At 41.6% G+C, this 60,948-nt stretch overlaps 2 protein-coding genes across 2 annotated transcripts; one reads left to right on the top strand and one right to left on the bottom strand.

Moving 5' to 3' along the window:
• Positions 1–820: 820 nt before the first annotated feature.
• On the top strand, positions 821–10,098 carry MCRIP2 (MAPK regulated corepressor interacting protein 2). Its single transcript, XM_075179485.1, has 5 exons — positions 821–968; positions 1,400–1,496; positions 5,278–5,402; positions 7,582–7,677; positions 9,275–10,098. The coding sequence occupies exons 1-5, from the start codon at positions 917–919 to the stop codon at positions 9,337–9,339; spliced, it is 435 nt and encodes a 144-aa protein (XP_075035586.1). The 5' UTR covers positions 821–916; the 3' UTR covers positions 9,340–10,098.
• A 3,934-nt stretch (positions 10,099–14,032) lies between these two features.
• On the bottom strand, positions 14,033–48,799 carry ABCA3 (ATP binding cassette subfamily A member 3). The gene is made up of 31 exons (XM_075179483.1): positions 48,072–48,799; positions 36,721–36,802; positions 36,281–36,536; positions 35,527–35,654; positions 35,181–35,346; positions 34,613–34,872; positions 32,785–32,901; positions 31,830–31,950; positions 31,566–31,739; positions 31,243–31,424; positions 29,661–29,807; positions 28,930–29,059; positions 28,346–28,500; positions 28,111–28,266; positions 27,401–27,611; positions 26,875–27,025; positions 26,185–26,283; positions 25,892–26,075; positions 24,934–25,240; positions 23,838–24,111; positions 23,493–23,697; positions 21,941–22,160; positions 21,610–21,768; positions 20,243–20,400; positions 18,564–18,698; positions 17,872–18,066; positions 17,595–17,782; positions 17,256–17,426; positions 16,891–17,075; positions 15,794–15,867; positions 14,033–15,373 (listed from the first exon to the last, which is right to left on the bottom strand). Exons 2-31 carry the CDS (start codon positions 36,772–36,774, stop codon positions 15,242–15,244), a joined length of 5,094 nt encoding a protein of 1,697 aa, XP_075035584.1. The 5' UTR covers positions 36,775–36,802; positions 48,072–48,799; the 3' UTR covers positions 14,033–15,241.
• Between the last annotated feature and the right edge of the window lie 12,149 nt (positions 48,800–60,948).

Raw genomic sequence — 60,948 nt, 5'->3', positions numbered from 1 at the left:
ATTTATAATATAAATCTATATATATACATATATATATATACATAAATATATATATATATATATATATATATATATATATATATATAGGCAGCACAGTGGCCTAGTGGTTAGCACTTCTGCCTCACAGCACTGGGGTCATGAGTTTCATTCCCAACCATGGCCTTATCTGTGTGGAGTTTGCATGTTCTCCCTGTGTTTGCGTGTGTTTCCTCCGGGTGCTCCTGTTTCCTTCCACACTCCAAAAACATACTGTTAGGTTAATTGGCTGCTATCAAAATTGACCCTAGTCTCTCCCTCGCTGTCTGTCTGTCTCCCTCTGTCTGTCTGTGAGTGTGTGTCTATATTAGGGAATTTAGACTGTAAGCTCCAATGGGGCAGGGACTGATGTGAATGAGTTCTCTGTACAGCGCTGCGGAATTAGTGGCGCTATATAAATAAATGATGATGATGATACAGGAAACTATGTACAGTCCTGCCTCATTGAGTGCAATCATTAATTACCAGGTAAACACAATGTGCATGTTGCACAGTAGTTATGTATGACAGAATGAAGGAAGCTATTGTGGAACTACAAGTCTGAGCATGCTTGGTAGACACCTTGTGTCTGTTCACACATAATAAACAATGCAGAAGCCCTCTATCTCAGAAACACAGTGCTGCATACAATGTCACTATCACACAGGGTTTAGTAATCTGCAGCCGGTGATCTCCAGGATTGCTCCCGTCCAGCTTAGTGTTACAATGTCTTAGATAAGCACATACGGGTCCCTGTCCCTTTAACAGTCACGAGGGGCGTGTCCTCCGGCACATGTCTTCTTAAAGCGCCAGCTGCTGCAGTCAAAAGTCACAGCCTGCCTGCAGATCCCACAGGTATTAGGGGGTATCTAACCCTGCAACTGGTTCTCCCCTCCCCGTCATGTACACCATCACCCGAGGACCCAGCAAGCTTACCACCCAGAGGAGGACAGGTAACCCACACTTGTATTACTAGCTCTGATCAATGTGTAGCTGCTGGGTGTACCCAAAGCAGAGTTTTACACATTCCCCAATTCCAAATCAGGAAACTGGTAAACCACAATCTGCTCCACTGTACCCTGATCACTGGGACCTTAGATCCTCTAAAATAGGAGGCACATGGTTTATCTGAAGACTAGCTAAGTAGCATGAGTTTGTGTGTGTAAATGTGTAGTAATGAAAGAAAAAGTGTGTGTGTATGTATGTATGTATGTGCATATATATATATATTATATATGAGAGGTTTGTTTTTTTTGTCTGTCTCAATATACTTTAATATCTGGCAATATAATAATTTACTGTTTATGCTTTGTGCAGCTCCTGTCATGTTATCCATACATCTGTGTTAAGTATTCTCCTAATTCTTTACAAATTTCCCCTCCAGGTCCCAAGCAGCAGCTTGACACTAAACTGCAGGAGCTGAAAAGCAGACAGCAGCTGATTAGCCTCAGCTCACCCAGCGCCTGTGAACCACCGTCAAGGTCAGCACACTCAGATCTATGTTTGGGGGTTGTAATGTGGGAGGGTGTCTAAAGTCTGCACCCTAAAACCATTGTCTGGGGGTGAAAGGCACAGCCGCTATGTGACCTTGTGCAGAGGTTACCATGTGCACAGTGTCATTGTCACATGATTTTTTTTACAGGGAGGGGTGTGGCTAAGCAGGTGGGAGTGAGAGGGGCTGGATACTCTTAACCCTTTGCTGCCTGCTCTGCAGTCTCACTGAAAGCACTGTAGATGTCTGTAAATGTTAAAAAAAATACAATTCTGCTATTGTATAGAACCAGCCTGATGTGTTTAATGTAGTTTACACATATGATGGTACTGAAAACATGTTTTTGAACTCTTTTATGCATGTTTCAGCAGTACGCCTAGCATTCCCCTACAGCGGCATATAAATGATAAATTCTTATATTCAGAGTAAACCTGTATTTGGGTACAAGAGATGACTTTACTAAGAATTTGTTGTCTCTCTGTTCATTCATCAGGTGTTCTTGTTGTGACAAACAGTCTAACCTCTCCCTATCGGTAGTCATTACCTGCTGTACTGGGAGGTGTGGGTGTCTGTTTTTTGAGTAAACCAGACTAATTCACCCTTTGACCTTCCCAGTGTCTCATAATTGTCTCATAATGGTTTATGATCCTAGAGAAAGTTATCACAGTGTAATAACAGCCAACTCATACAATCTCCAAGAAACAAATATCTTCTACTCCATGCATGAATTATAAGAAATAATGTACCCATGACTGTAAAGACTATTATAGGTCAGTGGAGTTACATGACCTGTATAATATGTTTTTATATGATTATGAATATATTTAAGTAGTTTCTAATATCTTTATTTCACATTAGTGGGTAAATTATTCCCATTGTATATATAGATTATGGGTTTTATTCTTGGTGGTTCAATTCCACTTTGACCCAAATTCTGCTTTTAAACCTGGCACAGACTGAGCTTGAACAAAGGGTAGAATGTACTTTATTTCTCACCATGAGGTGTAATACCACACATGTGATTCAATCATATGGGGCCATGAGCTCTAACATAAGATTCTTATCTTTGCATACTTGCTGGTATTTGGATAATATGTCCAGGGATACTGGGTTACAGAACAGGTGATTATGGGAATGCACTGAGGTGATGACCTCTCTTCAGCCAGAAGGCATGTTCTCCGGCAGGATAATCCGCTCTGTCCTTTCCTGTCTTGCAGCCTTTGTTGTGGAATCTCCTGTGTACCTATTGGTATGGATCAATGAGCGCTCTTTCAAACACATACTCTGTTAAAGCGCTTTTCAGCTGCTAATGCCCCGAAAGCTGCATTGGAAATTGAATGAATGACTTCTTATGGACCTGCTCTTATAATTTATGTTTTAAAATTGTTTTTCATGCATAGTACCCATTTTTTAATATAGGCCCCGAGCCTAAATACCAATATAGGCACAAAAATCATTTGTACACTTTCTGCACTGGTCCATAACTGTAAAAATAATGTAAGACTAATGAGCCAACTTCCTTCATGTCTCTTCCCAGCATCCACTTAGGCTGGACTGTTGGTCACTCTATTGCTGCCAACTCGTACTACAATATAGTCACTAATCTTGCCCCATTATCAAAGCTTGTGGCCCCAAAAAATGAGTTTGATAATAGTACATGAAGGTAAATACTTTAGGAAGATGATGGCTACTGACCCTTGACCTTTGTGTGTGGTCATCTTGTGATGTCACTAACAGGGCCTCCATGGTGTAGCTATCCATGTGTGGCCAAATGGGACCCTGGCCTTCATGTGGATCACCAGGATCTCCCTGTGTGTGACCTGCATTATAGCTCTGTTAGACAAACACCTTCATGGAAAATAAATGGCCATTCCTGAGACAGTCCCTGGAAACTGGGCATGGTTGGCAATGCTTGTCTGCAAGAATATTATTTTTTGGGAAGGAAAATAAAATTGACTGGTGGAGAGTCCACGGTCAGGCCAAGAATTGGTCTTCACCCTCCCCGATCACAGCTGATCTTGCCATTGATTACCCCCCCCCCCCCCAACTCATTCTCCCCCAGAAAATGATTGCTACTTAAATGTAATTAAGGATAATAAGCCCATAAATGCAGTCTACTTACCTGTCGGCTAAACTGAGTCTTGTGAGTGTAAGCGCTCGGCAATGACTGGCCAGCAGTGGATCAGAGTGCATTGGATTCATTCTGATTAGTTACCAGACTGTTTGACATCACTGATTAATGGCCTCTTCTCTGTAGTGGTGGTGGGGAGGGTACTAGGAGAGTCCCTACCTCTGCAGCTGTAGTGAGACCCCGTGCAATGAGGAACAGGACCTGTGGGTTTTGCCCAGTCCCAGTATTCCTACAGCAAAATTCCAGCTGTCCCCTTGCTCCCTCTTTAAATGCCCTTGGATGTGGCCCTTGGTTTAGGTTCATTGAAGGTTGTTATCTATCTTCTTTCCGGTGGAGGAGAGCACACTGCACTCTGGTGATGCTGTGTGACCTTCCTGCACTGTGCAGAGGAGCTCATGTGTTGGTGGTCCCTGTTCTAATAAGGCCGGCTGAGGAGCCGCTAGAGAGGGCTTAGTGGGTCGTCTGTTGCTCACCGCTGCCTTAGTTATCAGAAAGTCTGCTTTGGTCTTCCACTAGTCAGAGTGAGAGCACTTATGTATATACCACCTGACTAATCAGACTTTTACATCATAGCACACATGTATTGGTTAGGTTGTAGGTTACACATGATGCCAATGATAGTTGTCATTGGATACTCTCATATAAAATTCACCCAACAACCAGTTTTTCTGCTCATCTCAAATACAATGTCTACCAATATTTGTAATAGCCAGAGGATGACTAGTAATAAAACTTTTTGCCTTTTTTTTTAGACCCATGCACACATCTTGGCTAATGTCTGGTTACAAATTATCATGAAAGCACCATGGTAAATAGAGTTACAAGAAACAAAGAACAAAATGCCTTGTGTTAAACCCCCTGCCAAAAAACATCCCTAAATTGAGCGGTTCACACTAACCAACAATCCTTGCAGTTAGGAACAGAAGTCCTGACCTGTAGGAAAGTCCCCTATGTCAGGACTATCCCACTTAAGTCAGTTATTTTATACACAATGGTTGTTATAATTTTTTAGCTTTACAGACCATTTGGGGTAGACCATGGATCAGTTTATTCATACAGATCTATGCATAAGGCATTATTACATTACACTACAATATATGCCCCCAACAGTTCAATTAATTCTATTATAAAGAAGAAAGTGATCCTTTCCACTCTATTTTGGCATTGTATTTGAGAACACTAGGACATTACTTGTTCTAAATGCAGCGTACGAGAAGATGTATAGTGTCAAAATTGTTTTTAATATATTGCAAAAGATCAACCTGTTTGTAACATTATTGTCTCATCCTTGTACTCCAGTTTGGCTGTAAGGGTTGTGGTGAGCACAATATATGCCCATTTATATTATAAAGCCGTGTGGTTGGGTAATTCAAGGGCGTGACCTCATGTCGTGTTTTTTTTTATTTGTTTTTTTTTTTTCCATAAAACGTTTTAGAATGCTGAAGTATGAGATTGTGTCACTGGGGAGGGTCCACGTATGTTGTAAATACATGATCATGGGATGCACCCTATTTAATAAAAGTAAATCTATAAAAGTCCTGCCATAGTCTGGGGGGGGTTTGGACCCCATATGGTGTGGGAGTTACAATGGACTGCCTGGTATATTCTAATTTGTTTAACATCTTTCCCTTCTGTGCAGCCATTCTACTCCAAAATTGGTGTTCAATCGTGTGAACGGCAAGCGCACCCCGGCTGTTAGTCCCCCTGCAGAGGAGGAGGTATACACACCAGCGCATGAGGAAAACGTCCGCTTTGTATATGAGGGTAAGAAGACTGAGCGCTCCCTTTCCTCTGTAATCTGGAATTCTCTTTAGTCTTGTAATAAATCCATCCATTGAATATCATGTACTTAGTGGTGGCTGGAGGTCAGATCTGTGTTATAAGATACAGCTTGAAGGCTCTGGTCTCAAGCATTTTATCATGTTTAGCTCCTGTGACTTCATTCTTAGACTTAAACATAGTACCGGAAATACATAACTGACTTGGATGTCTGGTTTTTGTTTATTTGAATCAAGTAACTTTTATTGTAGAGTTTAGATAAGAAACAAAATAATCCTAGACAACTATAGACGTAGTATAATAAAGTAAAACAAACTAAACAAAAAACAAAGCCATATAGCGTAAATAATTATGTGATGTAGGCAAGTTTGATGTGATTCAAGCAGAGCAGGAGGATACATGGAGATATATATTGGACACTTTTAAATTTGCCATCAGCTTCCACTATGAAGGAGCGGCTAGGACTGGTTTAGACTTTTATATGGATTGGGTATCCAGGAGCCACATCCATGGTGCATAGAGTAAAGGGGAGGGAGGGACGGCGGACGGCGAGTCAGGAAAAGCAAATTTGTGTCTTTAAAAAAACAAACTTTTGGATGTCTGTCTTTAATCAAATTGGCTGTTTCAAAAATAAAAAATAGAATTGTAATTTTTAATAAAATCGGACAGAAAGTTATTTTCAAGCTTCCGGGACACAATGTAAAAAGGTTTCTCATAGAGGTAATTATTGATAATGCATCAAATACAAATAAATGTAGATGGTAAACTTAATTGATAATCCAATCTGATTGGGTGGGAAATTTTAATCCCAAAAAATGGTATTGTAATCATATGACTAAAGTCTAACCATCCTATCCCTGCCCTACATTGTGAATGCACAGAAAATATCTTCATTGTTACATTAAAATTGTAGAGGGTGTTAGGATAAAAACTAATTGGCTATAAAAAATATTTGATTATAATTTGTGCTTAAATTGTATCTTGTGTACAAAAAAAAAGAAAGGCAGCTGTTCTTTCATAAACAAGAAAAAAACATATGGTAACGGAGGGGAAGGGACCTATATATAAAATAACTACCAATGGCAGTGGTTGCATATTGCTTTATATCAACTAAATATTGTGTAGAGAGCATAACATGCTCTCGGGTATCTAATAAGTGTGAATAGAATTTTAGAACCTCTTGTGTTCTATCCTAGTATAGGAATGTGCATGTACACTTGTGGTTCTTAAGGGGGGTATTCAATTGTTCCTCCGGCCGCCGGAAAAACTAGTGCATTAAAACTAATAGCGTTTATATGGTAATATTGTGCACAAAAACTGTTAATACGGTAGTTTACTCGCTGAATTTCCTCTCGTAGCTCAGGGAGCTGCGAGATGAAATTCAGCGAGTAATTACCGTATAAACGGTAATAGTTTTAGAGCGCTCGTTTTTCCGGCAGCCGGAGGAACAATTGAATACGCCGCCTGTGTTTCCACTTTCATGGCTCTTTAAACCGTAAATAATTAATAAGAGGGTTGGCCTTTGAGATTGTTTCATCCATTAAAGGCAACATTCTGAGTGTGATATTACACTGGTTCTACTCCTGCTACAGACCCCATATTGCTCATTCAGACTGTCATGAACACCTTGAGAAAACTTCATACAAGAGATGTCAAAGGAATTGCTGAGATAAGGCTTCAGATACCATCTTTTCCCAGCATGTCGGATGTTCACGTTGGCAGCTGTTCCAATCTTTAATCGGGCCAAAACGCCATAAATTGTTTGCTCTATCTTATAGCATTTTGGCTTGACCTCTCTTTTACACTGCTGCGTAAAATAGAGGTCAAGCCAATAGAGGCGATTGTGTCCAATGCGGAAAGCATGGTAGAGCGGTGTTATGGCTCCAGAATAGGCCAAACATAAGTCTAGAAGTCTCTAAACTAGTATATGTTCCCCGAGCTGTAAAACGGGTAGTGTGCTCTGTATAGACAAGATAGAACTGGTATATGGCGCAAATACCTCTAGATCACATCTACAAGCTCAAGCAAGACGCTAGTCGCTGGAGAAGCATAGGTTACTCACCTCTGGTCTCCATGGTGCTAATTTCATTCTGTTTACTTTATGAAGAATGTGGCCTATGCAGACATTTGCCAGTGTTCATTATGTCTTACTTGTTCTCCCCAGCCTGGCAGGAGGTTCAGCATCAGTTGGACAAACCAGAACTCGACGCATGCGGTCCCCAACAATACCAAGAGCAAACATCAGATCCTTCTATTAACAGTAAGTCTACACAATATTTATTCTCCCCACAGCTTCATTACACAAAGAACTTAACAACCATAAATCAAATTTCCACTGTCTCATATATTACATTAAAATCAATAAATACATCTATATATCTTACTTCTGTGGTTTTGTTTGAATTTGTGTTGCTATTCTATGCACAAAGCTGCTTGCTGGATACAATTGTATCTATTGCATAAAGTGTCATATATCCCATTGAAATGAAAATAAACGTGCCTTATATAAACACATGGCTCAGAAGCACAAAGCCTAGAAAGAAAAAAAAAAATATTTATTTAGTGAAAGTTTCAGGAGGACTTGTTTAAGCCAACAAGTGTTGGGCACACAATGACTCTGGCTTGCTTTATTGGTTATATAAACAGCCACAATGGCAACAACTTTACAGAAAAAACAACATTCTTTCCCTTTAGATCGAACACCCATTCCTCCGAACTATTTGCACCAATAGAATATTTCATAAATCCTTTAGTTTCTGTTTCTAGGAGTTGAGGTGACCACACACGCTGGGACATCAGGAAATTGGTTCTATATCACAGCGTATGTGGCTAAAATATAACCACAATCCCTGATGTACTTTGAGAAGACCATTAGTTGGACGGTGACCCCTGTCTGTGGGTCCTATTTGTAGTAACAGTCAGCAGTGGTGCCAGATGCCCTCTGAAGGAGGAGAGGAGGGGAGGGGAGGGGAGGGGAACAAATGGCAGGATTTCATCCAGTTTGGCCATCCACTTCTCTGGCTAAATTGACTGGGTCCTGGATTGGCCTGTGTGGGGCTAGCATTTACCTTGCCTTGTATTAAACCAGAGACAAAACAAGACCGCGCTTGTTATAACCCATATTATATATGGTACCAGCTGCTTGGCAATAAGCCTGCGTTTGGCCTATACCTGGAGGCGAGTACATCTGATTTTAACTGCATTTTAATGGCGTTTAAAACATATAGGTCAGTGTAGGATCTGCATATAATGAGGTGCCCTTGACGTTGGGATGCAGGCTTAAATGTTTTGATCAAAATATGAACTAATACCTCATGTTTTCATTTTGCTAGACACATACAGATATGCAGTGTAAAGGATAAGCGCTGACAACTGTCTTTTTGTTTTGTCTTGTACTATTCCAGTGCTTTGGCCTTATTATCTGTAATAAGCTATTATGTGCGGAGAGGGAGAGTTTGTGTTGTATTTATGCTCTGTGCTTTTAGGTAGCTCAGATCATATGAAGCATGCAGTAATGTTAAACTAGCGTATCACTAGTGTTCTTTGGTTACAAAGTCTCATATGAAAACTTTATTTTGTAGGTTGGTGAGGCTGCTGTGGCTGACAGGGCCTGCTGAGACTTGTTGTTCCACAAGTTGCCAACACCAGCGTTTATCAGCCATTTGTAGATCTGTTTAGTTTAGTATCCTTCAATAGTAGCATTGATCAGCCTTATTGCTGATTGTATATAAGAAACTTTGAGCCTTTGCACTTGTGTTATGTCAGTGTATTTCTAGATGTTTGTATATACATTGTGAATGTAAGAGCTGGAAGTGATTTGAGAATCCTAATGATGAATCTTTATACTCTCTCTGCAGATTTTGTTCCTATTGATCTTGAAGAATGGTGGGCCGAACGGTTTCTGGCCAATATCGAGAACTAAGAATAACAGAAGAGACCCCCTTCGTCCCGTATTTTATTACTACAGCTAAATATGCACATTTTTGCCTCCTGCATTAGTATAACAGAGTTTGGCATCAGACTGCGACACTCTTCCCATAGCGGGAAACCATGCGATGGACGCACAAAGACACTTTCCTGACCATGTGCCTCTTCCGTCTCTACTGTGATTCGTCCTTTACAGAGTTTTCCAGGTTACTTGAGAAAGCACAGAATGAATGTTTGGGATACTGTTCTAAAAGTACTCCGGGCTTTGTAGTACAAGATGGGGAGGGAGCAGTATTGTACAGAGATGACCCCACTCATCACAGAGGTAGAGTAATGCACTACGGTTTATTGAAGGGATAACAATCATAGGGGCATATTCAATTACGATCCGCGTCTGCGATTACGCATTGGGGGCACAGGCCCCGGTACCGCAACATTGTGGATTTCGGTGCTTTATGCGCAGCCGCGAATCGTAATTGAATATGCCCTAAGAATAGTTTAGTGATGTTAATGTTTAACCCGACTTATTAAATGTCTTATGTGAACAATGATCCACCATTAACTGTCTGTTAGAGCAGGCAGATCATTTCTCTGTACTGGTTTTCCTGTCTGTGTGGGTATGATCTGTGGCCACATGCCCGAGACTTGTCTCCCTCGTGTCTTGTTCTTCAGGTGTTTTGTTTTTTAAATCGGAGGGGTCTGTACAGAACGGGAAATGTCTATTTTTCTAAATAAAGTTTGGGGTTTTTTTGTGCCTTGAAATGTAAATTACGGATGTAGCGGTATATTAGCATCGGAGTGTACAGAGAAGTATTTCTAAATGATCCTCCTCAACACCAAAGTTTGTCCACTGTCTAAATGTATTAACCTTGTATCAACAACGCAAATGGTGTCAGTATAAAACGTAACGTTACTGTACAGCTGCTGAGAATACGGTGTAGTCGTGGTGAACATGTGGACCATACACTCTGACTTGCACTCTACCACATGGGCACAACATCATCATCAGTGCTAATAGCGATCAGTGAGCTTGTGGAGACGTACACACCACATTCATCATCCTGGACCGACCACGACTGACGTTTTCATGGCAATCAGCAATGGACCCCCCCCATTTGAACTTTCAGTCTGTGTTCAAGGTTCCCATTAGCATTTTTTTTTAATAAAAAAAAAAATATATATTTCTATTGACCTGTTAACACTACCGTGATAGATGTCCGCAATAAAAAAAAAAAAAGCCAGAATTATTCAAATTTAGCTTGAACCTGTTCAGCTTTCATCATTTTAATATTTATTTATTTTTGTCCCCTAAATGAAATTACAAATTTTAGAAATGATTTGAGTATTTTGCTACTGGTGAGTATTAGTAAGTGAGAATATCCAAAGTACTGCTCCTGAAAACCTTCTGTGACATCAGGCTGCAGCATCTACTACGTTGGCTCTAAATGATCACGGTTGCAGAAACGTCTGCCCACAGCAAATTTAGATAATGCCCAAGATACGTATAACAGATGGGGAGAGGCACCGTTGTATTGATCCTTATTCTAAATAATTGTGTTACTAACTGTTCATTACAACTAAACTTTGGTCAGTCTGTACTATTAATATTATTTTTTCCAAAACTGCACGAGAGGTCCATTTGAATCCTGTGAAGACCATTTACAACATGCATGATTCAAAATGGGCTTTGGAGATGTCATGCAACTTGATTTGTGCTGCTGTGGCTCCATTTAAACAGGTGCATTCTTAGGGCTGGTTTTTGCGTTGTCGAAGGGGGCACAGTCATTTTTACACCAGCAGATTCTTGTCGCTATACTGTTGCAGCGATACACTTCAAGTAATGCAACCCAAGTCCCTTCAAACAGACAAGTGTGACATATATCAACAGAAGCCCTGATGTCCCATCACTATCATGTTTAAATCATAAATATGGATAAACTGGAGAAAAAAAATAATTAAGCTATAATATATGAAATGGGTTGCTCTAAAGTGGTAATAGGAGGATAAGCTTTAGCGTGATGTTTATAATATTGCACAAAGCACATCGTCAGATTTTTCTGCTTGAATATTTTCCTAGTTCGCTAAAAAGGGTATACGACAGAGCCAGAAATGGCAATTGGGTATAATAAAAATATCCCGCATACATTAGGGGACGGAAACCCCAATAATTATTGTGATTGGCTGAGGGACTCTGCTGCAGCTGTGTGTGTTTGGCTGAAGAGGACATCCCAAGGCAGGAAGTAAGCCAATCACACGACACATTCAATCCCAGAACGCCCCCTTGTGGTCAGTCATAATCATTATTGCATGTGGCCATGAATTTCCATCCTCTAAGGAAAGCAAAACAATCATCATCATCTATTTATATAACGCCAACATATTCCGTAACGCTTTAGAATTGGGGACAAACATAGTAAACTAATAAACTGGGTAAAACTGACAAAGAGGTGAGAACAATGATTAGATCCTAAAGCTTATTTCTATCTAACATAGTATATTACATTATATATTGTTGAAGGCTTCCAGTTGTAGGGTTCCATATAACATCAGACAGGACAGCAATGCTTTCCAATGAAGCTGCTGCATGGATGGAGTTCTATCACATTGCACCTGTTACATGCAACAAGTCATGTCCATTCACATGAACGGGAGTTGCATTTTGGCATATGTTGGAAGCATAAGAGAGACCAGGAGCTGGATATAAGAACTGTATGCAATGGATACTAAATATTTTGTTTGCGCTGTTAAATGCTCGGATTGGTTACATGTTGCTGTGGCCCCTCCCACTTCAAAGTTGCCTACATATACAATAGCAGGCGGATCAGTAATACTCCCCTGTTCACATTCTAATGCTCTGATTCAAGAACCTGTAGCCAATCTCCGCCATTTCAATATGAACACAATATGCGCTCTGACCCTAGTTAAATGCACATGAAAAAGTTGCATGGAATGGGATTTTGTCGTGCAAGGAAAACTTGAAGCCTAACTTACCATTTCAGACGTCCACAACATCCAGGGGCATTGGTGGATGAATCTTCGGTTATGGTAATTTGATACGTTTACCTGTGTTAATAAAGAATAATCTTTGATCTCTGAGCCATGTTATAGAAACTCCGCCATAAAAGAGGCTCTATACTCAGTGTCACGCTTCAGTTGCTGGGGTGCAGACCTCTCAGCTCTGCCAATTTCTAGAGTGCACTTTTTAAAATGTTGGGGACATCCACTGAAGTGCACATTTAACGTCTTCATGCAGGCACACGCTAGATATCTCAGATTGTAAGCTTACGAGCAGGGCCTTCTCACCTCTTTGTCTGCTTTACTCAGTTTGTTTATTAGTTTACTAAGATTTGTCCCCAATTGTAAAGCGCTACGGAATATGTTAGCGCTATATAAATAAATGATGATGATATCTGCTGAATCTCACATCACTATGTGCTGTTGTGGACCCCACTCCTCCCACTATAACTCTATAAGTGTGTGGCTTCTTGCTGGTCTCCATTCCCCTCTTATTATGACACTGTCCATCTTAGTCTTCTAAGACTCTTGGGTTTATAGTATTCCCACTCCATATGAAAGAAGAAGCAGGCAATGGCATTATTACACACAGATGAACAAATGATTTGTATTAGTCTGACTGCCATTGCAACGTTGGGACACTCAAGGCTGCCTTGAGAAAGACTTAAACTTAGAAGTCGAAACGCGTTGGTGTTCATTACATCTTATGTGTGGGTCAAGGAGCTGCAGAGATGGACGATCCATGTAACCTGGGGACCTGTCTACATATCTCTATGTGCCGTTTACATAGATAAGTTTGCTACGAGTCCACCTATTGTTTTTATGTTATTTTAAGTCAATTTTATTTCAAGTCATTTGTATTTATCATACTAAAATTTATTAAAGAGGTAATGCACTAGAATTTGTTTATTACTTTTTTTATGGACACTGGAGAGGTTATAGTGGTATAGAAATACAGCCAGTGAGATGCAGTATGTGAGGCGTGGATCAAGTTGAAATTTTGGAAGCATACACCCTGCTGGGGGGGGGGGGTGTGGAGCATCGCGGGTGAAGGTGCAACCTCACATCTCTCACGGGGAACTGGATTTTATCTATGACGATACATAATATTGTATTCTGGATTTGAACTCCTGTGCTACACTATATCGGGTGTTTGAGTTGTCTTTTAGACAAAGCCGAGTGGAGTTTTCCTCCGAACAGATGAATTTTTCCGCTATACCGACATAGACAAGGATCACCATCTCTCTGTGTTTATATAAGAGCGAATGCTGTATGTACTCTTTTATATATTATTTTCTATATGTTCTAGAGCTACCTTTGCACGTATTTGGCTGCATTATCACATACTGATTTGATCAATTCTTTTCTAATGTTCACGCTGCAGAATTTGCCCAACATCGGTCCATCGTTTATAGAGATTTTTAGTCCGGTTATAAAAATCAAACTATATGATGTGTTTTGGGACGATAAAACATGACCGTGGGAGCGTACACACTAATGAGTTATCAGACCTAATAGTCATTTATCATGTGATCGTCCCGATAAACCTGTAGTATGTACCCAGCCTAACTGTTGCCGTTCCGCCTACGGCCATATAAGGACGTCTCGCTCTTCCTAAACACCAGGACCTTTAGATGATGCAATCTGATAATAAAGTTGACAAAGTCTGTGCCTTTCAAAAGAGCAGCATAAATAAGATTTTTTTTTAATTATTTTTTTCTTTTACAATCAAATGCCTGTATTGAGCAGTTAAAATATATTCCAAAGACTAAGGGACCTTACAGAGCATCACACACACATTATTCCCTGTTCACAAAAGAACACAAGCTTTGGGTTAGTTTCGCAACAAGGATCAAATCAGTGCAGACCATGCAGTGGATATCTTTCCCACAGAGATGTACATTCACTTTAGCCATTTGTTTTTCTTCTTTTGGGGGAGAGCTGAGTTGCATTAATAAAGATCCCGCAGCTGCCAACAGGTAAAATATTAAGTATTCATTCCCAAGTTGAAGCTGATATTCCTTAATGCTCCTGGGCACCTCTGTTGGCATCCAGACAGCAGTAAGGCACGTTGGGAGTAGGGTTACAGCTGCAAGTAATGTCAGAATAGCAGCTACAATTACAAAGTATTCAACATCTTATAGTAATCATGATTCGGAAATAAGAAATCCCTTCTTTGTTGAACTCCCTTTAGGCCTAAAAGTGTCCCAACTATATATAAAAAAACAAAACAGAACTTGCATTATTTGAAATCATCGTAGTGCTAGGCATGTCTTCCATTCCAGCAGTAAAACAATTAGGTCATCAGAACAATCATCTGATAGACCAGTGCCTTGTAGGACTCAAAGAGTGCAAATGTCAGTGGTAGATCTTGGTTCAGTGCGGTTACTCCCACAAAAGTAGAACGGTGGACAGAGTATGAGGGAGAGGTGGACATCAGGTTATTACACAATGCAATGGATGAATATAAAATTTAGGAAAAAGGAGGCACCAGAGGGAATTGGTCATCGTCGAAGGAGTCCAACAAGAGGTGGAATCGGCTCTCGCTGGAATGTTTGGAATTAGGAACAATCTTCATTTTAGAGTCTGGACAGAAAGTTCTCAAAGTTGTAACAGAAGTGGTCAGACATGGAACCGGTACTTTCACGGCGGAAAGATATAGTCCTGGATAGACAACAACATAAGGGAAGTCCTGGACGGAGACACGGTTGAGGAGGACAACCCTGGACGGACACACAGATGAAATTATAGAGCAAAACGTAACGTCACTGTTAACATTAGACAGTCCGTCTGCACCAGAGGCAGCGTCTGCATTCAGAAGTGGACAAACCATGTGGTTCTTTGAAACAAACACCCTGAGCTTCCGGCAAGACCAGGTCCTTCTATATTGGACATCCCTCTGGTGGCTGCTGGAAATGACTGAAGCTCAGGAAGACTTGCTCCAATGAGATCTGACTCACGCAATAATCCTCCAAATCAAAGTTCTCCTTGGCCTTTTCTAAAGTCCCAAATACCTGGTAAGAACAAATAATGGTAAAAACCTGGGAAGTATATAATACATAACATATTCAACTGGCACTTAGGTGAATTTGTAGGGTTGACTGGTCCACCACAGCTGCTACAACAAACAATGTGACCAAGGGGCATTAAAATGTCCTGAAACATTGGATTAAACACAGATAGATTGCGAGTAGAACCATTGAACAGTGTGCATGAACCGGCAGGAAGTAATTAACTAACTGATCAAAGGTCATTCGTAAGTATGCAGAACATCTAGTCAGAGATTAACTTGATCACAATGCAAAACAAATGAGAAGCCAGGATTGCAGGATAAAAGTCAAGCGATTAGAGGACATCCTGAGGATACGGCAACACGTGGCTTAATAGTTACTTAGTTAGTAAGACTGAAACAACACAGCAAGTCATGTTCTTACCTGTGCCCAAGTCAGGTCCTGGTTTGTAAGATGGTAATGGACCATACCCTGGTGCTCGTGCTTCAGATGGCTGCCTGCAGGGGGCATCAAAACATGTGGCCGTGTAAACAAGGGCTGACCATCCAAAAATTAGTGAACATTTTCTGCACTAGTAAAATAAACTTTTGAGGTTTCACTGCTTGCACCATGTTTTCTAGGTACAGGGTGCAATTAAGTAAAGGGAGGACAGGCTTGGGCAATTCTTGGAATTACAAGTCCCAGAATGCACTGCTAGGGAGAGACAGGACAATAGTGGCTGGAACCTCACCTACAAAAGCTGAAGAATCACGTGAAAGGAACATAGAAGCACATAAACCAATCCTGAAGATAAAGCAATGCACTTAGTAACAGCAGCCATATATCACTGTTAAATATGTTTGATAAAATTAGATATAAGTCACATTTGCAAAATGTTGCCATTAAAAAAGAAAGCATAATTTTGATTATATTTAATATTAAAAGTGCTTCTTAAATGTGTTAATACCTCGTGAATGACATAGCACACAACGGAAGTTGCCCACTTTTAAAACACTGGGGACAGCTATGATAGGCAAACTGAGGGGGGTGTTTCTAGTGCCTGGAAACCCCCCTCCAAGCCTGGGGCACTGTATAATTGAGGTGGCTGAACCCTGCCCCCGCTTCACACAGCTCTGCTTGAAAAGGGGGAGCTGTGTGCACCTAACAATAGGGCACGCAGCATTGCCCATGTATATTATGGGGATAGGAAGAGTTGGAGAGCAGCCAAGCACTGTCTAAAATTATAGCCACGCCCCCATGCATGCTGGTCACGCCCACTGGCGACGTGGTGTGGAAACCCCCCTCTACAAATCCTGCGTTTGCCCCTGGCTATACATCATAGAAGATACCCCCCAAAAACAGTGATAGAATCCCTTTGGTAAACTAAATGTTGAGGGCCCAGTTCCAGATCTGCCTGGGTCCTCTCATCCGTCTGTGCTGTCCATCTAGAAACTGATGACGTGACTTCAATGATTGACAACCTCACATCATTAGATTACCGCAGTCATATCAGCCTTAGCGGTGTCCATGAATATACTCACCAGGGAAGACAGTCTCTACAAAGTCTTTAAAGGCAATTAAATCATCTCCCTCTCTGGAAGTCTTGGCGAGTAACGTGTACCCGCTACCAAACTTGCTCTTCAGGTGTTGGGGGCTGCCGAGGCACTTCAGCTGACCATTCACCATTATGGCAAGCCGCGTGCAGAGTGCTTCACACTCCTCCATGCTGAGGAAAGAGGAAACAAAGCAAATTACTTTGGACCCCAATGCTCAGTTTCTGTCTTTGCCATGTGTGATGGAAATTATAAATAAAGTTTTTATTTATTTAAAAAATAAAAATAAAAAAAAAAAAGAAATTTTCAATTTCACTGCTCTTCCTCTTGCCCACTCCAGTTTGTATTCTTACCTATGAGAGGTGATGATCACAGCCTTCCCGCTCTCCCGTGTCCTCGTCACTGCGTCCCACAGCAATCTACGGGCCACGGGGTCCATTCCAGTGGATGGTTCATCCATGAAAATGACCGGAGGACCGCCAATCAGAGCAATGCCAGCACTGAGCTTCCTCTTGTTCCCACCGCTGACATAGATAAAAAACACGGGAGAGAAGTGAATAATAAAGAGAGATGTAAGTGGAGAATGTAAGGAAGACAGGAAACCTGTATACCATCTTTTCTTGGCTGCGCACAGTATATTATTTATAGCAGCACATCTTATTGCATGCGGGAAGTAGTCAGGCCCTTCTCACCTGTACGCTCGCACCAGCTTATTGGCATGGGCTTCCAGCAGTAGCCCCCGCAGCATATTCTCTACACAGCTGCTGATATACATCTCCGGCACGCCTCGAAGACGGGCATACATGCACAGGGTTTCTCGACCAGTCATGTGGTCCAGCAGTGGGTCAAACTGCGGACAATAGCCAATCCTCTGCTGGACCTTAAAAACGATGTTACAGGTTATAAGACAGATGTTCTAGTGATTAGTCCAGTCCACGCGCACATTGTATCATATACTCTCAGAATCACCTTCTTGATGTTGTGTAGGATGCTGTGCCCATCGATGTACGCATCCCCAGAGCTGACACTTTCGTCTCCGGTCAACATCCGGAAGGTGGTGGTCTTACCAGCGCCATTAAAGCCGAGCAGCCCAAAGCATTCTCCCCGGCTGACAGCTAGAGATATACGGTCAACGGCCAGGACAAAGGCTCGCCGCCCATAAACCTTTTTAGTTACAGAAATAAAGGAATTACAATAAACCCCAAAAGTTGAAAAAATTCCTAAAAGAAGAATGAACGCAAAAAGTAATGTTTAACCTGTGTATGCCAAACACCCCCATCACAAACACGCCAACAACTCATAGACAGTGCCTATAGCAGAAAAAAGAGCTCAAATGATAAAGCATAGTATGTCAGTTATGTTTGCTGTGACATCACTGGCCCAGCCACTGTATGATTCCACCAATCTCTAGTCTAGGTAACAGAAATACTGTGTATAGAAGGCTTGGAAGCTAGTCACACTGGTTGTCATCTGCCCCAGAGTGAAGCAAGATAGAAAAAGCACCACCCTTCTAAGCAAAGTCTGCTTTCTCTAAAATGATACCTCACTCAGCATGATGGACAGAATTGGTAATGTATAAGCACATTGGTTATTTCAGGAAAACTACTCAGCTCAGTAATACAAGGGGGCTTTTGCACCCATTTAATCAATCCTTTGCTCACCTTGCTGAGCTCCCGGATTACTAGTGGGCTGCTGAGTGCAGACAGCTGCTCCACAGGAGACTCCAACACCTTCTTCCTCTCATCGGCCACATCTCGGTCCTCCGGGGGAGTCACCGGGGACTCTGGCGGTGCAGACTGGGAAGATGGATTATTCATAAATGTATCACGTAAGGCAGGAGTGGACAGTCTGTGTTTTGATGATTAGTACACCCACTAAATCAAAGACTGACTGGGAGTTATTTTATGAAATCATCACCTCCCAACATCATTTTATAGGAGGGCATCAATTAAGTGGGGGCAACTAATTCGGGCTCCACCATTTGGGCACCAGGTCATTAAAAAACTGCGGCTAGGGAATTGGATTAGGGACGGTGAACCCTGTTTGGGACTGGGGTTAAGCTTTAGGGACCAATGGATGCTGGGGATAATGGGCTGTTGTGTCATATAAATGATGGTGGGGGGAGGGGCTGCATGATTTCTGATATATATATATATATATATATATATATATATATATATATATATATATATATAGTAAAGATATTGTCAGACATATAGTGACAAGAGGGGCTGTGCAATTTTTAATAGTGTGTGTGTGTGTGTGTGTGGTGGGGGGTCGCTGTGTACTTGGAATTATAGAGGGGAGTAAAGGAGAGCGGTCTATGGTACATAGTAAGGAGAAAGGGGGTGCTGTGTAAAGATCCAATTCTAGATATACATTTTTTTTTTTTTTTTTTAATTATAACTATACACAAAACATATTTTTTAGACAACTGTCTGTGCAGTGCCGATAATAACTGCAGCACTATGTGGATTTGCAAATGTGAGATGGGACTTGGGACTCATTGGTTAGTAAATAATAATTTTAATTGTTTTAAAAGTGGCCGCACTCAGTGGGGCCATATAGATCACCCAAAGGCTGCTGGGGGTTCCTCCATATTGGATCGAGTTCATTTGGGTTTCACTTTGATTGGGCTCCAATACATTTGGGTACACTTCAATTAAGCACTATTTATTCTGGCTATGTTAATTTAGGTTCCAACCATAAATTCCTAACACCTGTCCCTAGTCCAAATCTCCTATCCCTATCCCCAGACCCTGTCCATAATGCTAAAAAAAACCAAAGTCCCCATTTTCTAACCTGAGCCCCAATACAAATTTAACCTCAGTCCTTAGTCCAAATCCCTAACTTCAACCCCCAATCCCTTATCCCAGTCGCCAAACACACAATCCCAATCTCTAACCCCAGTATCTAGTCTCAGTCCATTGCTCAAGGCCCGTATCCCACTCCGCAAACCCAATCTCCAGCTATTAATCCCAGTTCACAACCCGTAACCCCAGCCCCAACTCAAGTCCTCAATACATATACCAATAATGTGGATATTTAAAATCAACTGGTGTCCAATGGACTTGGTGCCAAAATAATATTATGTACCCTATTCAAATGCTGCAATATGTGTGCACAGACTTGTACAAAAATATTGCAGCTCGTGAATGATCTTCTCAGTAAAAAGTTCTTCAATTCACTGAAAGGAAACCCGGCCCAGTTAAACTTCTATTAAATATCAATTTTTTGGGCATTTAGTTCCACTTTCATTTCCCTGGTTATTCTTCCAACACAATTATTTTACTTCTCCTGTCAAACCACCACCACATTCCCCAATCGTCCTTCATCGTACCCAGTAACGGCGCCTGAATCGGCACAGCTGGCAGAGAACCTGGCTCTCGATAACAAAGAGAAGGCAGAGGAAGGCCAAGCCCTGGACAGCCATAGACGTTAAGTATCGCCCCACTCCCGGGGGGGAGAAAGAGTAGTAATTTGTTTGATAGGAGATGTCTGGAAAGGCAGAATAAAGAAAAAGATGGATTAATAAAAGGACTCTGTCGGCCGTCACATTGACCAAAATGATTTGATAATAACTAATATCATATTTAGAGAAAATGTTTAAAAGAGATTGTTTGTAGGGCTCATGTCTCTCTTTAGTAAGTAGTCACCCCAGGGCAACAATAGGGTCCCACTTCTGGGATCCTCAACCATTACTTTATTACGGTTAACTGCATGCTGAATAAAGAAGTTGCTGTGTGGAAAGATCCCAGCTGTCCATGCAACGTACTGTATGGAGGAGAGGTGTGAATGCGGAAACTTCATTACCTGGTTGCAGTTTCTGTTTAAATAAAAGCAGCATTTAATACAAACCTCCCAGGCATGGCACATTCTCCCGACCTCCACAAAGCTTCAGAGCCGTAAGCTGTGTGGTCAGTAACACGGCAGCGATAATACGATAATGGAGCCGGACACAAATCTGCTCGCTCTATGGAATCAATTGTATCCAAGGCAGAGAACACGGCAAAGAGTTGTCCCAACCGAGGACATATATTATTCTGAGCCACATTGGCTCCTCGTGTCTTTCTAATTAGAGGGTGAGAGACGGGACCTTCCCTACCCTTTGCATTCACATATGCCCGCTGTCCGAATGCTGGATTGGGTTCTGATCAGTGACAAGCCCATGACATATGGATAACATCGGTGCCATGTTCATCAAACTACTGGGGAAACATAAGTGCTCTGTGGAAGAGAGCATGGTCACCCTGGAAGACATCCCTCCCACCTGGAAAGAAGATGATCACTCGGTACCATTAAGTAGTGATTAACATTGACCTTGAACTACTCCCAAACCAGGCCAAGGAAATGTACATCACATCATCACTGAACTACAAGAATCCTACACTGTTGGAAACAAGGAGAACAATGACGGAGTTCTCATCTCTCCGCTGATTGATCTGCAGTCAGCTTTGCACTATGAATTAATACGATCCTGGAGTATGTGCTTCCACCCTATATTGCCCCTTGGAGCTCCATGCCGACATCACCTTTGACACCACGTAGAAGCCCTTGCTTTCAGTATGCTTCCTATCACTTGTTTACCAAAGTGTTACCATTTTTTTTGTCATTATTTATATCTACATATAAAGTCATTATAAGCTTCCTTATTGACACACATACATGGCTCTGTAGTGCAATCCCCACCAGCCTCCAGTTACTCACTCATCATTCTGCAGACAATTTCCGTACTGAACGATGAAGTGCAGAACTTCAGGAAGTTGTAGTTTTGGTAAAAGTCACTGAACGATTTTCCCAGGCAATAATTGGGGAGCACTAGAAACACAAGGTCCAGGGTGCGAGAAAGATCCACCAGGCCCAGAGCTGCCAAAATAAATCAATCAATCAAAACGTGAGAGTGAAGGAGCTTACACTTGAGCAAGTCAGCATTAGAGCAAGCGATAGGGGTGGGAGGACAGATAGGGGGAGCGGATTATATAGTACAAGAGGAACCATTATAAATTGGGGTGTGAGGGAGAAGGGATGAAGGTCTCACCTGGAATGCTCATGATAGTGACAGATAGGAAGCTGGCAGTGCCCGATAGAATGTTGAAGATAGTGAGCCGCGTGTAGGCGGTGGCAGTGGAGGTGAACAGGAAGCTGAACAGGTACATGAGCGGAATGACAGCCCAGCCATATAGGAATAACATCAGCATCACATCCACAAGGTGGTGATCATCTGTGTACGCACGAACTCCGAAGGCCTGAAATACCACCTGTAGGTGAAAAGTGACAGGTTAGTAGTATCCACACAGAGAGGAGGGGGGAGGGGATTCAAAATACAACACAAATCAGACAGGGATCAATGGGGAATGCAAAAGAAATAAAGTACATCCAATACCGTGATCAAAATTAACCTCTCCTTTTAATTATGCTACTTTATATTCCACTACTTTATATAACACTACTACTATTAACTGAAATGATGATTCAGACCCTTGTACACTCCCACCTGGTCTATCTGCACCTGTGCGTGTGCCCAGAGGTATAACATACAACACAAGATTACATAAAAAACAGAAGTAGAGAGATGCCGGAGTGGACAATATACTAATAAATGCGTCACTTACCAGCATCAGGCCGCATTATATTAGGAGGTGTAAATTACCAGCATCAGGGCGCATGATATTAGGAGGTGTCACAAGCATCAGGGCGCATGATATTAGGAGGTGTCACTTACCAGCATCAGGGCGCATGGTATTAGGAGGTGTCACTTACCAGCATCAGGGTGCATGGTATTAGGAGGTGTCACCTACCAGCATCAGGGCGCATGGTATTAGGAGGTGTCACTTACCAGCATCAGGGTGCATGGTATTAGGAGGTGTCAATTACCAGCATCAGGGCGCATGATATTAGGAGGTGTCAATTACCAGCATCAGGGCACATGGTATTAGGAAGTGTCACTTACCAGCATCAGGGTGCATGGTATTAGGAGGTGTCACTTACCAGCATCAGGGTGCATGGTATTAGGAGGTGTCACTTACCAGCATCAGGGCGCATGGTATTAGGAGGTGTCACTTACCAGCATCAGGGCGCATGGTATTAGGAGGTGTCACTTACCAGCATCAGGGCGCATGGTATTAGGAGGTGTCAATTACAAGCATCAGGGCACATGGTATTAGGAGGTGTCACTTACCAGCATCAGGGCGCATGGTATTAGGTGTCACTTACAAGCATCAGGGCGCATGATATTAGGAGGTGTCAATTACCAGCATCAGGGCGCATGGTATTAGGAGGTGTCACTTACAAGCATCAGGGCTCATGATATTAGGAGGTGTCAATTACCAGCATCAGGGTGCATGGTATTAGGAGGTGTCACTTACAAGCATCAGGGCTCATGATATTAGGAGGTGTCAATTACCAGCATCAGGGCGCATGGTATTAGGAGGTGTCACTTACAAGCATCAGGGCTCATGATATTAGGAGGTGTCAATTACCAGCATCAGGGTGCATGGTATTAGGAGGTGTCACTTACAAGCATCAGGGCTCATGGTATTAGGAGGTGTCACTTACAAGCATCAGGCTGCATGGTATTAGGTGTCACTTACCAGCATCAGGGCACATGGTATTAGGTAGTTAAGCAGGTCCCAGGTCAGCGCAGACAGCCAATAGCTGAAGGAAGACGCTCCGCTAACGAACTGTACGTGTTTGGACTTCACCGCTCTCTCTCCAACAAGCAGCAGAGAAAATGTGCTAGCCAAAGATGCCATCCCATACAGTAGATTAATGGCGATGGCAAAACCAGTCTGGCCCCTGTAGAAAACACCACATTTTTATACTCTGTCAACATCTCATCAGGCTTAGCCCATTTTTTTTGTCTCAAACGTAAGTTTTGCCGTTGCAGAGAACAAACAGACCCCCCCCCTCCCTGCTCACCTACCCCCCATCCTTACTCGAGAAGCTGATCCTGAGCAGTCTCAGAGGTGTTTCGTGGCTGGGGGTAGTTGGTGATTGAAATGGAGGCACTGGGGCCAGCAATCAGTTTGAACAGAGCGTTATCAGCCAGAGAGAGTGCAGCAGCCACGGCATGATAGGCTTGGTTATTGAAACGGGCAGTGACACTAATGCGCGTGCCGCTGCTTTGGATCTCGGCGGCACAGAGGCAGTGCTCAGAAAACAGGGCGCCCTCCTCAGAAGCCTTAACCAGGAGATAGTCATCGAGGTTACCTGAAGAGAGAAGAATAATCATTTAAAGAAAGTATATGCTGCGTAAACTGACCGTACCCGACAACCAAGAAAATGTGTCTAATACATTTTAACATTCCGCAGCATTCTAATAATGGGATTTTTATACTAGAGTTAAATATTTTTATTTACTTTACTGGATTATTTTATTTACTGGATATTCTGGAATAAAGAGTGCGGTCACAGGAACTTGAGCAGTTTTTTTAAATTATCCTCCTTCCCCTCTTTTTCCCAGCACATTTTTTAACAATGTCCCAAGGATTGAGCAAGATGGAGAAGAGAGAACACAGTTCTCCAACAAAACAACCGGGAACAAGAGCATTAACAAATAGAACTGCGGAGGCAGCGACCGGGTCCCACCTCAGTGGGGGTCGTATGGTGGGATCGGGCAGGCGGAAGGAGATAGTGATAACAGAACCTCCTCAGCCCACTCCAGACATCCCTAGTTGTAGTTGTGGGATGCTAATTAAAGTAAAAAATATGAGCAGCCCTAAAAACTAGCGCCGAGCTCCCCATGGAACCAAAAAAGAAAACCTAAAGTCACGGCAGGCTTCTGGGTTATAGAGGGGCGAGGATCTTTTTTGGAGGCAAAGTCTCCTCCATTAGGATGAAAGAGGAACTAATTTTAGGACTGGAGTTCACCTTCAAGACTGTACCAGAAAAAGAAATTTAAGCTATTATGTTGGACACAGACTTCAATGATGACTGTATTTTACACTTTAAAGATCAATCCACAAAAGCTCAGAGGAAGCCTGTCACCCCAGGAACACCGGACAGAAGACAAGACAATCCCATATCACTCACCTAGCACTTCTTGTGGCACTGCATGTTGTCCATCCAGCTGATCTCTGAAGCTCTCGGCCAGGCTCTGCAGCAGGAGAGAAGCATTGGGAGGGAGTGAGTACGGCACTGCCGTGTACCCATAACCCGCTAAGTTCATATCCAATGCTGGAGAGTCTTGTGGTCCCGGGAATGTTTTCCCTACAACCAGAGCCAATGTGGTGAACACCAAAGGGACCAGGAACTGTCCCACAACCATCTTCCAGTTTCTCCAGCTGTAAGCTGCGCGCTTCATGAAAAGGGCATAGAATTGTTGGCACCAGAGGGAAAACTGTTAAAAAAAAAAAAAGAAGAGACATTCTTGAGTAAATCGGTATAAAGGAAAAGTGGTAAAGAGATAAGGAGATTGGAAGGAGTGGTAAGGGGAAAGGGAGGGAACAATACAAATGTGGGAAACAGAACAAATAAATACAAAAAGTATTCAACAGTACTGCAGTCTACTCTATATAAGAATCACCAGACCCCTCAATACTAGTCCGTAAAGGACTTCAAAAATAAAGAACAAGTGTTCCCGTTAGCTCTTAGATTGTTAGCTCACTTGAGCAGGCCCATCTTTACCTTCTGATTCATGTTACTGTATGCGATTTGTTTGTATCATGATCCACTCAATGTACAACACTGCATAATGTCAGTGCATTATAATAATAATAATAATAATAAAACAACCAGTAAACATGGCTTTAGAAAGATAGAAAGATCCCAATCTAAACCAAAATCTATGGTTTGTGCCATGATCCATAGGTTAACACCCCTTAGGATAAACATTTATGACCTGCTCTTGACTAAACCTTTCCATATATTATTTTATTCTAATAAAGTCTCATTTCACTTTGAAGACATACTCTACTATTTGCCTACACTTTTTATCATCTTATATGACCATAATTTTAATGCCCTTCTCTGTAATTTCCCTTCCTCTCACCCCTCCGTTGAGCTTGATGTTAGAACAGTCCTCGGTTATCAACGTTCCGCTGTCCTCCGTGCAATCGCTCATGGAGCAGGACTCCTCCGCCGACCAGTCGTTGGCCCGACGCTCATGCTGATACTGGAGAGCAGGCAGCTGGATAGCCTGAATGTCCAGACTGGTGTCCACTAACTTCCCCACCCTAAAAAGTACAACCATAGATAGCATCAAGATTTCCCAGATAGGGCAAGACCAGAAATAAAGGTACGCTGTCAGTGGAGAGAAGACAATAAGGAGATGGAAAGCCTCACCGTAGAAACACTTCCTCCATAGTGGTGACAGATGCTCCATAACTGGCAATTCCTAACTCTTCATGGCGGCGTTCCAGCTCAGAGAATAGTGGCTCAAATCTATGGCAGGAGAAAGGGAGATATTTAAGGATAGCTCCAGTTTAGAAGGAGGAAGAGGAGATGCAACAAGTAGAAATAAAAAGGAAAATATAGGTTATGGGAAGGAGGACGTGGCAAGTGGTGTTACGAGACGTTAAGTGGTTGTAAAAACAGGGTAAGTAAAGAGAAACTATAATTGGTAGCAGATTTAACGTTGTTTTTAGCCTCATACCCCACTTCCTAAGATGAAAATTGAAATGCTGTAAAATAAAATGAATATATTTTATTTTACAGAAACAATCACCGAAACGGAGGATGAACTAAACAATCCAGGGGGTAGATTTACTAAACTGCGGGTTTGGAAAAGTGTAGATGTTGCCTATAGCAACCAATCAGATTCTAGCTGTCATTTTGCAGACTGTACTAAATAAATGATTGCTAGAAGCCGATTGGTTGCTATAGGCAACATCTCCACTTTTTGAAACCTGCAGTTTAGTAAACCTACCCCCAGGTGTAGACTGGTATCTGTATACATGGTGTGTTATATTCTGAAACAAATATAAAAGTAAAACGTGATGCATGTTTTGTAGGGCCAGGGAATAAGCCACCTACCTGTGGGTACTCTCTTTGGGCAAGATGTAGGATAATTCTGCCCCAGCGTTGCTCTCCATGGTGGCACAGGGCACATAGCTGGTAATGAGGTCTGTGACTTCTTCCACGTGGCAGTGTGGCTGCTTCACCATCACCATATGGTATCCAGCACCTGGATATCAGTGACACAGAAAAAGTAATATGGTTTGTGGGATCGTTAGCTAGAGCCCCTCGGTATTAGCCACAGAGGTTAAGGTAGGGTAGATAACATTAATATGCATATTCACACAATAATTCCTCCTGCTATGTGGCTAACTCACTGGTTTATTTACATAACTCTTGGTTGGATGCCACATAATTGTTTTTCACTCTAAACTAAAATATAGAGTATGCTCTTATTATTACGGAACATCATGGGGTGCAAGACACGTCACATGCACTGATGCCAATCAATCCCCCAATCGTCTGCTGCATTCATTCCTCATTTCTATGCCTTAGTGCATGAAGCATGGTAATGTTTTAAATCAGCATCTCCCTCGCCCCTTACCATATTTGCTTTTGAGGAAGAGAGAAGATCCACAGCACTGCAGCTGCCCCTGGGCCATAATGGCAATTCTATCTCCCAGCAGATCGGCCTCATCCATGAAATGCGTGGTGAGAAGGAGAGTGCAGTTCTTTTTGTGCTGCCGCAGCAACTCCCACGTGTCTCGACGAGAGGCCGGGTCCATTCCAGAAGTGGGCTCATCCAGCATCACAACCTGCCACAGGATTACATCACAATAAAATTCACCCAATCAAATCTGTGGTATTCAGCACTTTGTATGTATTCTTTAACAGAACATTACTGCCAGACTTATAATTCACAACATTCTATAGTTGTTTGTGCTCCCTGCCTATGGAAGGGTCTTGGTGAATTGATACTCTGCATTCTAATGAATGTTGTTCAACCCCACTGTATGAGTAGACTCTAATATTGGTGTCCATTCAATACTTAAAGTGTTTTAGAAAAGGCTGTCATACACGCAATATTTAGTACAGAGGTCACAATAACAGGCTCACGTAATCCATATTGTTAATGCCAGCTCATTCATTCTTTAATTTTACTACAAAAACTAATTTTGTGCTCAGTCTACCCCATATTTTTAAAATATAGTAAAATACAATTTCTTAATGTGTCTGCCTTGTATCTCCTGCTATCCAGCCTAGTTCAGACGAAAGACCTCGCCAAACTTGCCATACCACTAAGGGCTCTCTTACTTTGGACCCTCCTATTAAGGCAATCCCAATAGACAGCTTGCGGCAGGTGCCCCCAGACAGCTGGGTACTCAAAGCAGAACGTTTCTCCTCAATCCTCAGGATTTGCAGGATCTTATCCACCTCTTCTGGGCAGCGCCAACGTGGACATCCTTTCAACTGCATAACAGCAAAGAAATACAGGTCAGGGAACGTAGATAAAATGTTATGTAGCTTCTCTGTTTTAGGTGACCCTTACCGCTGCGTAGAAATAGAGGTGCTCCTCAACGGTAAGACCCTGGAACAGAACGTCATGTTGGGGGCATAGCCCCAGATTGCGTCTGATGAGAGCGGTGTCTCGTAAGATCTCATAGCCACCAATGTAGCATTCGCCAAGTGATGGGGGTATAAGGCCTAAAAAAAAAAAAAAGGGAAGACAATGGTGTTTCAGGGAAGAGGTTAGGGACTATCTAGCTGGCAGAAGTTGAGGACAATGAAGTATATTTAGTGATCACCAATAAAGGACTTCCAGTTGTCACAGTGGAAGAGCTGAATGCACCTACCAACAGGATATAGACAGGAGATTTACCAGGGTGTACCCTTATTTAAACTAATGAGGAATGGTTGAATTCTCTAAGATTTCTGGCCAAATGCAGGCTGAGAATTATGTCCCTTCTGCCACTGTCATTACACACGGCTCCCCCAGCTTAATGTGGTAATCTGTGGCTCAAGTGCAAGGTCGGAGGAGGGAATCTCAACGTCTACCACAGACACAAATGCTAAAGAACCACTGCAAAACTACAGACCCGATCGGAAACTAAAGTATATGAAAGCAACATTTACCTGTTAGCATGGACAAGGTGGTGCTCTTGCCTGCTCCATTATGCCCCAGTAGCACAGTAATCTGTCCTTCATACATGTTAAGTGTGAGATCCCGCACGGCCACACGCCTCTTACCGTTCACACGGAATGCCTGAGAGATGGAGAATGAAAGGTCTAGTAGGTATTTTATCCCAACCCGTATGATGCAGACTAATTTCACAACAACTCACATCTACCATTATGGTGGAAATAATAACTACAGTCTAAATGAGTTACACATACAGCACCCAATACATTCAGCTGGTGTGGTACTAAGGGAAGTGATTTTTAGATTAATTTGGAAGTAGACAGTGGAATAAGGATTTCTTTACATACATTTAATACGGTTTTTCTTGAGCAATTTCATAAAAAGTGCATATGAGAATATTTAGCTGAGAAGCTCACATAAAAGGGCTATAAGTGCACTAGTTGTTCATTTAAAGTAATGTGTGGTGGATAACAGTGTTAAGGAAACAGACGAGAAGATTGCGCAGAGATGATCAGGAATTGTAGTGGAAGGGAGACCATCAACCATGGTTGACAAGAAAGTGTAGATGAGGATATGATGGAATTAAGAATGACAGAAGAGAGGATACATTGCGTACAAAGGAAATATTATACAAATAGTCTTCATACCAACATCTACTGGAAGGAGGAGAGATTAAAAGGACCCTGTGGTGAGGACATCTAGTGGACACGTGGTAGAATCTCACCTTCGTTAAATGTTTAATACGAATGCCTGGTGTCAGATCTGACGGTTCATCTTCTAAGTATTCCCCTCTCAGGTTCTTTTCAGGGTCTTCATCCTCTTCCCTCTCTAAGTATCCTGCATCTCTGGGAGTCCCACACCAATATGAAGGCTACAAGGACACCCACAATAATTACTGCAGCAGTTTTATCTCTTTAAAACAATTAAATCAAGCAACACAACTTGACAAGTACTTCCCTTGTCTCTACAGAACACCAGATTAAAATCTGTATATTTTGTATAAAAGGGTAGTCCCTCCACCTAAGATTTAAGAAATGGGACTCACAGATGGAGCAGATTCAATCGAGACTAAAATTGCACTTAAGCGTGTTTCTCGCTCTCCACTTTGGGAGTCACCAGGTTATTTTGGAAGTCTCAATAAAACGTGCACTATCTATATAAAACACGTCCCTTCCCCAACTAACAGAGACTCAATCATTCCTTTTAAAACTGTAATTTTATGTCCATCAATGAAGGCAGACAGACTAACCCAACTGAAACGGTGACTGAACACAGGAATTCAAACTTGTGACATCCGGATATAAGAACCAGCAATAACCCTTACAATATGGCTTTGGATCAAGGGAGTGCATGGATCTTGGGGATGGGGTACCACACATTAAGCCTGATTAAAGTCCAGACGTCCATCCGTTTGTGATTTCACACTGAACATGGCCAGAAACGGACGTGACCGCAATAACCGTAAATGCAGGTATTTCACGTCTACACGCATGACACTTACGACCCTTTAACTTGAGTGGTGGAACGGGGGACGGAAGGGGCGGACTAACATAGGTCATGTACAGTAAGGGAGCGTTCATGCAGATGAACAAAATATATCTGTATTATAGTTAAAAATTTATTTTATCTATTAGACTTTTAGCAGTTGTTATTTTATGTTATAAAATAAAATTATGTGCGTTCTGATGTGAAATTACTCTATATACGCATGTGTGTATACTTCAGTTTTCTACGTTTGTCTGCGTACAGAAAGTACGCTTTATACAAAGCATATTTCCACTCCTATTCAAATAACGTATCTTAACATACACTTTGATTTGAATAGGGGTGAAATTATGCATAAGTTGCATGCTCTTTTTAAACATATATTTTACGGCCAATTTGTGTTGAGACTCAAGTCAGACCCAAGAGGGGCAGTAAGGCCATGGAGCAGAGGATCTCGTTGGTAGTGATGATTTTGGCAATGAGGCCCTTGCAGTAACATCATTCTGTCATGTCAAGGCAGAAATAATAAAACATAAATCATGCTTATTTCTCTTTAAATAAAGCAGTGGGAAAATAAGAAGACTTAAAGATAAAAATATTTGAGGGCTACCACAATATCATCATCATCACCATTTATTTATATAGCGCCACTGATTCCGCAGCGCTGTAGAGAACTCACTCACATCAGTCCCTCTACTCTAGATATAGACACTGATGTTGAGAATTTTGATGAGATTAGGAATGGATGGTAAACTTGCGTAAGTGTCCTATAGGGAGAGTAACAAGTAGACTGTGGTCACAGTAGTGAAATAGGTCCTCACCAGAATGCAGAAGTACCAAGGCTGGGGAACTCCATAGTCTCCCGGCATAATCGACTCCACATACCACCCAATGATGGAGTAGATAACAGAATCGAGCAGAAGCAGTCCTAGGACTTGACCCAGAGTGAAGTTGTCATCCACACTGACTGGGGTCATTAAATTTGACCACTGGGCTCCCGTACCTATAAAAAGATCAGTGTGAAAATACTCATTGAAACAAGGCTGACGCAGGTTATCCTTTCACAAACTGTGACTGACATTTCGGTCAATAAAGAGAACCTTTCAAACGTAGAGATATTTTCGCACTGGTGGCCAACACTGACCTTTGCCTTCAAACATTCCGATGAGTTGGGCTCCCATGGCCATCCCCACGTTGGAAATCAGACAAGATGCCAGCTTCTCACTATGAGTTATAATGTCGTACCGTGGAGAGATGAAAAAGTAGGGGATGTAGGAGAAGAAATACAGGAACCCACCCGCTGCGGCTGCAATGTTTGCTACGAGAAGACCAAAGAGACGTCCACCTGTTATTTTTGCATACAATACCATCAGCGATGTTCACGAAGATGGAAAGAAACGTTCCTCACCTTGTGAGAAAAAGCTGCTTATCATGAAACTGAAGGAGATGGTGGACACTGCAAAAACCATGAGATAGACAAAGACCAGAGTGGGGTCACTTCGAGTGAGCACTGCTCCCTGGCCACTGACCTGAAAGAGAGACGCAAATTAAAATGTGCATGGCACACGTAATGATGTCCGACACTTATAAAGTGCCAACCAAAAGCTGCCTACAACCGAAAAAGGACATCTATGGGGTTTTTTTTTAAAAAAAGTGCTGACGGTTCTAAGTTACCCAACAGAGAACTGCTTTACTATTAAATCGCCATTTTTACATGCTCTGGCTTATTTCAATCTAACCAGATTGGGAGCTACTTTTCCATGCAACCATCTGTAGAAGTTTCGGTGATCTTTTTTTTTTTTTGTTAACGTGTACCCTGTCATACATGGCTTTTAAGACACAAAAGTCAACAATTCATCATCACCATTTATTTATATAGCACCACTAATTTCGCAGCACTGTACAGAGAACTCACTCACATCAGTCCCTGCCCCATTGGGGCTTACAGTCTAAATATATACACACACACACGGACAGACTAGGATCAATTTGATAGCAGCCAAATAACCTACTAGTATGTTTCTGGAGTGTGGGAGGAAAACGGAGCACCCGGAGAAAACCCACGCAAACACGGGGAGAACATACAAACTCCTCACAGATAAGGCCATGGTCGGGAATTGAACTCATGACCCCAGTGCTGTAAGGCAGAAGTACTAACCACTACGCCACCGTGCTGCCCAACAATTACATTTTTTCACACACATCCTCTAGAGGGAAAGAAATTGTCAATCCCTGTTGCTTGAAAACACCAGGACCAAATGCGCTGCTACCAAGGTCAAATAAAGGGAAAAGGACATATGTAGACAAGGCATATTACTTGCACAGATAAATTGGTATTTATAGAATTCAGACATTTTACTGACCTGGATGCATAGAAGCAAAGTGACAAAAAAGACAGACACCAAGAGAAGGAGGAAAAAATGGATGAACCAAGCCATAGAGAGGAGCCAGGAATTCAGTCCCATCACACGCATGTACTCCTGTAAAATACAGATTATTATCATCATCATTAACTGATCAATAGCGCCATTATACAACACATATTTGTCTTTCACATCAGTCCCTGCCCCATTGGAGCTTACAGTCTAGATTCCCTAACACACACACACACACTACACGGGTCCACTTTAATCAGCAGGCAATTAACCTGTCGCTATGTTTTTGGAGTGTGGTAAGAAACTATAGAACCAGGAGAAAATCCATGGGGAGAGCATATGTGTATCAATATCCTAAGCTATATACTCTCAACAGGTATAATACCATTGTAGTCAAAATAATATGGTGAAATGCGTGAATGGAAGAGATACCGATAGGGAAACTAATATAAGAAATGGGTAGTACATGTATATTTATTATATATTTTGGTTACGTTTTCATTCAAATTATATATATTTTGACTACATGAATTTCATACTATATTCTCAATGGTTTATGATGATATGGAACACGACTGAAATGCGATCTATAACGCCACGCTATTAATGATCGATTCATCTGTGGCCCAGAAGAAAGCATCTATGTGATATCCCACTAATGTGTGATATATCTCTAACATAACACCAATAGAACACTAGAATATTGTGCTCAGTTCTGGAGGCCATATCTCCAGAAGGATATAAATACATTAGAGACTGTACAAAGAAGGGCAACTAAAATGGTGCATGGCCTACAGCACAAAACTTACCCGGAAAGATTGAAATTTCTTTATATGTATAGTTTAGAGCAGAGAAGGGGAAGGGGGAACATGATAGAACTTAAATATATCAAGGGTTTGAACAGAAGTGAAACATTCTACAAGGGAAGAGAAGTATTAGAACACGAGGACATGCACTGACACTGGGGGGGAAGTAGGGTCAGAGCAAATGTTAGGAAAAGTTACTTCACAGAAAGGGTAGTGGAAAAGTGGAATAGCCTCCCATCAAAGGTGGTAGAGGCTAATACAGTAGAGGAAATTAAACCTGCTTGGGATAGACATAAGAATATCCTTACAAGGACCTAAGGATCAAATAGGTTACCATAGGATAAAAAAATGGAAAGACTAGATGGACCAAGCGGTTTTTATCTGCCGTCAAATTCTAGGTTTCTATGTTTTAAGAAAAAAACAAGGGGTTAGAGGCCATAGACACTTTAAATTAAAGTTTATAAGATATAAAAAAAGAAATATGACAGTAAGGAGAGCTGGGAAGTGAGACACAATTGGTCATTACCTGTGCTAACAATAACTGGGACTTGGAGAGTTGAAGAACTTTAACTGGATATACCCCTTAGAAGCAAAGTGAAAATGTCTTTTACTTTGTATAAAGTGTGTTCACTGAAGTACTGACTTAGAAGTACAATTATTTTTTATTTGTGAATGTTGGAGTACAAAGAGGATCACATTTTTGTGATAACCTAAGGAGTAATGAGGTTTATCGTTGGTTAAACATTGCCCTATAGTCATAATCTAATATAACTGTATTGCAGAGAGCGGAAAAAATATCACTAATTCTGTTATCTCTCCGATGTGCGCGAGCCTCTGCAGACGCCGGCAGTACCAGACAGGGGAAGAGGATGGTAATTCAAATTAGGGTCACCGCACCAATGTTAATATTTACAGATTGTTGATGAGGCACCAAAACAGCAAGTGGCTGAATTCACAAGCATGAAACAATGTAACGATGGATCCATCTACGCATTCAGGACTGTCCTTACCTTCAGCTTCCGCTCCTTCTCCAGAACCAGAGCACGCACGATGCTCAAGGACGTGTAAGTGAAGCTGAGCATAAGGAGCAAGGGGAGCTGATTTTGGATAGCCAGGATGAAGAGGTCATTGACGTAGGGTGGGAAGGGAAACCGTCGTATGGAGACATCAACCCTGTCCAAAAGATCCCGACCAGTTTTGTTAGCGTGTTGATACATGATCGCACGATCTACTTGGTGCTGCACGGCCAAAAAACCCTCTCGCTGATACCCTGGGAAAAGAAGGAGAAGAAGTTAAGGCTGTATGAGGAGCCAACAACAATGTAATGGAGCAGAACATTATAACTACATAAAACCGCAAAATGGAATCATCTTATTCACAGCAAAATAACAGTATAAAGATCAAACGACAACACAAAAAGCAACAAAAGTGTTAGTAAAACCATGCACACATACAACATGCCGTTGGGTAACAAAGATATAGAAGACACCACCTGGCATTCAATGTTACGTAGACGAGAACGGGCGAATGGAGCTGAAGATAAGTGAACACACAAACACAGCAGTAACACACTCTCACCTGGTGTCCCTCCAGTTACATCTTTACGCTCGCGTGGTCCTGGCAGCTGGAAGAGAGGGTACAGGTACCTTGTACGCCAGTTTCGATCCACGTTTGGGTTGAGTCCAGTTCGCTCACTGAGAGGAGCATTGCGTGGGCTGTATTTGAACCGTAACTTGTACCGGACCTATGTTGATCACATGGAAATGACCGATTTACACAATGCCCGAATACCACACAGCTGAACCCAAATCCTTCATATATCCAACCACAGAAAATTCAGACCACCCACCGAACACATCAAGCATAACCCCAATAACAGTAGACGAATAGAATCTACATATGTATCTTCCCACCCGAGTACTACCTGGAGGGGTAAAGGATCATCACTGTTGTTAAAAGGATGTTCAAAGACCAAAGAGGCCAGCACATTTCCTGACTGATTGTCATGTCTGATGAAATCCTCAAAATCCCTTTCTGTGGGAAAACCTCGGGCTGAAGAGACGGCAAAGATAAACATATAGAAATATAAGGATGTGTAAGATGAGTAGCCAAATAGAATATCTTATTACTAGTTTAAGGTATAAGTACTTGAACCTCATTTTACAACCGTTTACCAAACCTAGATAACTGTGTTTACACTGGGAAATCTAGTTGTATATTAAAGCTATGGAAATATAGTTTTGGATAATGAAGTTATATTGACTGAGAGCACCCATTGGAAGAGAAATGAACAAGGGACAAAGTTAAGAAGCAGCAGTGTGACGCAGGAAGAAGATGGGACTCTGATTGGCTGCTGGCGTCCACCAATGACAGTGGAGCATAATCGTGTGGCCGCAGGGATCGCCCTGGCTTGTGGTCATTTTCTGCAAACCTGGCCTCTGCCCCAACTAAATAAAATAATTGTTTATTACTGCTATTTATAATCACGCCAACAACAAAATCTCATTGGGCCCCCCCCTTCAACACCGATTCCTGTACCAAACAATCACGTCCATATAAATGACAAAGGGGAAGAAGGGAAAAAAGAAGATATTGAAAAACAATGGATTTTGAGATTACGAGCAAAGAGATGAGATCAACAAGAAAGGTCATAGAACAGGAAGCACGGTTTGCCTTACCACGAACATGGATGCCCAATTGCCTCTCCAGGGTCTGTACAATGTCCCAAACAGCATGGCTGTTTGATGGAACATACGCTATCTCCCAGGGTTCTACGCGTTGAAAGAAGCTAGGCATGGTGGGAAATTCCATCTCATTGTATGTTGTAGCATTGGGGTAGGTGACAGACTCAACCCTTTGCCTTAAGGCGATGAGAATAGCCGAAAATAGGAGCGGCAGTGCCAACTCAATCACTGTCACCAGGACCTGGCGTTTCTGTGGAAGGAAGAAGCACAGCTATGTTTTTAATACTCCCCAGGTACATAAGGATCACTGGCAAGCTACCCATACACCTCACTAGTAATCAGTGTATTACAAACACCAGCACTCCACTTATTTAATTCTACCGCCATCTTCAGCTCCCACCACTTCAAACATGCAACCACTCATCTTATCTCACCTGTAAAACGTAATTCTTCCACAGAAGGAGCCCCAGCTGTCTGAACACGACCATCGTGAGTTAATCTGGGCGAAGTTTGCAGCTGTGTAAGATAAAGTCAATGTGAGCCAACAATGAATTTCCTCTTCCACCAAAACCCTGACTCAATTTCCATTCCAGAGGACATTTTCTTACATCATACAAAAGACTAATGCAACTTATTTGAACTGTAATACCCCTTTAAAAGCCGTCCAAACACAAATAAATCACTGCGTCCTTATCAGAGCTTTGGTTCCAAGCACTGCTCCATTCAGACAGAGTCACTTGGCCATCTGACCCAGGGACCTGAAAAACCACTTGCAGTAGAACTTTCTTAGCTACTCCACAGTCTGCAAGCCATTAAAGGAGGGCACTACACAACATTGTGTAATATCCTTTGTAAATCACCATCCCACCCTTATTGAGTAAAAATCCCACAGGTGCGCTCTTTGAACACACAGCACTTGTCGCTCTTAAGTGTCTCAGAGGTTTACCTATCAGGGTGAGTGGAATACTTCTGCAGGGGGGAAGGGGGACGAATGACGCAGACTATTGCAAAACGAATACCGTCGTGCAATGCAAAGTTTGCACACCAGACCCATCACATACCAGAAATAAGGCAATGATAATACCAATGATGTATAGACCTGGGACCTATTGTCTATGACGCTCTGCAGATCTGTGTAATGCACTTTTAAAAAAAGGTCAATTTTCTATATGGAGACTAAAAGGTGATGTTGATCATAAAGTAGAATGCAGAGAGCTCACTAGTGAAAACTGTCATCCTATTTCAGTTTGCAGTGGCACAAGACAGCATATAACAGCTGATAGTATCACAATAAGAGAGCAAGACAAGACAGAACATAGTCCAGTTATGCTGGCTAGGTGTTGGCTGTAGCAATAACATGCCCGCTATGAGACACGTGCCCCATACTGAGATACTATAGCTGCAGGACCTCAATATGTCCCTGTAGCTTCAAAGCTGCACAGTACAAGTTCCACATGTTCTGTTCAATGCCCAGAAGAAAATGTTTTGAAGGGCAGTATTAAAAATACATAAAAAAATACATAACGGTGTCTAATGGCCAGTGCCCCTTTGTAATCTCATTACCAACTATGCCCATGTTATGCAGATCAATATGAAACAAATAGCTTATTAGGTGATGAATGCATACCTCCAAACCAGGACATAAACACTGTAAAACAATGCTCAGCTTGTGAAACTTCTGATGTAGTTATCAGAGAAAACAGACGGCTCCTTAAACATGCTAAACAAGCAATACTATGTAGACTTGTCATAAGAACACTATATAGCAGATTTTCTACTATATATGCACCAGGGTCGATTAAGGGTTCAGACTAATAGTGTCCCCCTCGCCCTTCACATCGGGCTAATATATATGCAGTAGGTAAAAACAAACACGTGCTCAATTTAAACTCTTCACCCCCCTACCCCCTGTTTACAATAACACATTTTAGAAACTCAGCTCCACTTGGCTATTTAAAAGGGTCATGGTAATCTTTGTCCCTCATTTACTTTTTATTAACATTAGAATTGTATATCAGAATGGCGGCATGAACGAGGGCTACTGAGGGTGAAGGGGGCTATTATTATTTTTTTAACTCAAAAGGTTTTTATTTAATTTTTTAGAAAAGCATATTACAAACATAGCAGTGGTGGCAGAGTACATACAGCAGATCAGTTATATTGAACAATCCACACTGCTTAGATAAACAATCAAACAAGTAAATAAAAATAAGAAAAAACATTGGTACAGACAACAACACATCTTATGACCCAGTATACATAAGCCAAAGACGGCAAAGAGAACAGACAAGAAAAACAGACGGCTAAAGGGGAGGAGGGGGGGACAAGACAAGAGACTATCCGGTTATAGAAAGTGTACCAGTGGGTCTAGCCCAAGTACCCAACTTAACTCAAAAACCATTCCACAGTACTCACGGATCAAAGATTGAGCTGTGATTCGTAAAGTACTCATACCATATAAACCACTTAACAAGCGGGGAGGAAGCCCCTGTAGACAGATTAAAACCTATGGTTTCCATTTTGTAGCTATGTTGGATCTTGTTAATAATTTTAGGGAGTGCTGGAATAAGAGGTGATTTCCAGTTCTGGGCTATTGCAGCTCTTGCTGTAATAAGAATATGTCCAGTGACATAATGATTGTGTCGCTGGAGATGTTTAGGATACAGATGAAGTAATGCCATATCTGGGGAAGGAGAGATATTATTTTTGGAGACCTGAGAGATTAAATGAAAGATTTCGGTCCACAATGGTTGAAGTTTCGAGCAAGACCAAACGATGTGCATAAGCATACCAATTTCACCACAATTCCTCCAACAATATTTAGATTCTGATGGCCAGATTTTATGCAGCTTAAGTAAGCTGGAGTAAGATATAACCTGTGAACAATTTTAGTCAACATTTCCAAATGGTTAATACACTTTGACATCTTGTATATGTTTAGGAAGACTCTCCCCATACCTCTTCTGAAATAGTGATATTTAGGTCAGATTGCCAGACAGCTTGAATCGGTAAAACCCGATTGTCAATGGGAGTTAAGAGTATCCGGTACCATAGGGAAATACCCCCTGCTTGGGATGTAGGTGAGAGAATCACCTTGATACCAGGGGGGAGGGGTCCCATCACCACCAAATGCGAGGGGCGTGTTTGTAACCAGTGCCTTACTTGAAGATATTTGTAAAAATCGCGGACAGGGATATCATACTTAGCTTGTAATTGAGAGAAAGGGGGAAGAGACCCTCCCTCCAGGAGGTCCTGCACACGTCTAGCTCCTTGCCTGTGCCAAGAGTCAAGACGGAGGTCTGGGATTAGTTGTGACAGTGCTATAGTAGAGAGGCTAGAGGAAGGGAGCTGGTAGTCTGGGAGAAGGGACATCATCTTATCCCAAGAAGGGGGCTATTATTAACTCTTATCCTCAAGTGTCCTCCCAAAGAGGACTCATTGTTTTCAGCCTTGGGAATGCATGGAAATTAAAACCTTGCTACATTTTTTCTTTCCTGTCTTCTATTTCCTTTAGAAAGTAATTATTCTCTTATATTTTAAGATGAATTTCAGTTTCTAAAAATGTTGCCCCTCCCCCTCCCCCCCCAAAAAAGCCTTATGTCCTAATTAATTAACATCAATATAAAAGTCTGTATTATTTAACTAAATTATATATATCTAAAATAACTGATCTCCATCTCTTCACAGCAATTAGTTATAATTAAAAATGCCCTTCCTCTCTGCAGACCCCTCTCTCCACATACACCATTTACATGCATTGTCTTGAGTCCTTTTGATTGACATTCACATTCATTTTAATGGATATAGTCAGACAAAATGACTTATTAAATTAAAGTGTACCTAACCCTTACTAGTAGGTGTACCATACTCGCCCTCCAGACACCGCACTTCATTAATTAACTTTTCTATCTTAAGGAAATTATTCTAAGATATTGATCAAAGCTGATTAGGTGGCTGCTCCAGATTGTCCAATCAGCTTCAACCGACACTTTAAGTCGATCACAGGCCAGTCCACTTTCATCTGAAAAATACATTGAACGCCGGCACCAATGGAGAAGAGTATCTCTCAATCCGCAGGAGTCTGGGCCATGGGGTCTTTGCAGTTCTGCTGTTAGGGAGATGGGGGCTTTAGGGAAATAATAATAATTTTAACTGGATAACTCCAGTAAAATGGCCCATGTATCACAGAAAACATCAGTGAAATTGATTACATTTAACCAAACCTTGTCAGATTATCACACAAAGACACCTGCCTATACGCACTTCCTCCCGAGCCCTTAAATCAGGCATGCCAATTATCCCATGCCTGATCAGCTAATCCTCCTACACCCACATCCCAGGAGACAATGGGCGGGCCAGTGACATCCTGCAAGAATACAAATTAAAAGCTGGTCTGCAGAATGTAAAACAAGTGTGTAAAAGTGTGATTAGACTAGCAATGAATACTCCACACTGCAATCAGTGATGCAAACATGAAAAATAAACAGTAGTATTGAGACACGGCATTCCGATAGAACAGGTTTACTTTCCAGCAAGTGTGGAACTACAAATCCCAGCATACCCTGTCAGCTGACATGCAGCGCCACAACTGGAGAGCCATGGGTTGCCTAACCGCACATTAGATTATATAAAGAACCATGACATCCCACACAAACTAATTCCTATTTCTCAGCACTGATACAAAGGAGCATGTAAGCTTGTGAGCAGGGCCCTCTTACCTCTCTGTCTGTCTGTATTATCCAGTACTGTTTTATTACTGTGTTTGTTCTTAATTGTAAAACGGTATGGAATTTGCTGGCTCTATATAAATAAAGGTTGATGATGATGATGATAAAAATAAATAAATAGCTACACATGTACAAACACACATTCCTATCACTCACCTATCCAGTCCCTTTACAACAACACTGATGTATCCTCCACAATAGCTGTATTTAGCAAAGAAGTAAAACTACAGGTGGAAGACGTTTTACGGACTACGACATAAATGTAGATCTTCTCATACTATCTGCAATCTATGTAAGGTGTTGTTCAAGGATTCTCAAGGGGTGGGTCATACGTATGGTGTAAATAACGTATGTGTCCACAAACAAAATTCTTTTAAGACTGAAAAAAAGGTATTATGTTATGAATACACGGCCTATCTCTTCCTCCTGCTGAACAGATATCCTTGACTGACATTATCCCATCCCCCTACCTGCTAGACCAGATATTTTATCTTTCCGCCTCAACTACTAAACACAACTAGGCCTCCCAACAATAACACGCAAGGTTATACCACCTCCATACCAACAGATTAACCCCCAGTCATGTTCTGTTGTCTCACCTCCCAAAGAATTCACCCAATAGCCATAAAAAGCGATTTGGACGGCCAGTCCGATGGACACATCGGATCACTTGGTGCTTGGGCTGTACTGCAGATCTGCCTGAGTATCGGCAGCTTTAGCCATACTGCAGACCTGCCTGAGTATCGGCAGCTTTAGTCATACTGCAGACCTACCTGAGTATCGGCAGCTTTAGTCATACTGCAGACCTGCCTGAGTATCGGCAGCTTTAGTCATACTGCAGACCTACCTGAGTATCGGCAGCTTTAGTCATACTGCAGACCTACCTGAGTATCGGCAGCTTTAGCCGTACTGCAGACCTGCCTGAGTATCGGCAGCTTTAGTCATACTGCAGACCTACCTGAGTATCGGCAGCTTTAGTCATACTGCAGACCTACCTGAGTATCGGCAGCTTTAGCCGTACTGCAGACCTGCCTGAGTATCGGCAGCTTTAGTCATACTGCAGACCTACCTGAGTATCGGCAGCTTTAGTCGTACTGCAGACCTGCCTGAGTATCGGCAGCTTTAGTCGTACTGCACACCTGCCTGAGTATCGGCAGCTTTAGCCGTACTGCAGACCTGCCTGAGAATTGGCAGCTTTAGCCGTACAGTTTAAGGGTGGTGGCAGACAGCAGCACTGGGGCTCTAGTCTGCACTTTTTCAGATAGAAGAATCATGAGCTGAATTGCAGACGTAGTAAAACGATGAAGCAAAAAGGAAACTCTCTATTCTTAAAGCAAGTCAGCAATTTAATGGTGGACATCTCTGACTTGCATAAGCGGATTGTAACTACTGTCAACAAAAACTGTATGTTAATAGAACTCCTTGTTGACTTCCAGAGTCATAGTGGATAAGACAGAGACTGCTTGCCATCCTCGTACTAAGGGGGGCAGAGGTTCTTAATAAAACATCTAAACTATGAACTAGTGGTTATATGTGGTCATTTCATTCATATTAAAAGGATAGTTTGGATTTCATATCTACTACTAAGGAATGGTAATGAAATGATTGACTGGGACATCGTTATTGCCCGTTATGTCATAGGAAAAAGGGAGGTGGTGTGGATTTAAATATAAAGCAACTTTAATGCAGGGATCTGAAGATAGGACTAAGAATATTTGTGTAACTAGAAACTTGTGTGAGTTTTTTTTAGATAGGAATAATATATATACAACCAGGACAAGATGATAAGAAGGAGGGATTGTTAATAGAGATAAACACTGGATGATAATTATGGGAGGTTTAATATCGGATACGAAAATGGGAAGGGAGGACCCTGCTCGTGAGAGCTTACAATCCAGTTGGAACATGACAGAGTTGAGATAAGAGGAACGAGTGTGACTCATGGTGGAGATTGGGACAGCAATCTGAATAATGCAGGTCAGGGTAGGCTCTGGTAATGAATTCAAACAGCTTTTACAGATTTGAAGACTGGGCCAGGCTGACCAGATGTCATTGGGAATTGAAAAGGTACTAGCAGTACTGGAAAAGTATTTTAGGCAGGAGAGGAGGTCGTTATCAGAGAAGAAGCAAGTAGCAGGTCAGAGGAAGGTCCAAGAAGGTGAGGAAGAGAGCATTTTAAGATAAAGTTTGAGAATTATGATGATGGTTATAGCGGTTATGATGCAACATCATAGGTTTTGAATGTGAAACTTTTAGACCTTTATTGTTACCTAGAGTGTATGTGCCACAGAGCTGGGTTTCCTGACTCATAGCAGGGTGGGGGCTATAGCTAGCAGTGTTCAGCAAAGTTATCAGCTCACATGTCAGATAGAAATTTAGGACAGTCCATACTGATTTCAGAGCACATGGTCAGATCATAATTTGCAAATAAGAAAAGTCCACATGAAAGCAAAATTGATCATGATTTATATCTGAGATGTCAGCTGGATAGCTCTGTAATAATCAGGACAAATAGGTACATCAAATACGTAGAGTTTAGAGAGCAGCTTAATAGCAAAATATAAAAAATTAAGTATTGGCCCAATAATAGTGTATAGTGATGCTTCGTGTCTATATGTAGGTCCCTTTATGCTCTGTTCATTTAAGGTAAACTTATGATAATGTGATTTTCAGAGGAAAATTATGGCAAGAATCTTCAGCTATTTTGGGCGATTCACACCCAGATGTAACTTTGTTCCCCTCATTAGAATACACACGGTCATCTTATAGTTCCCTCCCAGGATAGGAGGGCTTGGGGCTGAAGCAACACGTTTAAGAGGTCAAGTCACTGTACATGATTTAAAAAAAATTGATCACTTCCTTGAGACCAATCTAATTGGGGTTATAATCCACAATCTGATGTTCTCCTACAAGAGAGGGGGCAATTTAATTAAACGCAAAGTGTCTCCGGAACGTCCGCAGAGACACCCTGCGTTGATGTTCTGGCTGGAATGTTCGCTCATTATCGGGGTGCAAGGAAAAATGAACGGAGATTCCTACCATAATTGCCGGCAATGTGTGCGAACCGCCAGCAATTGAATCCCATAGATTGTAAGCTTGCGAGCAGGGTTCTCTTACTTCTCTGTCTATATGTATTACCCAGTATTGTTTTATTATTGTTTGTTCCCAATTGTAAAGCGCTACGGAATCTGCTGGCGCTATATAAATAAATGTTGATGATGATGATGATCTCGACCAGAGAGTACACGCTAGCATTTCTGCTTTTTCTCCCTTTTATTTTTTTTTTAACTACTTGCACAATACTACTGTTTGTTACCGTATCTATGTGTTGCCAGCGTAGACGTGATACTGGTGGCTGAATTAGTTTACCAAGAGAAGAGATGGACAGTGAGAAAAGAAGAGGGCTGAGAGCCTTGTTAGACCCCATCAGATAGTGGAAGTGAAGAGAGGATATACCAGCAGTAGAAACACTGAAGGAGCACTTAAGATATGAATGGAACCAAGAGAGAACTGTGTCACAAAGGCCAATGTACTGAAAAGGTGTACAGGAGAAGACACTAGTCAACAGCGTTGAAAGCACTGAAGTATAAGTATGGAGAAGTGACCCTTAGACTTTGCTGTATATAGCTCTGCATTCACTTTTGTGAGTGCAGTCTTGGTGGAATGTTGGAGCTGAGAAGGGAGTGAGAAGAGAGAATAAGTGAGAAAAGCAGTTCTACAGAAGCTGCTCAAATAGTCTGATAGCAAATGAAAGGAGAGAAATAAGGTGGTAGTTGGAGAGAGCCTGGGAGATGGTTTCTTTAAAACTGATGATAGGAGTTTGTCTTTAAAAAAAAGAGTGGGAATCTGCCAGACGAGAGAGACAGATTAAAGAGGTGAGTTAGAGGTGGAAGCAGTGGGACAGAGACGTGGACAGGGAACAGGGTTGAGGTGGCTACTTGTGGGGTGAGATAATGAAATAAGTGCAGAGACTTTGTCCTTGCTTATGGGGCAGAATGAACTGAAGGTGGATTGAGGAATGCAAAAAAGGTGGGTGGGCCAGGTCTGAGGAGATGATGAATGACGTTTATATAGTCTTTGAAGTAGGCTGGCAAAGACATGGCATGTGAGGGAGGAAGTGGGAGGGTACAGGAGGGCAGAGAAGCGAGTTGAAATGGCAAATAAGCTCTTTTTTGCTACCAAAGTCTATGTTTGTAATATCCCTATTATTTACGGTAGTGAGCGCATTATCCCATATATAAATTAATGTACATAATATCTGTACAAACAGCCAGTAGTGAAGTCACCAATTCAATTCACCGGGCAGCACAGTGGCTCAGTGGTTAGCACCTCTGCCTCACAGAACTTGAGTCACAAGTTCGATTCCCGACCATGGCCTTATCTGTGTGGATTTTGTATGTTCTCCCTGTGCTTGCGTGGGTTTCCTCCAGGTGCTCCGGTTTCCTCCCTCAATCCAAAAACATTCTAGTAGGTTAATTGTCTGCTATCAAATTCACCCTACTCTGTTAGTCTGCCTGTGTGTGTTTTAGAGAATTTAGACTGTAAGCTCCAATGGGGCAGGGACTGATGTGAGCGAGTTCTCTGTACAGCGCTGCAGAATTAGTGGCGCTATATAAATAAATGATGATAATGAATAATAAGAACACATATGTATTATAACCAAAAAGTATACCCAATACCATATATTATATAGAGATTTTTGCAACCCCTACAATAATTTATAAGAATGCTAGCTGTCAGAGGCCATACAAAGGTAAAAGAGCTTTTCGACTGGTCTGGTGACTACTAACGGCCTTATAATTAGTTAGGAGTACATTACGTCTTAGTATACACAAGTTTTAAGTTGCAAAAATTCTTTTATGAGCCCATTTTAATTCAAACACAATGGGTTCAACACAGACCTAACTACAGGAGGAGCAAAATTATTAGAATAAAACTGCTCTAAGTGATGACTAACTATGAATCCTTAGTGATATCATATGCTGATGATATTATGTGCAGATACTCCTGTAAATAACATCTGCATAAACGGTAAGTTCTGATGTCATCGCTTGTAATGTCATTACCTCAGAGCTCGTTAGGAAATCTTAAATAGGGATTTTTACAGCATGTATAAAAGCACTCGGGCCTGTGGTTTCATGCTCTATTATGGCCATGAAATTTCTTAGTAACTTCTAATATCCTTCCAATTTACAGTACTATAGAAAAGTCCCATCCATACAATAACCATCCCAGTTTTAAATTATTGGAAGCTGGGATGACCCCACTAAAAAGATGTGTGACCTCCAGGCCTTCCCCTTCGGCCCTCAGTTTTTCGATGCTTTGATGTCAGAATCATTTGTTTTAGCTTGTAAAACTTATTACTTCTGTTTGTTTGTGGGGTTGTGGCTTTTAAACGGATGAAAATGTTATGCAATTTTATTGACTTACAATAAATCTGCAGAGAGCATTATAATCTTAAACTATGGCTAAAAGGTGCTTAGCTCCCTCATAAAATAAATAAATAAGATTAGTGCATACTACCATGAAGATAAATCTGAACTGGAGCAGCACACAAAAACAGATCATTTTTTCTATTTATACATTCCTTAGGGTACATACCATATGTTTTACACATCATCACCATTTATTTATATAGCACCACTGATTCCGCAGTACTGTACAGAGAACTCATTCACATCAGTCCCTGCCCCATTGGAGCTTACAGTCTAAATTCCCTAATACACACACACAGACAGAGAGAGAAACTAGGGTCAATTTTGATAGCAGCCAATTAACCTACTAGTAAGTTTTTGGAGTGTGGGAGGAAACCGGAGCACCCGGAGGAAACCCACGCAAACACGGGGAGAACATACAAACTCCACACAGATAAGGCCATGGTCGGGAATTGAACTCATGAACCCAGCGCTGTGAGGCAGAAATGCTAACCACTGAGCCACTGTGCTGCCATACACATGTTTTTAACGCACATAATCATACGTAACACTAACAAATATTGTTCCGAATAAGACCATGCCCATTTGCTTTTTTACCTGCGTTACATTTGTTCTAATGCTACTTGTTCCAATTCTGTGCGCTTCTCACGCTTCAGAGCATTTGAAAACATACAATAATTTCTAAAGCGATAGTAAAAATACATATCAGATGTGTATACGTTTGATATAAGATATTACTAGTATGTAACAAAAAACACCATCTTAACCGCCGGTGTGCATGTTATTATAAGTGGGAGCATCCATATTGATTACTTACAGGTAAGATGGCCAAAAGTGGCCAAATTATCTTGAACCATGTCTGAGAAGAAATAACTTGTTAATAAATTAACACTCGGAAAGTAACACAAGATATATATAGTTTTCAATGCAAGTAATGTGTTTGTATACAGTATTTTTTAAAATTAGATATCACAAATACGAAGCAGTAAATCTAACATCAAAACAGAATACAACTGGTTACTTCCAATATTTAAGGCTGCTCCCTTTCAATCAAGGGTATGTAACAGATGTCCCATGGCAGGTTTTTAGGCAGACCAATCCAGTCAGATTAGACACAAGGGAGATAAAGGGGGCTGCCAGACCTTTGTGGAGATGGACAATGATATGTTCAACCTAGGCTGCAAGATTACCCAGAACACACTACCACTAACATCTGCTGTATGCAAAACCACCCACTGTGCCAGAGCTCAGACCAGCCATATAGATAGCAAACTATGGCTGCAGTGTTCCCATCAATGTTTGCCCCGCTCTATACATAATAAAAAGCATAGCCATATATTTCCTGACTTTCTACAATGCCAGGAAATAGGTTTTGTCCCCCTATTATTTTACAACTTGCAGCCCACAGGGACTTTTTTTTTTTTTAAATCACTTGTGTTAACAATAGATCTAACCTGAAGTATAAGCAGTTGTAGTATATCTGATTTCCCCATTATAGAACATAGAATGATTACAATTACCAGGCAAATGTTAATCCTATTTAGCAATAAAGAGTTATTATTCTTGCTGTACATGATCCATTGCCCTGACAAAACACATTTGATCGTGTATTTGGTATCTTACCTTTGCAAAAATTCTAAATATTACAGCCACACCTTCAGCTACTTCTGTCAACAAATGCAACTGCCTGGAAGCCTTGTGTGGAAGGTGTCAGGAACGGTGGAACATTTCACTCAGTGAAATGGGTCGATCCCGCAGATCCCTTTAACAAAGGACATACTGGCTTTATTATAGGATCCCAGGCTCTGAATGGGATCATCTATTGTGGGGGTCTTCCCCTGAGTCTAGGCCTCTCAGCTGTGGATCCTTCCTCTGTGAATGGGGGTCATCTGCTGTAGGACCAAAGTCTCTACATAGGATCAGCAGCTTTTGCAGACCATCTCTGCTACCAGTGAAGGGGTTGCAATCTTGGTTTAGGAGCCACCAATAATAACAATACAAGTGTAGTCATTAAGTGAGATGCTGCAGGAGGAGTGTGTCTCATCCCTCAGGGCAGGGACTGTGGTCTCATTGTGTCTCCTGTGATCTCGGTGAGTGTCTCATGTCATCAGAGTCTGGTCTTTGTGCCTAAGGCCTCGAGCATCACTCTCACTGCCTCCAGGTACCTGCAGGTTCCATGCCTGAGCATGCATGAGCAATACTTCCTCCCCCTCGCTGTCTCTCAGGCTGGCTGTCTCTGTGAGGACAGGTGCAGCAGTCTCTCTCGGTCTCTCTCCAGTCTCTCGGGAGGAATCAGCCAGCCGGTGACGTCACCGCTCTCCTACAGAAACAAACTAGCACAAGCCTCAGCCAGCAGCCGCTTCCGGGGTAAGGTCACATGACCCGAGCCCAGCCAGCAGTCACATGACTGTCTCTCAACCCAAAGTAATAGAACAGTAGTTGTTTCTGTGTTTTATTTTGTATTGTTTTGTTATTGTTGTGTAGGGGTGTAGGGGTGTAGGGGTGTAAGGGGGGGGGGGGGGAGAAGTATAAATTGGAGGTCTGGTATCCTCTTGTTGGCTGTCAGGGCATGCAGGAATTTGTAGTTGCACAACAGCTAGATAGCAAGTTGCCTAAGCTTGTTAAAGGGTAAGGTTTGTTTTTTTATTACTGCCTGTAGGAATGATAACCTCCTAGACCTGCCAGTGACTCCTTTTAACGTGTGATAAGGTTCTTCTCCTAATTGTGCTGTAGTAACTTGGGGTGAATTAATTAAATGATCAATTTAAGGTGGGTACACACTACAGAAATTTCGACCAACTTTTTATGCCGAGCGATTTTACATCCGATTGATGTTCCGATCGCTCGGTCCATGGACTGCATACACACTAGCCTTGTTTAGGACGATAAAGGGAAGAGCGGACGTCCCTTTAGCGACTTTTTACAGCCATGTTGTCGTGAGCAATGACTGTAATTTCGAACTTACTGTTGTGGATCGGACGGAAGTTTATACACAATACACAGCGGAAACGAGATTGGAACGAAAATATTAACCGGTACGACCAACCAAATGAGGCGACAATCGTCCATTTGGGCAGACTTTCGACCATCGTGTCACTGCACACACTGACCTGACTTTTGAACGAGCGGTCGTATGTCGGCTGATTTAGCCGATTATTGGATGAAAACTGTGTAGTGTGTACCCAGCTTAAGCTTGTTAAAGGGTAAGGTTTGCTTTCTTTTATTGCTGTCTGTAGGAATTATAACCTCCTAGACCTGCCAGTGACTCCTTTTAACGTGTGATAAGGTTCTTCTCCTAATTGTGCTGTAGTAACATGGGGTGAATTAATTAAAGGATCAATTCAGCAAAGGTTACTGCAATTGGGTGGCTCTTAGCTGTTTCACATTGTGTTCATATTCTGCTTTTCTCATCATCACCACCTATTTATATAGCACCACTGATTCCGCAGCACTGTACAGAGAACTCATTCACATCAGTCCCTGCCCCATTGGGGCTTACAGTCTAAATTCCCTAACACACAGAGAGAGAGAGAGACTAGGGTCAATTTGTGATAGCAGCTAATTAACCTACTAGCATGTTTTTGGAGGAAACCGGAGCACCTGGAGGAAACCCACATAAACATGGTGAGAACATGCAAACTCCACACAGATAAGGCCATGGTCGGGAATTGAACTCATGACCCTAGTGCTGTGAGGCAGAAGTGCTAACCACTGAGCCACCATGCTGCCCACACTCTCACTTGTTTTCTGTATGAAATAACATGGGCTGAATTAATTAGTGTTTTTTGTTTTGTTTTTTTAAAACATTTGATATAAATGAGTGAATGGAGCCCAGGTTATTGTGGTTTAAAAACATGTTTGGAAAGGAAGAATTGTATAATAGTGCTAAATGGCTTTGGGATGTAAAATGTCCTATTTATACAATGGGTAGGTCTTGGTATCCACAGCAGACTAGGAGCTGTGATACTCTGTTAATAGACGTTTTGGTATTGTCTCCTTTCTATGGCACTAGACTCTGGCAGGTAATGTCTCTGCTTTATATGGTTTTAAGTCAGATACCTTAACACACTGCAGTGGTACTAGCTACCCAATGCTGCTAGTACTAGATGAATGTCTATGTTCTTAGGCTGAGTACACACTACAGTGTTTTTTAGCTGATTATTGGGCCAATTACCTGATAAACAAGTTTTCTGCCTGATATTGCATTAGTGTGTATGCTCCAAGGGTCGTTCCAAAGAACATAATCTTTTCATTTGATCTTTAAACTGGAGTAAATATCTTGTTCATCGATGAGCAATGTTTTTCCAATCCTGCAGTGTGTATGCACTCATGATCAGGATCTCCGTAGAGTTTACAGGGTCATGATCTTTTCAGTCGATTTTATTATGACAGATGAAGATGTGGGCAGCACGGTGGCTTAGTGGTTAGCACTTCTGCTTCACAACACTGGGGTAATGAGTTTGATTCCTTATCTGTGCGGAGTTTGTATATTCTCCCTGTGTTTGCATGAGTTTCCTCCGGGTGCTCCGATTTCCTCCCACACTCCAAAAACATACTGGTAGGTTAATTGGCTGCTATTAAATTGCTCTTAGTCTCTCATGGTCTGTGTGTGTGTGTGTTAGGGGATTTAGATTGTAAGCTCCAATGGGGCAGGGACTGATGTAAATGAGTTCTCTGTACAGCGCTGCAGAATTAGTGGCGCTATATAAATAAATAGATGATGAGCACAGATCGGACGGTAAAACGTCTATAGTGTGTACACATGAATCGAGATGCTGTTTGGGACTTTATTTTTTCAGTCGTTGGTAAAATCGTTATAGATAACACATCGGGGGGGATTCTGTAGTGTGTACCCAGCCTTAGTCCTGATGGCCAGGAATAACAATCCCCAGTCTTTGCTTCTGCTTTGAGCCCAACAAGAAAACCCCTATCCTCTACCTCCAAATTTTTAACTCTCAGGAGAAAAATGATCCTTATAGAGCTGTGAGCCATGGTATAACAAAATTATACAATAGCCTGACCAGTGTAAGACTAATAGTTGAGTGAGTTTGTATAACCAGATTATCCGATAACCTGATCAGTGTAGGAACATGTTTCAATAACATATTACCCCTTCCTTGTACCTGTCATATTCACATATGACATAGGTTTTAATATAAACAGTGGTTGGATACACCACTAACAGCTGGGTTTGACTTTTGATAACAGCTGGGTTTGTCTTTTTTTACTTGCTCCGGTATTCCAATATTAAAAATTCCTTTTGTTATATGGATAGTATTTTCTTTACCTGCTATGGTTCCAACAATGACTTGAAATGTATAAAATGATTACGTTTCATATGACCTTGACATTACATTACACTTTGATATGTTATCTGGGAATTTTCTTGATGTTGAGAAAGGGTGCTGTAACTGAGACTGATGTATACTTGTAACCTACAGATTGTATAACTATAGTCTTCTTCATTCCATTTGCTATTTCAAAGCCACAATTGGTAGACTTCTCAGTACTCGTATGCAACCAACTGTTTGAATAGAGACTAAAAGCCATGCATCAGGAAATGATTCAGAGAAGTTCCTCTGAAGGTAAAGTTTTAGCTAGGGCTGTTGAGGTCCTTTTTAAAACCACAGAAATAACTTACTTTGTGGTCATGTGATCCGCAAGAATGTTACATAGATCTTTTTTCTTTTGTGTCTACCTAAAATTCTAGGTCAGGCTATGTAAGTTCAATGATTTCAAAGTTTACAAAAATATGCCGAATTTAGCAATTGTCTAAAAAATATTGGGGTACATCTGATCAGGGTATAAGTTAGTAAACCCATACAACCCTCATTCATTGGTACCCATAAATTTCGCCCATTCCCTTGACTAAATTGACAATGCTGTAACATAATCAAGGGTGAGATTTTCAGGCATACATCTAAGGGCTACACTATTAAAATAAATGTTTTTCTATTCTAAATGTATGACTTGGGGGAGGGGTGCAGTTTACTAAATTGCAGTTGTGTTAAAAAACGCCTTCTTTTTTCATTTTAAAACCTTTGGAAAAATGACTGAAAAGCTCAGTTTTACAAAGCTTCACATTGAATTTCTTTATACTGATGTTTTTTTTTTTTACATGATAAGAATACAAACTGCTAGATTTATGAAGCAGCAATTTGAGACACCGCTGGAAAAACTGCCAGAAAAAAAATAGGTGGTTCTGAGAGGTGAGATTGCTCAAATCGCTGCCCTATTATGGCCTTTGATGCATATTAAAAAAAGGCTCCAAGGGATAAATTAAATAAACTGCAGGTTTGATAAAGTGGAGATGAAATAGAGATGTTTCCTATAGCAACGAATCAGATTCTAGCTGTCATCTATTTAGTACATTCTACAAAATTACATGCAATAGTCATTAGGAATAATTATGGACTATACAGCATTCCCCCCCCCCCCCCCTGTTTTCTGTGTGGTATCCTCTCCCACCCTGTGTGGCATCCTCTCTTTCCTTTTTTACATTAGTGAACTGCAGGTCCTAGCAAGCCTGGGCTGCCATGAACAGTTTGGTGCATACCCATGGCTGCCAGGACATGTTGGCACATGGGGAACCACAAGTGCCAGCATGCCCTGACACCCAGGGCCCTGGGCCCTGTAGTGCACCAATGCAAAAATGTAAAGAGCCCTGGTGCTGTCAGCGTGGGGCTGGGAAAATGCACATTGCATTTTAATTTAATCCTTCATTTTTTTTTGAGAGGTATCAGGGTTTGCAATAAAAATATCTTTTTGTTGCATTCTATATTGGGATAGTAGGATCCCTCTGATTGAAGCTGTATCTGGTTTTACCTTTAACACACAGATAAAACATTTAAAGTGTTTAGTGCGCCAATTTTTTTCGTTTATTAGCATCCTAGTCAGTGGTCGAAGGTCAAACAGGTGTGGTCTTTTTATGCTTTATCTCTTGTGATCTCGTAGATTAAGGGGTCATTTTACATACACACAAGAGGTATGCTGTAAAAATGGAGAAAAATAAACACAAGCATTTAAAAGTAAAATAATAAGCATTTTGATATGTGGCAGTAGAGTTTCCAGCAAGTCCTAGCAGTAATAAACTGCATGTATGTGGGCAGCACGGTGGCGTAGTGGTTAGCACTTCTGCCTTACAGTACTGGGGTCATGAGTTCATTTCCCAACCATGGCCTTCTCTGTGAGGAGTTTGTATGTTCTCCCAATGTTTGCGTGGGTTTACTCCGGGTACTCCGGGTGCTCCGGTTTCCTCCCACACTCCAAAAACATACTAGTAGGTTAATTGGCTGCTATTAAATTACCCTTAGGGCTAGATTTACTAAGCTGCGGGTTTGAAAAAGTGGGGATGTTGCCTATAGCAACCAATCAGATTCTAGCTTTCATTTATTTAGTACCTTCTACAAAATGACAGCTGGAATCTGATTGGTTGCTATAGGCAACATCCCCACGTCTTCAAACCCGCAGCTTAGTAAATCTAGCCCTTAGTCTCTCTGTCTGTGTGTGTGTATATGTTAGGGAAGTTAGACTGTAAGCCCCAATGGGGCAGGGACTGATGTGAGTGAGTTCTCTGTACAGAGTTGCGTAATTAGTGGTGCTATATAAATGATGATGATGGTATGCTGGTAATTGTAGAACTACAAGTGACAGCATACCCATGGCTGCCAGAGCATACTGGTACTTGTAGAACTGGAGGCACTAGTATTCCCTGGTATACAGGCCCTGCTGGGATCTGTATTGCTACATAGAAAATATAAAATAAAAAAGATGCCCAGCATCTTATGACCTGGTTGTGGCATTGTTTTGTTCCCTTGTTTTATGCTAATGATTTATTTTGTACAATGTACTAAATAAATGATATTTGAAATCGGATTGGTTGCTATAGGCAAAATCTCCACTTTTTCAAATCCGCAGTTTAGTAAATATACCCCTAAGACTTGGTAATGCTGGTATCTGTGTATAACAGAGGGAGTGCAAGTGCAAAGAGATTTAATTACCTGGTTAGCCACTGGAGCAGGAGGTACTGGTGCCCAGGTATAGTAGATGGAGTGCAGGTACAAGTATGTCTGGGAAGATGAAGGCTCTGGTTTTCCAATTTAGACAGTGGACTGCAGATATTGGATGTCTGGAGGCAACGGATTTTCCACGGGAGAATCAGGCAAAAGGAGAGTCAGACAAGTCAGGGTCAGAAGCCGAAAGATCCGCAAACAATACCAGGGAGTAAACAGGAGCAAAGTCAAGCAAAGCCGGGATCTGGGTCATAATCAAAGGTGCAAATTGGTGGAACAGGCAAAAGTCCGATAATCAGGAGGACAGCAGGCACAATTCACATAAGTACTGCCAGGGTACAGAAGCAGCAAACAATTAATGAACTACAAGAGGCAATGTTTGGGTGGATATATAAGGCAGGGGAACAGGCACAGGTGATGATCAGGGAAGGAGAATAACTCCTGCAGGCGAGATGGAAATGTCCAATGGCAAAACAGCAGCACCTCTGGTAGCATAGAGGTACTGCAGGCCAGATACAAATTAGGATCAGACTCCTAACAGAACCACTGCTAAGGATAAATGCACATCCCTCTCTACACTGACCCTGTGGAACTCTCTAAACTACCTACACATGCCTTCAACTATCATGCCACAAGCTTCCCATTCACACAATAAACAACTTCAACAAATATTACCAGGAAGAATCAGGGGCCCTGATGTCTTGTTAGATATCAAAAGTTACTCCAGTGACCGGATGTAGACTACAGCAGAGGTTCTTTGAAACGTCATTCTTTCCACCCACTAAAACTGTCAAATTTGTCTCCATGTGTATGTAAATATCCTGCTGTGCACTGGCTCAGATTGTCACAGAATAACATAGACAAATATATCCCCTGATATCACATTTCATAAATTTAGAATTACTTCAAGAGCTGTTGATACCTTGGATAACATTACACATGATAATGTCACTTATATACATGGGATGATGCAGGTGCGAATTTCTAAAATGAAACTTTCCAGTAATTACCTACAAAACCGGATTTTTGATGGTCCTTTGAGCATTTTTGCAAACTGTTTTTGGGTTGCCAGCCTTACAGGTGCCACCCCTCCTCCCCCTGAAACTGACGTCTTGTCAGTTGTCATATGTACCCACTGTTGGCAAACCTTGAAATGTTATTTTTGCTGACAAATTTATACACGTGTATTCACAGCTAGCATTATTTGCTGACATCATTATTGTTATACAGTATATCAAACTTTGTCCAGAACTGAAAGAAGAAGCGAAATCTACAAACAAAAGTGGTCATAGGGATTATACAAATGGTTCCAATCTTTTTAAACATATCGGTTGTATGTCATAGCAAACCATTTGTATTCAATTGAATGGGAGTAAATATTTATATACCAATATTCAAGAGGGAATACAAGTTCTTATAACATTATAGTTATTCTAAATATGACCTTTTTCCTCCTTTGGTCCCTTCACCCTTGGTATATGCACTTACGTGGCAATCTGTGGAGCATGAGACTTGGAAGTGTGAAATCCTGAAGTTTGCTGTGTCTTCACAAAAGTTGGACTGCAATTTCATGATAAGTGCTTGATCCTTGGACTTGTTGAAATTACTTCAACTCCACCAACGAAAAAGAGGGGAAAGAAAACAAAGGATCGCACATTATCTGGGAATCGCTGGACGTAGCAGAATATACGGGAGGCGTTTTCCCTACTCCCTAACTAAGGGTAAGTCCCTTTATCTCATCTACGCAACTGCCTCATCCGAATTGGCTATACTAGAAGCACTGCATTATAAGAGGACATTGCCCGAACATCCGTCTGTGATATATTCAGGGGACTTATCTGGCTATACCATCTATATCTAATACTCGGCCTCTGATACTCTCAGAACTAATAGGTGTAAGGAGTTTCTACACCTCATTGGCTGTATCCTAACTTTGTTATGCCTATACACCTGGTGGTTAGTTAACTTAACTTTAACTTTATTTAAATAGAAAACCCTATCGAAATTTGACATTATTTTTGCGGAGTCTTCAGTCAACGGTCTAAGAATCTGCCTCTGTTGCAGAGTGTGCCAGGAGAGGTTCTGGAACACTTGTACCTTATAACCATCAAAATTTATACCCTCAAGGCCTCTGACATTCCGTATGTCTTCCCTTTGGGAGGGGTAATGTAATCTGCAGCTGATATCACAAAGTTTCTCCATGTTAAGGGCTTTGGGGCAGAGAGCTCTATGGGCTCTATCACAGATCATCTGGATATTGGGGTCGTTTCCCAGGACTTTATTAATGATCTTAATGAGTACGTCTACTGTGCCATGGGAGGGGATATCTTCTGGGATGCCTCTAATGCAAAGATTGTTGCGGCTACAAACTAGTTTTGGTTGTCAGCTTTACAGATCCCAACCCTCCACCCACTGAAACTGACACCTCTTCAGACACTTGAAATTTTATTTTTGCTGACAAATTTATATAAATGTACGGAGAGTTGTCAATATTTGCCAACACATTATTATATCCAAAGAGTCAAAATACACAAAACAACTGTCCACAGTTTTATCATCATTTCGGTCTGTTGTTTGCCGATATGCACTTTTTTTGTTACTAAATGGTAGCAAATTCAGTTACTTTATGGTCAATAAATTTACTGATAATTGGAAACCCTGGCTTTACCTAATAACCCTCTCACTCCGTGTAGGTCTGCTTGAGCAGTTTTTCCTGCTATGTCCAAACATTGGTGTTTGTGTTTACAAGCCAGATGTTAATGAGTGTTTTAGTAAGATTTTGCTCAGGAGGTGAGCTAACCTCTCTGAACATTGTGCAGGCATCAAGATTGTTGATCCCAGTGCATGAATAGAAAAAGAAGCCGTGGGGCAGTACCCAATGCTGGAATCTAGTGCATGTTCTAGAATTTGAGGCTGCCCCGTGGTTTACAAAGCAGAGTTGTGTAGGCCCTGAATCAATGCTAGCAATCCATGCCAAATGTTCGTAGCAAATTGTTTATCTCATGCTAAATTCTAACCAAATTCTAATCAAATGCTAACAAAAAACCAAGGAGTCGCTTTATCCTCTAGTATGTGCATCAAAATCCTCAGCCACCGTATGGTTCTTTCATATGTTGCCACTCTATTCCAAAAACTGATTCAATTTTTGGAATCAGGTGCATCGTACATAGATTAGTATTGAGATTCAACTTTATTTGTTTGTATTTTCAATAGACGGTTATGACAGATGAAGAGCACAGATCTTACGGTAAATCTTGTAAGACTTGTATAGTGTGTACAATCATGTCCAAAAGTATTAATAATTACACAAATATTATTTTTCACAAAGTCTGCTGCCTTTTTATGATGGCAATTTGCAAATACTGCAGAATGTCATGAAGAGGGATCAGATAAAGTGCAATTAATTTCAAAGTCCCTCTTTGCCATGACAATGAACTTTATCCCAAACACATTTCCACTGCATTTCAGCCCTGCCCCTAAAGGACCAGCTGACATCAGATCAGCGATTCTCTTGGTAACACATGTGAGAGTGTTGACGAGGACAAGGCTGGAGATTACTCTGTCATGCTGATTGAGTTAGAAAAACAGAATGGAAGCTTTAAACAGAGGGTGGTGCTTGAAATCATTGTTCTTCCTCTATTAACCATGGCTACTTGCAAGGAAACACGTGCAGTTATCATTACTTTGCACAAAAGGGCTTCACAGGCAAGGATATTGCTGCTAGTAAGATTACACCTAACTCAACCATTTATCAGATCATCGAGAACTTCAAGGAGAGAGGTTCAGTAGTTGTGAAGAAGGCTTCAGGGCACCCAAGAACGTCCAGCAAGCACCAGGACCGTCTCCTAAAGTCGATTCAGCTGTGGGATCGGGGTACAACAGTGCAGAACTTGCTCAGGAATGGCAGCAGGCAGGTGTGAGTGTATCTGCACGCACAGTGAGGCGAAGACTTTTGGAGGATGGCTTGGTGTCAAGAAGGCCACTTCTCTCCAGGAAAAACATCAGGGACAGACTGATATTCTGTAAAAGGTACAGGGATTGGACTGCTGAGAACTGGGGTAAAGTCATTTTCTCTGATGAATCCCCTTTCAGTTTGTTTGGGGCATCTGGAAAAACGCTTGTACGGAGAAGAAAATGTATGCGCTACCATCAGTCCTGTGTCATGCCAACAGTAAAGCATCCGGAGACCAGCCGTGTGGGGTTGCTTCTCAGCCAAGAGAGTAGGCTCACTCACAGTTTTGCCTAAGAACACAGCCATGAATAAAGAATGGTACCAAGACATTCTCCAAGAGCAACTTCTCCCAACCATCCAAGAACAGTTTGGTGATGAACAATGCCTTTTCCAGCATGATGGAGCACCTTGCCATAAGGCAAAAGTCATTACAAAGTGGCTCGGGGATCAAACCATCACAATTTTGGGTCCATTGCCAGAAAACTCCCCAGACCTTAATCCCATTGAGAGCTTGTGGTCAATCCTCTAGAGGCGGGTGAAGAAACAAAAACCCTCAAATTCTGACAAACTCCAAGCATTGATTAGGCAAGAATGGGCGGCCATCAGTCAGTATGTGGCCCAGAAGTTGATTGACAGCATGCCAGGGCAAGTTGCAGAGGTCTTCAAAAAGAGGGGTCAACACTGCAAATATTGACTCTTTGCATAAACTTAATGTAATTGTCAATTAAAGCATTTGAGACTTATGAAATGCTTGTAATTTTACTTTAGTATACCATAGCAACATCTGACAAAAAGGTCTAAAACAGGCCTGTCCAACCTGCGGCCCTCTGGGTGTTGTGAAACTACAAGCCCCAGCATGCTTTGCCAGTAGACAACCTGTTGATAGCTGGAAGGGCATGCTGGGACTTGTAGTTTCACAACATCTGGAGGGCCGCAGGTTGGACAGGCCTGGTTTAAAAGCACTGAAGCAACAAACTTTGTGAAAACCAATACTTGTGTCATTCTCAAAACTTTTGGCCATTTCTGTGTTTTGTTGCAAACATTTACTATTGCAAAATTGTTATCATTTCTCTTGCGACAGAAAGCTGATCATCCTGTGTCTTGTCATTCACATGTGTTTATTGTATAAAATATTGTGAAAAAGCACATCCTGTGATTGTTCTCTTATAGGTTTCAGGTATCAATTATCTCTTAATGAGCTCTCCCTATCTGATCTGACTTGCAAGAGGGTAAAAATTATAAAAGCATCATTATGTAATCTTATATTCTACTCTATCTAATCCCTAGCAGTACTAAACCGTATTCTATGTTAAATAGTTATTTCATACCTCCCCTTAAAGTTAAATTATAAAAGGACATTGGCACTCCACGAAATACACTGACTCACGTTTCGCTGAACTTGTTTATTAAGGCAAAATTAATTCATTTCATTATTTCTCACTTTACACAGAGCACTAATAAGTCACTAATATTTTGGTGTCTCTATTTTTATAAGGGTTTTAATGAATAATCAATAAAATTTTACTTTTTAATTTTAGGATATTAATTGAACTGTAACCGATTCTTGTCAGTGCACCTTCTAGAAAAAACACTGCTTCTATATTTACCCCGAGAAAGTTTTCACTCTAAGTGGGCAATTCAATGAGCATTGATGTGCCAGTTACAATATAAATGTGAGCGTGATGCTGTACAGTAGTAATGATTGTCACTCATTTTCTGCTTGCAAGAAAAAAAAAATTGGATTGTCAGACGCTAAATCCTTTTCTCTGAATCCAGTAGGGGACATTAGAACACAGGGGTATAGAGTGTGTAACAAGAACTTGGGCACTTTTACCAGTAAAACCTCAACCTCCTCCTCCTTCTCCTTCTCTATACTCCACTGGCTGTCTGGGACGTCAGTATTATTCTAACAAAGCAAAAGGACAGAACCAGAGGGAGAGGAGGAAAAATATCATCATCATCATTTATTTATATAGCGCCACTGATTCCGCAGCGCTGTACAGAGGACTCATTCACATCAGTCCCTGCCCCATTGGAGCTTACAGTCTAAATTCCCTAATATAGACACACACTCACACACAAAGACAGAGAGGGGGACAGACAGACAGAGAGGGAGAGACTAGGGTCAATTTTGATAGCAGCCAATTAACCTAACAGTATGTTTTTGGAGTGTGGGAGGAAACAGGAGCACCCGGAGGAAACACACGCAAACACAGGGAGAACATGCAAACTCCACACAGATAAGGCCATGGTTGGGAATGAAACTCATGACCCCAGCACTGTGAGGCAGACGGGCTAACCACTGAGCCACTGTGCTGCCCTAAGATATCTTCTCCAACAAGAACAAGGATCCTAACAAGGCTAACAGTGACAGAGTGTAGAGGGGGGCATTCAGCATCCCCCATTGGATTCAGAGTAAAGGATTTTACGCAAATATAAAAATCCCATTTTCTCATGTACCCTTAGTGGGGGTCACTGGAGCATTGGGGATGCCCGAATGCTGTCTTTAAGGAAAGGTACACCCAGAAGTAGCAGT

This window comes from Mixophyes fleayi, chromosome 7, assembly GCF_038048845.1.
Source record: "Mixophyes fleayi isolate aMixFle1 chromosome 7, aMixFle1.hap1, whole genome shotgun sequence".
NCBI lineage: Eukaryota > Metazoa > Chordata > Amphibia > Anura > Limnodynastidae > Mixophyes > Mixophyes fleayi.
The sequence above is the reverse complement of the archived record's forward strand: the minus strand, read 5'-3'. Positions and strand labels throughout refer to the sequence as shown.

Excerpts from the sequence above, each read along its gene's own strand:
- MCRIP2 (XM_075179485.1), top strand. The coding sequence starts at position 917 with ATGTACACCATCACCCGAGGACCCAGCAAGCTTACCACCCAGAGGAGG. Across the intron at positions 5,403-7,581 it reads CGTCCGCTTTGTATATGAGG|CCTGGCAGGAGGTTCAGCAT; the intron begins GTAAGAAGACTG and ends TGTTCTCCCCAG. Across the intron at positions 7,678-9,274 it reads ATCAGATCCTTCTATTAACA|ATTTTGTTCCTATTGATCTT; the intron begins GTAAGTCTACAC and ends CTCTCTCTGCAG.
- ABCA3 (XM_075179483.1), bottom strand. The coding sequence starts at position 36,774 with ATGGTCGTGTTCAGACAGCTGGGGCTCCTTCTGTGGAAGAATTACGTT. Across the intron at positions 18,067-18,563 it reads TAATCCGGGAGCTCAGCAAG|GTTTATGGGCGGCGAGCCTT; the intron begins GTGAGCAAAGGA and ends GTAACTAAAAAG. Across the intron at positions 17,076-17,255 it reads GTGATCATCACCTCTCATAG|CATGGAGGAGTGTGAAGCAC; the intron begins GTAAGAATACAA and ends CTCTTTCCTCAG.